The 71,210-nt window shown below is 47.7% G+C and overlaps 2 protein-coding genes across 2 annotated transcripts; one reads left to right on the top strand and one right to left on the bottom strand.

Annotated features, from left to right (window-relative positions):
• Nucleotides 1-28,709: 28,709 nt before the first annotated feature.
• On the top strand, nt 28,710-31,564 carry LOC117056947 (dexamethasone-induced Ras-related protein 1). Its single transcript, XM_033167652.1, has 2 exons — nt 28,710-29,097; nt 30,169-31,564. Exons 1-2 carry the CDS (start codon nt 28,812-28,814, stop codon nt 30,717-30,719), a joined length of 837 nt encoding a protein of 278 aa, XP_033023543.1. The 5' UTR covers nt 28,710-28,811; the 3' UTR covers nt 30,720-31,564.
• Nucleotides 31,565-40,577: 9,013 nt separating this feature from the next.
• On the bottom strand, nt 40,578-45,298 carry MED9 (mediator complex subunit 9). Its single transcript, XM_033167822.1, has 2 exons — nt 44,668-45,298; nt 40,578-41,629 (listed from the first exon to the last, which is right to left on the bottom strand). Exons 1-2 carry the CDS (start codon nt 44,961-44,963, stop codon nt 41,413-41,415), a joined length of 513 nt encoding a protein of 170 aa, XP_033023713.1. The 5' UTR covers nt 44,964-45,298; the 3' UTR covers nt 40,578-41,412.
• Between the last annotated feature and the right edge of the window lie 25,912 nt (nt 45,299-71,210).

The following is a 71,210-nucleotide window of genomic DNA, read 5'->3' on the forward strand; positions in this document are numbered from 1 at the left end:
GGAGCCAATGTAGGTCTTTCAGGACCGATATTATATGGCCTTGGCGGCCACTCCCAGTCACCACTCTACCTGCTGTATTCTGCCAGATAGTCAGGCATGGAAGACCTGCAGCCTCCTGATGTTAGACCAGAATTCCTTCTGTATCCCAGTTGCTGGAAGCTACAGGTGGCGCTGTGGGTTAAACCACAGAGCCTAGGGCTTGCCGATCGGAAGGTTGGTGGTTCGAATCCCCGCAACGGGGTGGGTTCCCGTTGCCCAGTCCCAGCTCCTGCCAACCTAGCAGTTTGAAAGCACGTCAAAAGTGCTAGTAGATAAATAGGTACCACTCCAGCGGGAAGGTAAACGGCGTTTCCATGCGCTGCTCTGGTTCACCAGAAGCAGCTTAGTCATGCTGGCCATATGACCCGGAAGCTGTACGCCGGCTCCCTCGGCCAGTAAAGCGAGGTGAGCGCCGCAACCCCAGAGTTGTCGGCGACTGGACCTAATGGTCAGGGGTCCCTTTACCTTTACCTTTATAGGAAGGAAGAGTGCTGTTGTGCTCAAGTCCTGCTTGTGAATTTCCCACAGGCTTCTGGTTGGCCACTGTGAGATCAGGATGCTGAAATGGACGGGGTCATTGGCCTGATCCAGCAGGCTTTTCTTACAGCTTTTGCTCTGAACCAGTGAAGGACTTTCTGCCAATCCCCGACCTGATTAAACGGCTGGCCTCTCAAACCGGCAAGAAACATTTTGTACTCCTCCAGTTTCCATGCATGATTTTCTCTCTCTCGAACCCACACACTCGTTGAAAAAGCATCTCCTGCTGCCTTAATTATACGCTGGCAGCTCCCGATATTTGCAGTTCATTCGTTCAAATGTGATCTGCGAAAGGAAGGAAGGGAGGGAGGTCTAACTCTGCTTCCTCTTGGGCTCACGGAGAAACCCCTAGGTGGTGGCAAGAAGTGGAGTTTAATTACCTGCTAGCAAAAATGCCTTTTATTTAGACGTGATAAGGAGACAACATCCCATAACCCTGGCCTGGGAGGAAGAGGGATGTGGTACCCTCTCCCACAATGTTCTTGTCAACCACATTCAATTTACTATGAAACTGTGGACAATGGAACTCACTGCCACAGGAGCCACCAATTCAGATGGCTTTGAAAGAGGGCTGGGCAATTTCACGAAAGCTACCAGTTGCTTACTGGCCATGACGACTGTGCTTTGCCGCCACAGTTGCAGGCAGTTCATGCTTTTGAATACCAGTCGCTGGAAGCCGCAGGAAGGCAGGACACCCTTGTGTTCGAATCCTGCTTTCTGGTTTCCTGCAATGGGCATCCGATTGGCCACCGTGAGAACAGGATGCCGGGTTAGGTAGGGCATTGGCTTGATGTTCTTATTTAAGTTTAGAAACAGAAAGCTGCCTTGTACCGAGTCAGTCCATTGTGCCATATAACTCAGTGTTGTCTGCACGGACTGGCAGCAGCTCTCCAGGGACTCAGGTCTTGCTCTGCCCTACCTGGAGATACCTGGGCTTGAACTTGAGACCTTACTTGTGCAAAGGATGCGCTCTGCTGTTGAACCGCATCCCTTCCACTGGAAGTTATAGGAGCCACTAACCTCAAATCTGCTCCTTTAACACTCAGCTCCAGCTTGGGTTCCATCTGTTGGTCATGCTAAGCTGTGACACACAGAACTCACTTACTTAACAATAGTCAAGAGACCAGGCTTGCTGGGGAAAGGGGCAAAGGTCAGGGGCAGAAAGCATGCTATGCACTTGCCCATTCTGCCACCCCAGCCTTTTAACTCCTTATTCAGACTGGAATGCTTCTGGGAACTGTAGTTTACCTCTTACGAAGCTACAAGTCCCAGCATCCTCCTCCCCTGGTTTTCATCTGCGATCTTAACAGAAAAAGGAGGGGGGGAATACAAACGAAATACAATTAATAACAATAGTTCCCAGCACACCTAAACTACAGTTCCCATGATTCTTTGGGGGGAGCCATGTGCGGGTTTGGCGCAGGAAGAGACAGGGGCAACGCAGTCGTCTCATGTTAACCAGCTCCTTCTTCTTCTTCTTCTTGTCTCCCTGTCAAACTCGTATGCCGCTTCTGATTCCTCAGGCCTTTCACAGAAGAAATCTATCGCCGGAAAGCAGCCATGAGCAAATAGGACACAGAAGCCTGAGAAGAACGGCTCGGTTTGGACGCTGGAAGCTAGCCTGCCGCCGCCACCACTAGCTAACGGGTGCAGGATAATTTGAATGGGCGCGAAAAGTATAGCCTGACTTCTAAATCATGCTTTCCACGGACTCTTCAGAAGCCTCATTTCGAGATGGAGTTGGGAGGGAGTGGTTATGGAAGGACCCCCCCCTCCCTCCCCACCTCAATCCTTCACAAAGCCTCTCACCAACCCCAGGCGGGGAGGGGGGGCTTTTGACGAAGACCCCTGCCCCACCCCTGCCTTTCAGCAGCTTCCATTAACTGTGCCAAGTCCGAATGTGCTGATTATATACTCGAGAGCGTCGAGAAAAGTGGAACAGCCAGGAGGCCTGATTGTTTTATGTAACCACACACCCCAAAAAGATGACTAATGTACATTCCTCTTGGGGGTGCCGGGGGGGGGGGGTGGAGAGAGAAAAGCCATAATTGCACAGGCCCGTTGAAGGCACACGAGAGTTTTGCCCCTGCTGGACTGTGGGAGGTGGCGTTAACCTTTTGGAAAGGGAAGTGGGGTTTGGAGCTCATTCGCTGCGCTGGAACGCCCAGTGCCGCAGTTTCTCACGCCGTCTTTGAGGTCCTTTTTCGAGGTCGTTCTTCTGCTACCCCTCTTCTCGTGGAGCTTTTCAGCCGGAGCAGCTCACTCGGAAGCTCGGCAGGTGCCGGAAGGTGTTTTTTCGTGGGGCGTCGCAGAGCTAGCAGCTGAACCGCATGGTCAGAACGGTTATATGGTGTGCCTTTTGCTGGGCTGAACCCATTCCACACTGCTTATAAAGAACTGACATGTTTTGAGCGAGGAGAGCCAGGCCCCTCTCCCCGTAGAAAACAAGCATGTCAGGGGGAAAGACTACTACTAATAATAATTTTTATTTATACCCCGCCCTTTCCGATTTAAAAACCGGGCTCAGGGCGGCTAACAGCAAATATAAAACATTGATTAAAAATGACTTTAAAAACAGCATAAAGTGCAACATAAATGTAGCATCGCTAGGGCTAACTGGCCAAGTTAGATCCTGCTAGGGCCACCAAAGAGACCAGGGAATAATTTAAATGTGGGGTCCCAGAAGGGTTTCTTCATAGAAAAAAGGAAGGGGGAAAGGAATGGAGGATCAGGCTAAATTGAAGGCCAGGCGGAATAGCTCTGTGTTACAGGCCCTGCAGAATGAGATCAAGTCCTGCAGGGCCCTCGTCTCGTGGGACAGAGCATTCCACCAGGTCGGAGCCATCACTGAAAAGGCCCTTGCCCTGGTGCAGTATAATCTGACTTCTTTAGGGCCCTGGACCCTTAAGCTATTATTATTCATGGACCTTAGGGTCCTCTGCGGGACATAGCAGGAGAGGCGGACCGGTATATACGAGGGTCCTAGGCCGCATAGGGCTTTAAAGGTCAAAACCAGCACCTTAAACCTGATCTGGTACTCCACTAGGAGCCAGTGCAGCTGGTAAAACACTGGGTGAATATGCTCCCATGCTCCCCTGGCAAGGTCCCCGTGAGGAGCCTCGCTGCAGTATTCTGCACCCGCTGGAGTTTCTGGGACTAAGCTAAACCTTCTTCCTGATAAGCTAATGTGACAGCGTTTAAAGAAGCATTTCTCCCTTCGTGCAGTCTGAAATGGTACTTCCTGGCCAAGCTGCATCACATGACCCTGCTGGAGGAGCATTTCAGTTCTCTACCTGGCTGTTTGGGTTGTGCACATTCACACGTTACTTAATTAGGACGTGTTGCGCACTCAACTTCTAGCCCTGTGAGGTCTTTTGATTCTTGCAGCAGACTCCTTGGCCTCTGGCCTCTCTTCCTGCCCTCGATGCCATTGGCTGACCTGCTCTGACATCACGCAGTTAGAATTTAGGTTCCGAAATACGCGAGCAGCTTTTCTGAGATTAAACCTCAGAAGCTTTATCTTTGGGCTTTTACGAGTCTCGCTCCGGCCACACCCAGATCAGATCCCTCTGGGGGTGTCAAAGGGGCAGGGGGAGCCGCAATATGACAATTCCCACAATTCAAGTAACATGACAAAAGCGTCACAAATCTTCTCTGAGCATTTGCCCAGAATGCAAAGCCAATTGCCCCCTTGGTTTGGGAAAAGTTGAAATGTATTTGATGACATTTACCGCAGCTGCGGTCACATCGATGACGGCATGCTCAAAGCGGTTTTCCCTAGCAGGGCTTTCCTGCAGAGGTGTGTCCCTCCTCTGCCTGTCAAACACCACTGCCCATACTTTCAGGCCTGGCCGAAAAGATGATGGAGACTGGAAAGCCTTTTGGAGATCAAGGGATGGAAAAGCGATCCAGGTGCCCTTAGGAATCTGGTGCCTTTTTTGCTGTGTGTACAGTTGGTGCTATAAATTCCTTTCCCTTCTTTTCTCTCCTTACTGGTGTTCATTTATGGTTCTACCACTTTCCACCGGCCTGCCGTGAAAATATGTGATCCCCAGTGCTCTGCCATTGTTTCCAAGATCTCCCAGACAATCCCCCAGTATCGGCTTCTGGGGCGTATCCAAATAATTCCTTCCACTGCTGCCCTAACCTTCTGTGCCCCGTACATTTTGCCTTTCTGACCTAGCTCCAGTCATCCGAACTATACTCACTAAATACCAAAAGGAGACAGGAGCGCAGGAGGCTGCTTTATACAGAGTCAGGCCAGTGGTCCATCTTGCTCAGGACTGTTGGCACTGACTGGCAGCAGCTTTCCAGGGTTTCAGGAAAGAGTCTGTTCCAACACTACCTGGAGTTGCCAGGAATTGAACCTGGGACCTTCTGTCAGATGCTGTATGCAACGGCGGAACGGCGCTCTCTCTCTCCCTGGCGCCACTGCGCCATGCCTCTGTTTCCCTTTCCCTCGGGTGAAATCCCCAATGGAGAATGAATCACAAGCGGGTTTTCCTTTTGGGAAAACAGGTTGCAAACAAACTTTATTATAACAGGTGTAAACAAGGAGTTTTGGTTCTCCTTCTTCCACAGACATACAACAAACTGCTGTTGCTTTTTATTAAAATGTATACTATCTTAAGTTATAGGCTGTTTGCTGTTCAGGCTTAACGTTAGTTCATTTTACACATCTTCCATAGATCAGGAACTGTTGCTAGTTAACTGTTTTCTGGCAAGGGGCGAAAAACACTCAGTAACTCAACCTGCTTAGTAAACAAACTTTTCCGTCACACTGTACCACTGAGCTCTGGCCCTTCTCCGTGCTAGATTAAGCAAGCTATAGCATGGAAGCCCATGTCAAATTTGGGCTTTATATCTTAATAGTGTTACCCTGTTTCCCCCGGCTTTGTCCACAGCAGTTGGACCTCAAGGTGCCGAGTGCTAAATACCCCCGTTTGAAAAAATAAAATACAGAAGTCCAGTGACTGTTTGTGTGTGTGTGTGTGTTCCTTGTTCTGCCAGACACATTGTATGCTACGTTCCCCATTGCTTTTCGATCAGCCTTGTTCACGACTCCTTCAAAAGGACATTATATTTAGATATTCCCCACCCCACCCCACAGCCTCTCAACTTGCTTCATGTTGGTGAGGGGGCACTAGTCCCCCTAACAACTGAGAAGGCAAAGATGCATTGCATTATTCAGACAGCGTCTGTCAGGTTTCACCGGTTTGGCTTATAGTTAATGGGTCTAAATGAGCTCTCGCTTGTCGAAGGGCGAATTGGGGGATTTTCCAGAAGAAGGCAGCTGCTTCCATGCACTCCCAGTTGTCCTTATTTGCTAGTTATCGTCCTGCACCTCCCTGGTAAAATCACTGCCATGGTGTAAGTTCTGCATTTTTGTGTGAGCTGTTGGTGTTTGCAGCTCTCAGAGTTCAGCCCCTAGTCTGATATCTTTAGAAATATCTGGGCGGATAATGCTTCTAGTCCTCAACAATATATCTGTCTGCCTCCTGCTCTGACACCCTTTGTTGTTGTCGTTCAGTCGTGTCCGACTCTTCGTGACCCCATGGACCAGAGCACGCCAGGCACGCCTATCCTTCACTGCCTCCCGCAGTTTGGCCAAACTCATGTTAGTAGCTTCGAGAACACTGTCCAACCATCTCGTCCTCTGTCGTCCCCTTCTCCTTGTGCCCTCCATCTTTCCCAACATCAGGGTCTTTTCCAGGGAGTCTTCTCTTCTCATGAGGTGGCCAAAGTACTGGAGCCTCAACTTCAGGATCTGTCCTTCCAGTGAGCACTCAGGGCTGATTTCTTTAAGAATGGATAGGTTTGATCTTCTTGCAGTCCATGGGACTCTCAAGAGTCTCCTCCAGCACCAGAATTCAAAAGCATCAATTCTACGGCGATCAGCCTTCTTTATGGTCCAGCTCTCACTTCCGTACATTACTACTGGGAAAACCATAGCTTTAACTATACACCCTTAACTGTACTTAATGGTGTGAGGCAGAGCCCCAAAGCCTGCCCTCTCAACACCAAGGTTGCTGCAGTTTATCTAGATGGCTCTGGGATGGAGGGGGGGTGGCATGTCAAAATTGCAAAGATGCTGCGATGGAGCCAATTGGGTGCTCATCCAACCTCGTTGCTGCTCAGCCCCACCCAAACTCTGTCCCACCAGCTTGGTCTGCAGATTTCACCTTGTAGAACCCTCTCCCCCCCCAACTTTGCTTGACACTAATGTCAACAGCTACTCTTTTATATTCTCCCCTTGCATAATCCATAAATCTGCTAAGCCAGTGATGAAAGGAGGTGTTAAACAACAACAGATTCCAGGTCTGTCCTGTTCTTTGCAGTCACAGGCTCGGATTTTGCTGGTGTCTCTTCTTACAAAACGAGAAGTTTAAAATATTGCTTGTGCTCTCAGCGAGTTTTGTCCTGCTTTTCTATATTAAAAAAACAAACAAACCGCAGCACCTCTGTCCCCAAGCTGCCGCCTTTGGCTTATTGGCAGCGTTTGTTGCGGAAAATTAAACGGCTTTCCTTCCCCATTTCTAAAGAAACGTTAATGTCATCACCGATCGCTCGGGAAATTTCTAAGAATCGGGGCAGATCTGCCTGGCAACGTCTCCGAACCCACGACAAGGGTTGCATTCCAGTTGAATCCAGGGAGAGGCACGCCGTCTGTCAATCAGCTCATCACATTGACAGCAGGCCTTCTCCCAAGGTGGTTGCAACCTCAAGCAGTTGCTCTCAGTGCAAGGCATTTTGCCACCCGAGGCAGAGGGGGCATCTTTTCCCAATTCCACTTGCAGAGCCCAACCACACTGGCAAATTAATCTTCCTTCGACGTTGATGATGAGGTAGCAATCTCCACCACACCTGAGAAAAGCAGGCCAGGCTGCGAGAGGCCGTGGGGGAACAGACAGCAATGTATGGTAGGTGTATAGCTTGGGTCTGGAATTGCTGTCCCTGGATATCCGCCGCCTGAGGCAGTTGCCTTGTGCTGCCTAATGGTAGGGCCGGCCTTGCTCAGGAATCCACATGCAGTACGTGCCATCTTGGAGGCATGACGACCAGAGGAGGATCAGCAACTGCTAAGTGGGTGAATCTGGCAATTTCAGGTTCTAACCAGTCGTAATAATAATAATAATAATAATAATAATAATAATAATAATAATTTGTTATTTATACCCCGCCCATCTGGCTGGGTTTCCCCAGCCACTCCGGGCGCCTTCCAACAGAACATTAGAATGCAATAATCTATTAAACATTAAAACCGTCCCTAAACAGGGCTGCCTTCAGATGTCTTCTAAAAGTCTGGTAGTTGTTTTTCTCTTTGACATCTGACGGGAGGGCGTTCCACAGGGCGGGTGCCACTACCAAGAAGGCCCTCTGCCTGGTTCCCTGTAACTTGGCTTCTCGCAGTGAGGGAACCGCCAGAAGGCCTTCAGCACTGGACCTCAGTGTCTGGACAGAATGGTGGGGGTGGAGACGCTCCTTCAGGTATACTGGGCCGAGGCTGTTTAGGGCTTTAAAGGTCAGCACCAACCCTTCGAATTATGAAAGTTCAGTACTCCACATTTTCCGAATCAAATTGTGTTGGTTTCAACTGAGCCCTGCTGAAAGTATTGATGGTATTTTATTTTTTTATTAAATTTATTTGGTTTTTCACGTTACAGTTTTACAATCACATATCCAACATACAGCATAAAGACAAGATTCCATAGAATCTCTTGGACTTCCCTCCTGCCCTTTATGGCTCCTATTGTTAATCATTTCCTCCTGCATCTTTTATAATAATCCAAATCTTTTACCTCGCTGTTATATCCAAAATTCACCATTAAACTGCAAGTGTTATTCCAATCCTACTAACAATTTTACATGTTTACAATGGTTTTTAAGATAAATAATAATTTCCTCCCATTCTTTATTTTGGTCTTCCTGATTTCTGATTCTTTCAGTCAATTTTTGCCAGTTCTGCATAACCCATCAACTTAATCTGCCATTCCTTTCTGGTTGGGACTGAAAATATTGATAGTATTAAACCTAAGTCAGTCATTAAAGAATTGTAGAGCTGGAAGGGACCCTAAGGATCATCTAGTCCAACCCCCTGAAATGCAGGAATACGCAACTGGCCCACACAGGGATCGAACCTGCAACCTTGGCATTATCAGCATTATACTCTAACCAACTGAGCTATCCAGGCTGTAGGATTGTTGTCTTCGTGCCCAGTTCTTTGGCTTCCTGGAGCCATCTAGCCACTACTCCATGCTGGACCAGATGGAGTTTTTCTGTTTAATCCAACAGGGGTCTTCATAAAAAACACACCAGTTTAATTATTTTATTTTATTTTATTTTATTTTATTTTATTTTATTTTATTTTATTTTATTTTATTTTATTTTATTTTATTTTATTTATTTATTTATTTATACCCTGCCCATCTGGCAGGGTTTCCCCAGCCACTGGGTGCCTTCTAGCAAAATATTAAAATACAAGTTTCTAGACTTGAACCCTGGCTACAGATTTCACCCAACCCATCCAAGCCTTCCTTCAGCCTAACGCTCTCATGATTTCATGAATCTTCCATCCCTAGCTTTTCCTTCTCAATTTCAAGCTTCTAATACCAGTGGAGTCATTTCCTTGAGCTTTGCAACCAATCCTTTGGGGACTTCATTGTGCACCACAACGACACTTATGAATGGAGCGTTGATGGAGATCTCTGAAATCCTGCCGCGGGCCAGGCCTTCGGTTTCTGCTCTGTTGCTATTTATTCAAGGGATAATTATTTTGGATCGCTGCCTCGTGGGTCGAGATTAATTGGGGCCGTGGTGGCTGGAGCCAGTTCATACCTGTCTCTGTTAATCACAAGGCAGAACCGCCACTCAACGGCGGAAGAGTTCTCCAATCTCCTCACCCATGCCTTGCCGCTCTGAGAAAATGACTTGTGATAAAAAGCACTTTGATAAAAGCACTCGTGGGGCAGGGGATGAGATATGATTATTATCTGTTTGCTTGGTAAATGCGCTCAGAGTGACAGGTGCACAGACTATAAGCTTGCACCAAGAAGGAGCATTTTTCAATCTGATCTGAATTCCGCAGCAGGGAGGAACTTCGTTCCGTTCCGTGTGGATGAAGAAAAGCAACTTCAAATTATCAAAAGAAGAAGGAAGCGGGAGGGAAGATGGCATTGGAAAGGTGGAGAGGGGAGGAATTCAATTCAGCTCACAGTTAAAGGATATGAACTGACGTTATGCGAGAACTGGAATGCAGACTTCCCAATTTGCACTTCTCAGAATTTTGCAGTGCGTTTCTGCAGCCAGTGGCAGACTTTGGGCTCTCAATTTTCAGCAGCACCCTGTGCGATGGTAAAATTCGCCTCCCCCCACCTCTCGCACTTGGTTCCACAATGTTGTTGTGCAACCGCATCGGTCGCGCTACCCTAAAACCGCCGCTGCTCCCATCCGCATAAGGCCAAGTAATACGGGCAAAAAAATGTATACAGGTGAAACTCGAAAAATTAGAATATCGTGGAAAAGCCCATTTATGTAAGCAATTGTTTTCATTAGCTACTGGAGCTGAATATATGAGATAGACTCATGACACGCAAAGCGAGATATGTCAAGCCTTTGTTTGTTAGAATTGTGATGATTATGGCGTTCAGCTGATGAAAACCCCAAAGTTGAGATTGTGAATTTGGGGTTCTCATCAGCTGTACGCTATAATCATCACAATTATAAGAAATAAAGGCTTGACATATCTTGCTTTGCATGTCATGAGTCTATCTCATATATTAGTTTCACCTTTTAAGCTGAATTACTGAAATAAATGAACCTTTCCACGACATTCTAGTTTTTCGAGTTTCACCTGTATACTCGGGTATCATCTGGCCACAGATTCCCTGCCCTGATGTAAAATACATGCAGGTCCACCGTTCAAACAGCCTCAAAGATGCTCCCTTCCTTAGTTGTGCTCGCAGCTTCCTGCGCCCGACACCTGCTAGAGTCACGTGCAGCAGAAGTGTTTGGTTTTCTCCAGTCAGGTGAGCAGTATGCCATCATTTCTCAGATAGCGACAGCCCCTTTGGTGATGGGGACGCTATCGCGTGGCATCTTAAACAAACATCAGGATCCACCTGCAGAGCTTTGTGGGATTAGAAGCAAGGGGAAAGGATTGCAGAGCACATAATATAATCATAATCATAATATTTATTATTTATACCCTATCTGGCTGGGTGATTCCCAACAGAATACAGTGGTACCCTGGGTTACGCACACCTTGTGTTGCGGACGTTTGAGTTGCGAACGCCCGCAACCCGGAAGTGCTTCCAGAGCGCGCACGACCCCCGGATGCGCAGAAGCTTTCTGCGCATTTCGCACATGCGCAGAAGTGCTCAAATCGCGCTTCTTCTGGGTTTTTGTTTTGTTTTGTTTTTTTCGTGCATTCGTGATACGTTATGTACCGCGACCCGGAACAGATCGTGTACGTAACCTGGGGTACCACTGTATTAAAAACACGATAAAACTTCAAACATTAAAAACTTTCCTAAACAGGGCTGCCTTCAGATGTCCTCTAAAAGTCAGATAGTTGTTCATTTCCTTGACATGTGATGAGAGGGCGTTCCACAGGGCGGGTGCCACCACCAAGAAGGCCCTCTGCCTGGTTCCCTGTAGCCTCACTTCTTGCAGTGTGGGAACCACCAGAAGGCCCTCGGAGCTGGATCTCAGTGTCTGGGCTGGACGATGGGGGTGGAGACGCTCCTGCAGGTATACTGGGCCGAGGCATCCCCTGTTCTTTGTTTCCCTACCAAATGCTCCAAGATATACTGCCACTGCACCTGGAGGCTCCTTCATCACAACAAACCGTCATCTATGGCTTGAACGTGGGGGAAGCAAAGCGACGATGAGCAATGTCTATTGGTGCATGGGACTCAGTTGCATGCTAGATTTGTTTTACTTGCACATGCGCACATTTCCCTCATTGTTTATTCTCTCAGGTCAATAAAGAGAATGTATGTGTGCTGTTTGTTCCGAGCACCCTGTGAGAAGCAAGGAGCCACCTCAGTAAAACTAGCTGCAGCATCTGGTGCTTGGGATATTATATGAGTTGTCGCCCATCCGGTGGTAGCTGCAGTGGGAAATGCGCTGGCTTTGGCCTTCTGGATGCAAAGAGGTCTCCTGTTTTCATGGGCACTGTGGCAAGGCCATCCACCCTGCTCCCTCAAAAGCTGGATCGTTCTATTGCTTGGCAAATCCATGCAGAGCACCTGGGTTTCTTTATGGTTTCTTCTCTCCCCACTCACTGTGCCTTAGAAAGACTTACATTTCCTCCCAGCCTTTCCCTGAACCTGTAAGATCAGACCCCATTTTGAGTTTCTGAATGCCCTGGATTCTGATTTTTGTGGGGGTTTTTATATGCCTTTAATGATCTAGGGTTGTATTTCTGTTTTAATCACATGAGAACATAAGAATTATCCCTCTGGATCCAGCCAATGGCCTATTAAATCCAGCATCCTGGCCAAACAGATGCTGCTATTGGGGTGTCCATAAGCAGGACCCGAGCATAACAGTACCCTCCCCTCCTTTCCTATATTGTACACCACTTAAAAATATATATATAAGGGGTTTATAAATTATTACGAGGTCCTCCTCCGAGGGTCCTCTGCTGCTTCCCTCACTGTGAGAAACAAAGTTTCAGGGAACTGGGAAGAGGGCCTTCTCGGTAGTGGCTCCCTCCCTGTGGAACACCCTCCTTCCAGATGCCAAGGAGATAAAGTACAACACAACTTTTGGAAGACATCTGAAGGCAGCCCTGTAGCAGGAAGTTTTTAATGCTTGGAGTTTTACTGTGTTTTTATATATACTGTAAGCCACCCAGAGTGGCTGAGGAAACCCAGTCAGATGGGTGTGTGTGTGTGTGTGTGTGTGATTAAAACAAAGTACAGTTGTGCCTCGGTTGTCGAACATAATCCGTTCCAGAAGACCGTTCAACTTCCAAAACGTTCGACAACCAAGGCATGAAGGGCGGTCGGCAAAGTCAATGGAGAAAAAAACCGCAGTGGAAGCCATTGGACTTCTGAGGCACATTCAAAAACGGCAGCAATTACTTCCAAGTTTTCGGCCTTCGGGTTCCAAAACGTTCGGCTTATGAGGCGCTCAAAAACTGAGGTGCCGCTGTAGTTAAAATACAGCAAAAAAACATTTAGACCAGCAATTAAGAAAACCCAACGTTCAACATCACCTGCGATTTAGTTTCCAAGGAAGGAGCCTGTCTTGGCCGATCTTGGGAGGGAATCCCACAGTGCCTCTGGTGTAGATGGGACCAAGAGGTAAAATGCCCACCTGAGGATCATAGCACCTGGGCAGGTTCCTATAGAGAAGGTGCTCAGCTGAGGATCTCGGCCATCTTTCAGGTCGCCTTGGGCCCAAGCTTTAAGTCAATGAAAGAAGTGAGCTGAGGTCACCCATTCACAAAAGGGGGAACCAAAACAACCATTTGAAAAGACGAAGCCTTGTTGATGTTGTTGGAATATGATGCTGAGATGAGCCGGCCGACAGCACGTGGGACGTGATGGCGCTGAGGGCACAGGGCTGGTACCCAGCCCTGTGGCTAAGGCTTCACATGGATCCAGGCGGGTTTCTCTGAGCCCCGGCTTTTGTTCTGCGTTCCCCAGCGCCTTCCACCGGGGCCCGGCCTCTCCCTCCGCTTGGTTACAAAGAGATGCACTGGATGTTCCCAGCTGGGCCTCGGTTCGAATTATCGTCACCTAGTTAGCCAGCTGGGACGCCAGTCCTGCAGAACATTGTGTGTCTGAAGATCCCCGCGGGGAGGGAAGGTAGGCGAAAGGCCAGGCGTTCATCTGCCTTTCTGGGGTGAGAAGCATTAACATGTCCTGGTGCTGTACCCAGCGAGACAGCACCATTCTCACACCTCCGGCGGACTTTAAAAGAGGCCAGGATTAGCAAGGAAATGTCAACAGTAACCGGAGACCGCCCCCAGCCTGCACACATTGCCGTGAAATATAGGCCATGGGCAGCGGTTCAGGAGGAAAGACACCCCTACCGTTGAGGGCTGAGCGGAGAGGCCGGCAGCTGTTCCCATCCTAAATCTTGGCACTGTTCCATGTCTACCGCTCTGGGTACACTTGTTCCTGCTGGCCATGATCTGCCACACAGAAAATGTCTCCTTGCTAGGCCTCGAGCTGGCCTGAACAGGGCCGTGCCTACCATTTGGCAGAGTGAGGTGGGTGCCTCTGGTAGGGTTTGCCGGATCGCACCGTCCCTGACTCCAGGGCTGACCTGAAGTTTCTGGATTTTGCCTGGCTGCTCCCAGGAGGCATCCTATAAAGGGGAAACCGCATGCAAAAATGAATGTGTTGTGCAGAATTGTATAAATGTGTGTAATAGAAGAAATGTGGCGTGCAATTTTTCAGGTGTGCGCTTTGTCGTTATTTTATTGCAGAAATCAGGCAAATTTAAGGTTGGAAAGATGAGAAACTGACTGGGACTGAAATGGACCGATCCACCCATCCCTCACTGAGATCCGACTGCCAATTCAGTTGACTTCTTTATGCAAAGTGTCAACTTCTCCATTGCCTCGGGCGGAGAAATATTTTGAACCGGTCCTGGGCTTGTCTGAAGCAATAATAATAATAATAATAATAATAATAATAATAATAATAATAATACAGGTGAAACTCGAAAAATTAGAATATCGTGGAAAAGTCCATTTATGTAAGCAATTGTTTTCATTAGCTACTGGAGTTCAATATATGAGAAAGACTCATGACATGCAAAGCGAGATATGTCAAGCCTTTGTTATAATTGTGATGATTATGGCGTTCAGCTGATGAAAACCCCCAAGTTGAAATTGTTAATTTGGGGTTATCATCAGCTGTACACCATAATCATCACAATTATAACAAATAAAGGCTTGACATATCTCGCTTTGCATGTCACGAGTCTTTCTCATATATTAGTTCAACCTTTTAAGTTGAATTACTGAAAGAAATGAACCTTTCCACGATATTCTATTTTTTCGAGTTTCACCTGTAATAGGCGACTTCGAACAAAATATTTAAAATACATTAAAACACCAGTCATAAAAAACTTCCCTAAACATGGTTGCCTTCAGGGCAACTGAGTAGGATTCGAACTCGGGTTTCTCCACTCCAGCCCAGCATTTCCAATCCGCTGCTCCATATAGCTCTCTTTCCCATCTGTTAGGCTGGGGCAAGGGGCAATATTTCCCCCACGTGCTTGTTTGTCACGCCTGGGAGAAAGGGTTTGGCTTTCCATGGACCAAAATGAGCATATCCGGCAGGAGAGAGCAAAGGGTGTGCATTTCCAGGTAGCTCTCAGTTTATGCAGAAAAGCAAACACATTTGAAGTTCAGGCAGGGCCAGACAAACATTGTATTGTGAGAGAGGGAAATGCAAGTAAACACAGCCCATCTGCAAAAGGAGAGTTTCATGGCAATGTCAGCAAAACCAGAAGGAAGCGAGAAAATAAAAACATGCAACGTATTGCCATGTATTGTTATTATTTTCTAATAAAAGCCTTGTCATGAGGACTAGCGGCGTGAGCGAGGAGGGCGTGTCAGAGAAAGAAAGTGCTCTTGCACTCGGATCCTTCTTGCAGACTTCCCACAGGCATTAGAATACCGTGGAAAGGTTCGTTTCTTTCAGTAATTCAACTTAAAAGGTGAAACTGATATATGAGATAGACTCATGAAATGGAAAGCGAGATATATCAAGCCTTTATTTGTTATAATTGTGGTGATTATGGCGTACAGCTGATGAGAACCCCAAATTCACAATCTCAACTTTGGGGTTTTCATCAGCTGTACGCCATAATCATCACAATTATAGCAAACAAAGGCTTGACATATCTCGCTTTGCGTGTCATGAGTCTATCTCATATATTAAACTCCAGTAGCTAATTAAAACAATTGCCACCATATTCTAATTTTTCGAGTTTCACCTGTATATCCCACCTTTTCCATCAAGGAGCTCAAGGTGAAGCTCATGGTTCTCCCCCTCCTCATTTCATCCCAACACCCCTGTGAGGTTGGTGGAGAGGGAGGGACTGGCTTCCAAGGCCGCCCAGCAAGCTTCATCTCCGAGTGGGGATTTGAACCCTGGTCCCTCCCGGCTCCCCACCCTACGCTCTATAACCATGACACCATCACTGGCTTGCCAGAGGAAGCCGGCCGACTGTTTTGAGGACAGACGCAGGCCTTGGGTCTGTTCCAGCTACTTCTCACGCTCCGGAGTTGGCCCTTTTTTTGGCCAAGTTGGCAATCATTTGGCACCTGTTCCCCCTTGGAAATTCCCAGGTGTGAAATGCTGGCTCCATTTCTAAGTACTCTGTATTGGGAGCTAAAGTTAGCAAGGAAAATACAAGAAAATAAAATAGAAAGATTACACAAGAGTACCAAAGTAGTAAACTAGAAGAGATAGACTGACAACCTGGGATGAAGACAAGTGGAAGCCGTAAGGGAAGGGGAAGTAACAGATAGTAGAAATAGACAAGTATGGACAGAAGAAAGGAAGAAAGAAGTATTACTAAAGGTTAATAGAATTGATTTATATGAAATATGGAATTGGATGTTAGGTTTTGCTTTGTATTATTTACAACTGAATTATTGGGAATATAGGAAGGCATTAATTGAATGCATTTTGTGGCTTTTTAGGAAGAATTTAACATGTAATTTTTTAACATTGTTATTCTTTGGTTATTGTTTGTTTGTTTTTTATTCAATGTTCTTTTTTCTTTTGTATAGATGTAATAAAGTAAATAATAATAAAATGTAATTTAAAAAAAAGAAGAGGGGGGAAAAGGAAATTCCCAGGTGTGTAGCTTTGCTGCCGTGCCGTGTTCCAGCGCTGTGGCCTAGCGGTGAAAAGAGATTGTGGGAGTCATTGATGGTGTCCTTGTCCGATATACAGTGTGTCCTCTCCAAGGCCAGTGGTGATGTAAGGAATTCCTTCTGCTCCGAAGCTCAGCTGCAGAGAGCTGGAAACGTCATTGCGTCGCCGGCTTGGAGCCCTGGAGATAGCGGAAGAGCCATGCGCAGAGGGGCCGGTTCGGAGCATGTCACTCTTAGGCACACGGACGTACGAGAGGGATTACCTGTGCTACTGAACGGAACAGGAAAGCTCTTTGACAAAACCGCGCGCCCACAATGTGACCTGACCCAGGAGCTCATCCTCAAGGCTTTTATTGCAGGTCAAAAGCCATGAGTCACTCTCCCTACGCACATGCGTAGGTTGTGGGTGGAAACTGCCGCCGCTCGCTCGGAGAGGAGAGGCTCCAAGCGCTGCTCCCGGGTGTCGCTGAACTGCAACTCCCATCTCCCCGGCAAGCATAGCCAATAGGCCCAAGGGTGTTTGGGAGTTGTAGCTCAGCAACATCCGGAGGGCTGAAGGCACAAACGCAAGGGGAGACCGGGAAAAGGAATTGATCTTTTGGCGTGGCGGCAACCAGACTTTGGAACTCCCTGCCTATTGACATCAGGGCCACTTTTGGGTGCCTGGAAAAAACATTTCTGATTTGGTAAGCCTACTCAGATAGGTGAAATGTTGACGTGGGTTTTCATCTCGTTTTTAGCTCATCGTTGTTTTTTGGTTATTTTTTTAATAGCCGTTTTTAACAGTTTTTTAAATTGACAATTGGATCGTTTCGTTCTTCTTGTAAACTGCTCTGAGGTTTTTTCCCCCTTACAATATAAATTTTATGAAGGAAAGGAAAGGTTGTAGCTCAGGGAAGGAATCTAACTCGGTGGTGAAACATGTGCTTTGTGTACAGAAGGCCCCAATTTAAATCCCTGTTGTTGTTGTTGTTGTTGTTGTTGTTGTTGTTGTTTTCCCTGACGGGACTCAAGGCAACTTATAAATAAAAACAAGAACCACTAAAAACATAGGAAAACCAATTAAACATTGGCGGAACCAAAACTGTGTGTCCCCCCCTGGAGATGGGCCAGTGGTCTGACTTGGTAGACAACGGACTTACTACATTCCAAGGCTGCAACAAAAGCAAGATGGGCAAGAGGTGGAGCCACTGACCCATGAGACCACCGGCTATTTCATTAGAGGACCAGTGGTGGTGTAATGGTTACAGTGTCAGACTAGGACCTGGGAGACCCGGGTTCAAATCCCACACTCGGCTATGAAGCTTGCAAACCAGTCAATGCATCTCAGTTTAACTTACCTCACAGGGTTGTTGTTGTTGTACAGATTAAATGAGATGGGGGAGAGCCATGTACATACCCTCTAACATTGTTAGGTTTGGAGCTTTCAGGGTTAAAGAAGCTCAACAGTTCGCTCCTCCCACAGGGAAGAGGATGTGTCACAACATCCGGGGTAACTGCTGTATGCGATGTCTTTGTGATTTATGTGACGCACCATTTATTTCTTGTTCAGTCTTACTTTCGCTTTTGAGCAGACCGGAGAGGCCGGAGATGTCGTCCGATTCTCCGGGACAAGCTCTGTGATTTATATGCTTGTAATTAATGCTTGCTTACTTTGAAACAACCCAGACGTTGTGGGAGTTTAATTGCTGGCACGAAAGGCACACATACCGTTGCGCAAGAAGAAGAAGTAAGAAGTTTGAAAAACTCTGCAAAAGCACTGGAGAAGCAGGAAAACGCAGAGGAAGCGTAGCTGGACACCACTCCAAGTGCTAAACTGGTTTTGAGGCTTTTCCAGTTAAAACCAAAAGCCCAACAAACATTTATGCAATGGAAATAGGGATGTCCTATTATATTATATTATATTATATTGTATTGTATTGTATTGTATTGTATTGTATTGTATTGTATTGTATTGTATTGTATTGTATTGTATTGTATTGTATTGTATTGTATTGTATTGTATTATATTATTACATGTATATTACATTATCCTGCCCATCTGACTGGGTTGCCCCAGCCATTCTGGGCAGCTTCCAACTTATATAAAAACATAATAAAGCAGTAAACATTTTAAAACTTCCCTATACAGGGCTGCCTTCAGATGTCTTCTAACAGTTGGATAGCTGCTTGGGGGGTCACATAACTCCATACCCTCCAACATTTCTCCGGTGAAAATAGGGACGTCCTAAGGAATGGCGGGACATACTGGAATCAAATCAGAAACTGGGGTGGCTTCTGTAAGTCTGGGGCTGTCACTGGAAAACAGGGACACTTGGAGGGTCTGCGTGTACACCCCATCGAACTCCCTGGAGGAAAAGGTGGGGTAGAAAAATACCCCCCCTCTATTTAGCTAGGGCAGCCCCCTGCACAGAAGAGGACACCATTTTTTTGCATAAAATTTGCCTAGGCTACTTTAGCAGCATAGCTGCAACCCTAGAGAGAGACTCACAGGTGTGTGGGATGATGTTAGAGAAGGGACCGATCCATTCAGTGTCTCTCCTCCAGGAAACAGAGCTTCCTTTCTCCGATCACTTTTTGCTCTGTTCCTCAAACCTAAGGCAATAGCCCAGGATCCACCAGCGCCTGCGGGTTCAAAACAGATCACGCCCGGCCATCCTGCAGGGGTTAACAAGCGGGAGCCTTGTATGCTCACTTGTCTCATTAAGGAAATTAAACGGCCCGAGGCTATTGATTGTTCTGCACGTGACACTCCCTAGTCCTGGTTGTTTGGCCTGACCCAACCTGTTTGTGGGTGATAAAAAATCAATTTAATTTCATGGGGTGGTAATAAAAAAGAAAGAAAGAACAACCAGAACTGAGGATGTTCAGGTGTCAAAGTCTACAGCTGCTCATGAGAACCAGTTACAGGTAGGTAGCCGTGTTGGTCTGCCATAGTCAAAACAAAATAAAAAATAAAAAATTCCTTCCAGTAGCACCTTAGAGACCAACCAAGTTTGTTCTTTCGTGTGCATGCACACTTCTTCAGATACACTGAAGAATAATACAGTGGTGCCCCGCTAGACGAAAATAATTCGTTCTACGAGTTTTTTCGTAGAGCGAATTTTTCGTCTAGCGAAGCGGCAATGGAGCGCGGAGGTTTTCGCGCTAAAATAAAAAATTCGTCTTGCGTAGCAGCCCCATTGACTTTTTCATCTTGCGGGGCAGCTTCCGCTAGACGAATGCCGTTCGTCTAGCGAGTTTTTCGTCTAGTGAGGCATTCGTCTAGCAGGGCACCACTGTATCTGAAGAAAAATATGCATGCACACGAAAGCTCATACCAAGAACAAACATAGTTGGTCTTTAAGGTGCTACCGGAAGGATTTTTTTTATTTTTTTACTTTGTCATGAGAACCAGGCTGTGTTCTCCAACCAAGTACCCTCTGGTAAAGGTAAAGGTAAAGGTAAAGGTAAAGGTAAAGGGACCCCTGACCATTAGGTCCAGTCGCATACGACTCTGGGGTTGCAGTGCTCTTATCGCTCTATAGGCCGAGGGAGCCGGTGTACAACTTCCAGGTCACGTGGCCAGCATGGCTAAGGGATTTTTTCCCTTTGCAAAGTAAGCTCAACACCTTAGAGCTGATCCTCAAAAGGGGGGGGAGCTTTCCCCCTTTGCAAAAGAAGCTGCACAACTTTGAGCTGATCCTCAAAAAACGGGGCTTTTCTCTTTTGCAAAAGAAGCTGCACAATTTGAGCTGATCCTCAAAAAAACGGGGCTTTCCCCCTTTGCAAAAGAAGCTGCACAACTTTGAGCTGATGCTCAAAAAACAGGGCTTTTCTCCTTTGCAAAAGAAGCTGCACAACTGTGAGCTGATCCCCCCAAAAACGGAGCATTCCCCCTTTCCTCCTGTAAAAACTAGGTGCGTCTTATGGAGTGAAAAATATGCTGATTCATCAAATGTTAAAAGCTTCCCTAAACAGGGCTGCCTTCAGATGTCTTCTAAAAGTCAGATAGTTGTTTATTTCTTTGACATCTTGCGGGAGGGCGTTCCACAGGGCGGGTGCCACCACCAAGAAGGCCCTCTGCATTCTCCACAAAGACCGCCATTGCTCCACAAAGCCGTGCCTTAAATAAGAAGCCTTTAGAGCCCTTTGAGGAGAGCCGGTGGTTTTCCTGAGTGTGTGGATGAACCATTTCAATAACCGTAGACCCCATCCCTGCCCTGCTCTCAGGAGCCCATCGCACAGGGATGGTTGCCCAGAGAGAGCTGGGGGCGTTCCCTGACGCAGCGGGCCGATTAAACGGCCAGCTCTTCAGTGAAGCACTAACTATGGACAGGCGTTTTCATATCCCTCCCCCTCTGCCTTATGCTAGGGCCGGCCTCGATAATACATGATGGGGCCCGGCCCTACCATAAGGCAGAGTGAAAGGGCTGCCTTAGGCGGCAGATGCCGAGGAGGCGGGGATCAAAGGCGAGGGCCGAGCTGCGAAAGGACAGAAGGAAAGGGTGTCAGAAGAGCCTGACCCAGCATCCTGTTCTCACAGAGGGCACCCAGAGGCTCACGGGAGGCCCACAAACCCCACTCCTAGTCTGTAGTTCTCTTGAGCCATGGAGGACACAGGATGGCCCTGGTTGTTCCTGTGGTCTTGTGTTTTCCTCCCGGCTGATTTATGCTTATTCAGATTCCTTACACAATGTCTACCTGCCTTTGCTGCCAAGTCAACAGAGCGGGCCCCACCGAGGAGCGCAAGCGAGCGTTTTGTTGCTCAGAGAAGCTGGCTATTTTTAACACCCACGCCCACACACCCCGAGCTATTAATAGTCCACGTCATTAGCGATAGACGCTAATCAATATCCAATTTGCCTGTTCCCAAAGGAACAGTCGTTCTCTAGATCTCTCGTTGCCAGTTAACCGCATGAGCGAAGATTACGGATCGGGCCAGGGGCGGGGGGCGTTGTCGGGATGCTTGTGCGAGATGTGTCTGGCTAATAAACCTCCTGTCAGAGTCACTCAGGCAGGAAAAACATTGCGGTCTAGGTAATTAGATTTCATTTCCTTGGTTTCAAGTGCCAACTGGAGAGATGCTTCCCTATCAGTCCCCGCCCAACGCCAGGTTCCTGCTTTTAAACAGATGCTTTTGAGCAAGGCCCTGAGTAGCGAAGGGGCAGCTGTTTGTTGGGACTGGTAGGCTGGAAGGCGGGGAGGTCAACAGTAGGGGGCGCCAGAGCCAATGACAGGTGGAGGCAAGGAACTATGACTTTATTGTTGCTGCTGTTGCTATTGTTGTTGCACGGGGTGTTAGGGATGGAGTAATACCTCTAGTGGGGGACACATCCTGCTCCTTCTGTGGTAGTTTGTCCTCTCTTGGTCATAATAATAATAATAATAATAATAATAATAATAATAATAATAATAATAATAATAATTTTATTTATACCCCGCCCATCTGGCTGGGCTTCCCCAGCCACTCTGGGCGGCTTCCAACAAAATATTAACAAAATGTTAAAATACAATATGCAGTTTTCACTCAGGTCCGCACATGCAAATGAAGGATTGAAAAGTGACGTTCAGGGATTGGGTAACTACAGAAAGTTGTTACTGTTGCATTGTAGCTGAGTTCTATATAAGCAGGCTGCTGAGCCCTTCAGCTCACTTCTGTTCCAGCCTGAGAATAAACAAGAGCTGCCCGAAAATCACTGTGTCGTCTGCTGTGTCCACCCACAACCTAACACAATAATCCATCAAACATTAAACGCTTCCCTAAACAGGGCTGCCTTCAGATGTCTTCTAAAAGTCTGGTTGATGTTCTCTTTGACATCTGGTGGGAGGGCGTTCCACAGGGCGGGTGCCACTACCGAAAAGGCCCTCTACCTGGTTCCCTGTAACTTGGCTTCTCGCAGTGAGGGAACCGCCAGAAGGCCCTTGGCGCTGGACCTGTGTCCAGGTAGAACGATGGGGGTGGAGATGCTCCTTCAGATATAATGGATTCAGCTCTCACCTGTGGCTCATAGAAGCTGTTGGCATGAGACAGCAGCCACTTCCTGGGAATGGCTTCGACTGGCCAGTTAACCAGGTGAGGGTAGCTGATGGGCCTCAAGCCCTCGGTGAGTTGGGGACTTCCCCTGCAAACGAAGACAGGCTCTGGTGGATTGAGTGGATGAGACCAAGAGTGGGTCCAACAGTCAAGAAGGCGGTTTCGACACGTTCTGTAGAGTGAAGGGAGAGACACATGGGGCTCGTCCACCTGGGATTTAGGTTTGATGAGGCCCCAAGCTACTGAAGGTAACGGGGCCCTTTATATGTCCAGCTGTCCTTTGTCAACAACAAATTGCCGCTGTTTTTGTGTGTTGAATATATGCTATATGGTAATTTGTGGACCTGAAGCCATTTGCACATAACAAAATATGTGTTTTATCAAAGTAATTGTTCAACTGAATTGTTGAATTGAGGGTGTGGGGCAAGAGAGTGGGGCCCTAAGCTATAGCTTGTTTAGCTTATATTTAAATCTGGCACTGATAGCCCATCTAGGAGAAGGAAAGCCCTCACCCTATACCTCCATTGCCTTGTGAATATCTTTGGAAGAAGAACCGGCTAAGGAGTAACCCCTACAGAAATCCAAGGTGGGGTCCATAAAATGTTTGGGTGGTTTCTTTTTCGCCTCCTTCCAGCAACTCCTGCAGCCCAGCTGGTGCCAAATGCTCCGCTTTTCTTTGACCAGTAGGGCCAAGAGGCTGGGGGGTCTTGTCGTCTGGGCAGCCCAGGACCTCCAGACATGCTGCCCAGGCTTGTGCCCCGAGGAGGTCTCTTTAGTGATGACAAAATAAAAAATAAAAAAATAAAATTCCTTCCAGTAGCACCTTAGAGACCAACTAAGTTTGTTCTTGGTATGAGCTTTCGTGTGCAAACTGTGCATGCACACTTCTTCAGATACCCGAAAGCTCATACCACTAACAAACTTAGCTGGTCTCTAAGGTGCTACGGGAAGGAATTTATTTTATTTTTTATTTTGTTTTCACTATGGCAGACCAACACGGCTACCTGTAACTGGATCTTTAGTGGTGCATTTTGGCTTCACCCCCAGAGGCTCACTCCATTGTCTCTCGAGGCCAACAAAAACACAATTATATACACCTGTTTGCTTGTCTGGCTATTTAAAAGGATAAGTTTTCATTCTTGTGCCCTGGGGCTCAGCGTTTGCTGCAAGGACATCTGGGTCTTCCTGCTTAATTCTCTTTCATTGTCTATTTTGGCACCTTGTGCCACCAAAACCGACTGTTCCCCGGCTCCCACGTGGGGCTTTGCCATGTGCTTCGGTAAATCTGCACTCTCTCTCTCCCCCCCCCCATTTCTCTCCCCCCCCCCCAATAAACAGAAACGTTTTTGTTTGGTTGGTTTTCCAAACATTTCAGGAGAGAAATGAAAAGTTGTGCTGCCTTCGAAAGCTGAGCAGCAAAAGCGCGAAACGGTGCCCTTTATCTCCCTGCGGTGGACAAAGTAGGTATCGCAGCGCATGGACCAATCCAAGCTTTTGCCAACCTGGCAATGTTGCGAGTTCTAATCCAAGAGATGTTTGGAGGCTGCCAGGTTGGAAAAGCCTGTCCTGAATGATATCTCTTCTCAGGATGTACTCCTTATCATCATCTTTCCTTAGCACACACCAGATGCCAATCAGATACTGTGGGGATAAAGTTCTCAAACCGTGCAGACATCAACCTCTCTGCCTTACCCTTTTTTCCCCAGCAAGCAGTAAAAACTTATACCTGAAGGGAAGCAGTGCTTTTACCTTTGGGCTAAAAATAATAATAAATAATAACATTGCCATTAACGTAAGCATTACCAGGCATAGCAAACTCGGCCCTCCAGATGTTTTGGGACTACAACTTCCATCATCCCTAGCTAACAGGACCAGTGGCCAGGGATGATGGGAATTGTAGTCTCAAAACATCTGGAGGGCCGAGTTTCCCTATGCCTGTTTTAAACTGTGCGGAAGTGCATTTTTAGTATTGTTATAATCAACTGCATTTTTACCCCCTCTTTCTCCAGAAGAAGTACGACAGCCCTGCGAGGTAGATCAGGCAGAGATGCACTGTCTGGCCTGAGATTGGTGAAGGGGTGGATGATTTGAACTCGGCTCTCCCCACTTCAGCGCATTGCCTTGGTTTGTTCCTTTTGAAATGAGGTAGAGGGAGGCGGGAAAACACTCCCCAACCTTTCTGTCCACGCATACATTTTCAGGTGACTGCTAAGGGGGTGACCTTGGTTTGCAAATGGCCCCATAACAAATAAAGCCGTGTGCCCTGAAACTCTCAGCACCGCTTCCTGCAATGTTTCACGTGGAGTAGGCGATGCTCCTGAGGCTTGCTTACGTGAATAGGATAATAAAAACTGCAAATCAGGTTCCGCACAAGTATAAACACAGACCGGGAGAGAACACAGATTACTTTGTATAGTTGTGGTCACTGCAGCTCAAAAGGGGGGATATTCCAGGTCATGTCAAGGTGCAGAAATGGGCAAGCAAAATGGTTAGTGGGCTGGACCAACTCCTTCAAGAGAAAAGCTCATATTATGTGGCCCTTTTTAATTTAGGGGAGGGGGGGGAGTAATGGGGGGTGTGGCAGGGGCTTCTAAGATTACAACTGTCAAGGAAAAAATGGATGGAGAGGAGCCTTCTGAAGGTAGCCCTGTACAGAGAGGCTTTTAATATCTGATATTTTATAATGCTTTTCTATTTGTTGGCAGCCATCCAGAGTGACTGGGGCAATCCAGTCAGATGGGTAGGGTACTATTATTTTATTAATTATTAATTTTATTATTATTATTATTATTATTATTATTATTATTATATTATTATTATTAGGAAGCGGGTGGCGCTGTGGGTTAAACCACAGAGCCTAGGGCTTGTTGATCAGAAGGTCGGCGGTTCGAATCCCCACGATGGGGTGAGCTCCTGTTGTCCGGTCCCTGCTCCTGCCAATCTAGCAGTTCGAAAGCACGTCAAAGTGCAAGTAGATAAATAGGTACTGCTCCGGCGGGAAGGTAAACAGCGTTTCCGTGCGCTTCTCTGGTTCGCCAGAGGCGGCTTAATCATGCTGGCCACATGACCCGGAAGTAAAGTGAGATGAGCACCACAACCCCAGAGTCGTCCGCGACTGGACCTAATGGTCAGGAGTCCCTTTACCGTTATAATTATAATTATAATTATAATATTATTATTATTATTATTATTATTATTATTTCTCCCATGCTAGAACCTAGTGGGATCCTGCAATGTAACCAAAAAGAATTGGGAGGTTCAGAACAGACAAAAGAGATTTTCTGCACTTAGCTGACCCCCATTGGTGCAAAAGATGCAGAGATGGCCATTAACCTAGAAGGCTTGCAGAGAGCGGAGGAGCTATCAATGGCTACTAGCCACGAGGGCCGTATTGCCTATAGGGTCAGAAGCGACATATCTCTGGGTGCCGGTTGATGCGAGTCATGAGTGGGGATGGGGCTATTTGCACTCACATCCTGCTTGCAGGCTTCCCAAAGGTCCCTGGTTGGATAGAGGATGTTGCCTCTGGCCTGATTCGGCCGCAAGGCTCTCCTGATGTTCTTAAGCGAAGTGGTGTATGCAGGAGCAGGAATGGTTTGCTCCCAGAGGGAGTTTGAACTGAGTGTGTTTAAGACATGGGTAGGCAAACGAAGGCCCGGGGACCGGATCTGGCCCAATCGCCTTCTCAATCCGGCCCGCAGACGATCTGGGAATCAGCGTGTTTTTACATGAGTAGAATGTGTCCTTTTATTTAAAATGCATCTCTGGGTTATTTGTGGGGCATAGGAATTCATTCATATATATTTTTCAAAATATAGTCCACCCCCCACAAGGTCTGAGGGACAGTGGACTGGCCCCCTGCTGAAAAATTTTGCTGACCCCTTGGTTTAAGAGGTGGAACTGGAATTGATTCTAACCAGCAACAATGCTGATTATGACAGCGGTTTCTTCATCCCTGTCCGCCTCCCTCATTCCAACACACACACATATCCTAATGCTGATCAAAACTCTCAAGTGCTTTGGAACAGCACCTCTTATTTTGCAAATGAGAAGGAGAGAGAACAAGTCTTATTTATTACTGCAGAGAGCAAGAGTCAGCCAACTGGCAGCCAATGAGCCAATGGTGGGTCGACGACTTAGAAGATGCCCTTCTGGAATTTGCCAGCTTTATAACAGCCTCTTAGCTGCTTTTAGACCACCTGTTACCTGCAATTAAATTAAAAATAAAAATAAATCCACAGGGACTTGTAGGATGCAGTGCACACCCCAAAAAAAGACTTCTTTAAAGTTGTTATCCTTTTTTGTGCATCAGGAATGTAACAGCAGCAATAAAAAGTCAACTTCTACTCCCATTTTTCAGGCATGAAAACTGAGTTCAAGAGATAGTGTTTTGCCCAAAGTCATCCAGGTCTAGGATGAGATTTAAACCCTGAACTCGCAAGCCATCTAAACCTATCCTTGCAGATTTACAGCTGTGGTTATCCAGCGGCGACACACTCTGCACATGCTCAAGGGGAGCTTTTCACTTGTTCTGGGGCTGCTTCTAAAATTCATGGTTCCCCCCCCCCAAAAAAAAAACCCAACCTCTGAGCAAACACCCACACTATACATTTAAAGCACTATTATGTCACTTTAACCATCACAGAGAACTCCATAGGGACTGTAGCTTTTATAGAGTGCTAGGAATTGTATCTCTGTGAGGTCAGCACCCTCAACAAACTACAGTTCCCAGCATTCTCCGTGTGTTTGGCTGTGCACACATGACCGGCTTAAAACACACATAAGCCATTCTTTTTCATAGAATCATAGAGTTGGAAGAGACCACAAGGGCCATCCAGTCCAACCCCCTGCCACTTATTCCAGCATCCTGTTCTCACAGGGGCCAACCAGATGCCCATGGGAAGACTGCAGTTCCCAGCGGAGGCAAAGCATGGCACATGTCGTGGTTAGTGGCCATTGACAGCTTTATCATTCATGTGTTTGTCTAATCCTGTTTTAAAGCCGTCCAAACTGGTGCCCACCCATCCCTGCCTCCAGTGGAAGTGAGTTCCACAGTTTAACTCGACTCTGCATGAAGAAATACTTTGATGCGTTCATAATCTTCCAGTGTTCAGGTTCCTTGGATGTGTCTCCACAGCCTTCCAGCAGTATGGCAGAGCTTTAAACGTATGGTGTGGATGCGCCAGGGTTCAGTTTCATTCCTTGCAGGGTGGGGGGTGCCCTCCTGGAAGTTCCCCCTGCTGGGGAGGTTTGCCAAGGGCCTGCAGCTTTTGAGAAGTCAAGGAAGGAAAATGTAGATGCCAAGCTTGGAGTGTTTGCAGGCTTGCAAACAATGCAAAAAAAACTAATAATAATGACACTGTCTCTCCCCAACTGAAAGACAGCCGAAATTATTAGGCTGCCCCCCTGTGGATGCTTACTTGACAGGAAACCTCGCTGTCCCCAGCAGGGCTTACTTCTGAGTAAACGCGCTCTGCATTAGGCGTAAATGGCATTTGTTCGCTCTTGCACCTAGGCGTGCTGTGGACCCTCGCCTCTCCCTTGCTCCCCTTCCTTCCTTATGTGCGTGCCCCGGTTTGAGACTGGAAGCTCCTCGGGGCGAAGACCCCCCCCCCCGACCCTCTTCTTCCTCCTCCTCCTCCTCCTGCCTGTCTGCCCCCTTTTAAACTATGTAGCCAGCTCGCTGCCAAACTAACGACCTCGCTCACCCATATATCACACGCCCGAGCTCAGAGGGAGAGCCTCTGCCTGGCATGCCGAGCGCTCCAGGTTCAAGCCCCAGAATAGACCCCCCCCCCCACCTGATCCCCTACAGAGCTTCTGCCAGCCAGTGTCTGCCACAGATGGACCCAGTGGTCTGACTCCGCAGAAGCCACCTTCCGATGTTCCCCTGAACAATCCTATCTGAAACCTTGGAGAGCCGTTGCCAGCCATTGTCGACAATATTGAGCAGGTCAGTTTCCTATGTTCCCCTGAGCAATCCTATCTGAAACCCCGGAGAGCCGCTGCCAGCCAGTGCCGACAACACTGGGCTCAATGAGCCCAGTGGTCTGACTCAGCAGAAGCCGCCTTCCTCTGCCTCTTCCCAGAGCCGTCCAAAACCGGCCCCGGCTTCTCCCTGTGGAGCCGCTTTGCGCACCCGGCGAAGCCCAGCCCCTCTCCGCGCGCGCCCTCCCTTTTCTCCCCCGAAGGGGCGGGCCGGCCGCGCTCCGCGGCTATATAAGCAGGCGCGGCGCTTGAGTTTACTTCAACTGATCCCAGCCAGCCTCTCCTTGCGCTCCTTGCTGGACTGGGAAGCCGCTGCCAGCCTGCCGTCTCTGCCGCCTCTCGCCTCTCTCCGCCGCGGCTCCTGCTCCTCGCCTCCCGATGCGCCTGGCCGAGATGATCAAGAAAATGGGTCCCAGCGATTCGGAGCTCAATATCCCGGCCAAGAACTGCTACCGGATGGTCATCCTGGGCTCGTCCAAAGTGGGCAAGACGGCCATAGTCTCTCGCTTCCTCACCGGCCGCTTCGAGGACCAATACACGCCCACCATCGAGGACTTCCACCGCAAGTTCTACAGCATCCGCGGGGAAGTTTACCAGCTCGACATCCTCGACACGTCGGGGAACCACCCGTTCCCGGCCATGAGACGCCTCTCCATCCTCACAGGTGAGAGGCAGGACGGGGAACAGGGGCGCCGAAGGGGGCGAGAGGGATTGGGGGTTGGCTGCAGCAGGCGAAGCGCATCAGCGCACCTCAGAAAAATAAATAAACACGCCCCCCGTTGTTATTACTATTAATCTACTATTAATAGTTTCAAACACCTGTTGATAGAAGTAGGGAGAAAGAGAGGGAGGGAGAGGAAAAGAGAGGAAGAGAGAAGAAACTAGCGTGGGAAGCAAAGGAGTCTCTTTTTTGCAGTCGCAATGGCATTTCAGTGCTGCTGATGCTGCCCTTTAGAATCAATGTGCATGCACCTGAAATGCTTACTCGGAAGTCGGAACTAAAAGTCCTAATGTGTTCAGCAGGGCTTATCTCCGAGGTAAATAAATGTGCATGTAAATTGCAGCTTCAGAAGTGCTTTGGTTTAGTTCTATCGTTGCTGTTGTTTATTTAACGAACCAGGACAGTTTGCAAAACCAAAATCCAAAACCCTTTGCAATTTTGCAACAACAGTATCCAAAACCTTTTGCAACTCCCCAGTTCCTTAAAAACTGAGCAATGAAAGTTTGAGCTTTTAGCTTTTTATCTGCACAGGTTACATTGCAACTTCTGGCTTTTACAATCAGATTGCAATCATCATCATCATCATTATTATTATTATTACCAACAATGCCAGAGCAATCTTTTGAAAGAGAGCAAAGGGGAAACGGGAAGGTAATTTATCTCCCAAAAGCAAGGTTACTGGTGAGATTTTGCTCCCTCCTGTACCATTTGAAAATCCTTGCAGTTTCTCTCTCCCCCCCCCCCCCATCACTGCACCTTCACGCAGTAATGTAGATGGGCTTGCTACCTTTCCAGAGAAAGGCACACTTCCAATATAAACACACTTGCACAGGTAGATGGAAAAACATACAGCTTGGAGGGCTTCCCTGCAGAAAGCAGTTCTTCCAAAACACCCATCACTCCACCTGCTGGCTTGCTTTGGTTTCTCTGGGGCTAGATGAGTGCGCACAGGGAATGCTTTCAAAAACCTACCGAGATCCTAACCCTGTTTCCCATCTTCTTCCTTTTCTGTAGGAGACGTCTTTATTCTGGTGTTCAGTCTGGACAACCGAGACTCCTTTGAGGAGGTGCAGCGCCTGAAACAGCAGATCTTGGAGACCAAGTCCTGCCTGAAGAACAAAACCAAGGAGAACATCGATGTTCCCCTGGTCATCTGCGGGAACAAAGGCGACCGCGACTTCTACCGCGAGGTTGGCCCCCGAGAGATCGAGCAGTTGGTTGGGCAGGACCCCAAAAAGTGCGCCTACTTCGAGATCTCTGCCAAGAAGAACAGCAGCTTGGACCAGATGTTCCAGGCTCTCTTCACCATGGCCAAGCTGCCCAGCGAAATGAGCCCGGACCTTCACCGGAAAGTGTCCATTCAGTACTGTGACCTCTTGCACAAGAAAACTCTCAAAAGCAAAAAGTTCTTGAAGGAAGGCTCAGGAGAAAGTGCCGGAGAGGCCTATGGCATCGTGGCTCCCTTTGCCCGCCGGCCAAGCGTACACAGCGACCTCATGTACATTCGCGAGAAGACCATCCGGGGAGGGCAGTCGAAGGACAAAGAGCGCTGTGTGATCAGCTAAGCCTCCCTTGCCTTAAAGACCTTCCCAGCGGAGACGGGAAGCCTCTTGTTTACTACCAAAAACTCTTGCCAGCCCGTAGGGCGGCAGAAGCAGCAGCAGCAGCCTGCGCCTTCTCTGCCAAGGGCGACACAGCTGCCATGCCAAAGGCCTCGATGCCTCCATGCTCTTTGCAGGGGACTCTATTTTTCCAACGGCTCCCCGCGATTTCGTTTTTTTAGATTTTGGAGGTGAGCCGCCTCGGGATTTGCCAGCGGGAGTTCCCTGGCCGACAGATGGACTTAAGAACTTGAAAGTGGAGAAGAGAGAGACATTTGCAAGAAAGGGAAAGAAAGAAAAACTTTGTGGGAAGGAAAGATGGTTCCCTTCCTGTCTCTCTGCATTGTATTTTGTCTTTAAAGTACTTAAGGGGGGGGTTCGAGGGGGGAGGGGGGAAAACAGCCATTATTGAACTGTGAAGATAACTCTCAAGGCTGTGTCTCTTCGTGATGTTTTCTGTGGAGCAACTCCAGAAGAATTTAACAATTGTTGCTGCTAAAAAATAACTTGCCAAGACTCTCCATTGCGCCCCTCTGTCCCAATGTTTGGGACTATATGAGGGTTTTGTTTTGGGGAGGGGGGGAGTTGGCTATTGAAAAAACCGCTCCTTGTTTACATTGGCCTTTCTCTGTCTTGATTTTTTTCTCTCTCAGAACGAGAAAATTGCATTCAAGCAAACAGGCACTTTATATGTCGAGCTCTTTCTGGTCCGTGGACTTGAACAAAATCGCAGCTCAGTGTTTTCTTGCGACGAGCTTTGTTAATATTTTTTTTTCTACAAAAATAAAACTTTTGAAAATAACGAGAAATTTGCTTTGTCTGGCTTTTGGTGTTTCCGAAAAGGGGGTTGCAGCAGGTGGGCTATTTAAACGAGGAAGGGGTGGGAGTGGGGAGCCAGGGTGAGGGGTTGTGGCATCCCCACTGTGTAACCATCTCTCGTCTCCAATCCTGAAGTCTGGGTTTTTGTATGCATCCCCCAAGAGTGTAGCTTGGTGGATTTAACGGCATGGGTGGGGTGGGGGGAAGCTGATGAATCCAGCATGACATGGGGGTGGGGGAGCTTTGATGAATTCAAACTTGGGGAATACAAAAGGACCACGCAAACAGACAAGACCAGAAACTGTCTCCTGAGCGACATGCCGGGAAGATGTCGCCACGCTGAGAAAACAAAAGAATTTTCCTCCAAGCAAACGACTGCAGTTATATCAGTTTCCTCTCATCTTTGGCACAATCCCAAAGTTTCTTTTACGAGGTCGGGTGGGGTTCTAAGGCTGCAGGTGAATCTCCTCAACCCAAACAGCCTTCCCAACCCAATTGTCAAACAAGACCGTTTCGCCAAAAGAGCGACATCTATTGGCGACTTATGGCAACCCCCCCCCCACTGTTAATATCACAGTTTTTAGCAATCCTGTTAATAGGAAACTGGGAGTTTATACTCCTCTAGGGAATATAACACACACACACACACACACACACCCATCCACCCTCCAATGCCCTACTGGGTTCTAGATCCCCATCTATAGTGTCTTGCACAAAATGGCAGCTTGAAGGTACTGCTTGTAATTACACATTTTGAGCATTTTGACACTTAAGAGCCACACTTCTGAACATTGAGGAACCATTTAACTATTCTGGCTAGTGCCTAACGCACCTGCCCTCCGTAAATCCTTTCACAGATATCTCAAATAGCGATAGACAGCGGGCGGCAATCCTAACCACACTTATTTAAGAGAAACAATGTAGAAAATTCTTTCCAGTAGCACCTTAGAGACCAACTGGGTTTGTTCTTGGTATGAGCTTTCGTGTGCATGCACGCTTCTTCAGATATTTATTTAAGAGAGTGTAAGCTCCAATGAACACACAAGGGTTTACTTCCGAGTAAACATAGATAAGCTCCATCAGCAAGATGTAGCAAATTTGACACTTTTTTGGGTGGGATGGGGGGACCTTAGCTGGATTTGTACGACCAATCATTCAGGGATGCTTATGCTAAAATAGATACACTGCAACCCAGGTTTAAGCTATCCATAAAAAGGACTTCAAACATTACAGGGGCAAGTTGGGGGTGGGGGTATTGGATGGTTTACAAAGGGGAATGCGGGTGGAAAACTCAATGAACAGGAAGCCCAAAGTTTGGCTTATTAAAATACATATTCCCCCACCACCACTGCCCCAATTTATGAAACATGATATCAATATATTGTTGTTGTTCAGTCGAGTCCAACTTTTTGTGGCCCCATGGACCAGAGCATGCCAGGCATGCCTATCTTTCACTGCCTCCCACATTTTGGCCAAACTCCTGCTAGTTGCTTCAAGAACACTGTCCAACCATCTCATCCTCTGTCATCCCCTTCTCTTTGCGCCCTCCATCTTTCCCAACACCAGGGTCTTTTCTAGGGAGTCTTCTCTTCTCATGAGGTGGACAAAGTACTGGAGCCTCAACTTCAGGACCTGTCCTTCCAGTGAGCAATCATGGCTGATTTCTTTAAGAATGGATAGGTTTGATCTTCTTGCAGTCCATGGGACTCTCAAGAGACTCCTCCAGCACCATAATTCAAAAGCATCAATTCTTTGGCGATCAGCCTTCTTTATGGTCCAGCTCTCACTTCCGTACATTACTACTGGGAAAACCATAGCTTTAACTATACGGACCTTTGTCGGCAAGGTGATGTCTCTGCTTTTTAAGATGCTGTCTAGGTTTGTCATTGCTTTTCTCCCAAGAAGCAGGCGTCTTCTAATTTCGTGACTGCTGTCACCATCTGCAGTGATCATGGAACCCAAGAAAGTGAAATCTCTCACTGCCTCCATTTCTTCCCCTTCTATTTGCCAGGAGGTGATGGGACCAGTGGCCATGATCTTAGTTTTTTTTTATGTTGAGCTTCAGACCATATTTTGCGCTCTCCTCTTTCACCCTCATTAAAAGGTTCTTTAATTCCTCCTCACTTTCTGCCATCAAGGTAGTATCATCAGCATACCAATATATAGGTATTGGCATCACCAATATATAGGTATTGGCAAAAGCGATTGAAGTGGAATACCCACACTGGACCATCCACAGTAGTGTCAATAGTTATGAATGTTGAACAAGGAATAGGGAGACCCAGGTTCAAATTCTCCCCTGGCCATGGAGAAGAATATCTTGGCCAATCGCTCTCTCTCAGCCAACCTACCTCATAGGATTGTTAGGAGGAGAAAGCAACTGGTCCAGGGAGGGAGGGAGACCCTCTATATCCTTTTTAGCTGCATGGAGGAATGGGGGTGGTAGCTTGTTATTGGGGGGGTGGGGGAACTGTAATAAGAAAATGCAAGGCTTAGTAAAATCACCACCACACCACCCCCTTCATTGACTGGGATGGGTCAAAGAGTTCATGTCACAGAAAATCTTCCATCTGACGGGATGTTAAACATTAAGAGATGTTTCTGAATGCAGATGCCTCTCGCACATTCTGTTCCCACTCCCTGTTTTATATATGGAAAAAGTCAAAGTGAGCGGTTGGGTTTGGTCCAGAGCCAGAACAAAAGCCAGCCAGATTTATGAGCCCAATTCTTCTTCACACCTGGTCCAACCCCTTTATGCTTTAGTTCACTTTAACCCCAGAAGCTGCCTTATACTGAAGTAGCTCAGTACTGTCTACACCACACAGAGGTCCCACGGCACCTAAGGGTGTATAAACCACAACTTGTGTATTTTCTGCTAAGATTTCTAGGCCACCTTTTGGGGCACAGCAGCCCTCACAAAGTCCGGAATCAGGCATAAAATAGGAAATTGGCGGCTGAGAAATCTTTAGCCCTTAAGGAGCTGGCTGCAAATTATAGCATAGACACTGGGGGTGGGTTACAGGTGGGTAGCCGTGCTGGTCTGCCATAGTCGAAACAAAATAGAAAATTCTTTCCAGTAGCACCTTAGAGACCAACTGAGTTTGTTCTTGGTATGAGCTTTCGTGTGCATGCACACTTCTTCAGATACTGGGGGTGGGGTCTGTCTTCCGCCATTCCCAATTAACCTCAGTCTCCAAGGTCCACCTCTTGGTCTCAGGTTTGGGCCCTGAAATGTCACGTTCTGCGATGCTCCTGACATGACAACCGTAGTGTGGCCAAATGCAGCCTCTCAGGCGTCTCCTTCTGACCCTCAGGACTTTCATTACAAAATCATAGAATCATAGAGTTGGAAGAGACCACAAGGGCCATCCAGTCCAACCCCCTGCCAAGCAGGAAACACCATCAAAGCATTCCTGACAGATGGCTGTCAAGCCTCCGCTTCAAGACCTCCAAAGAAGGAGACTCCACTACACTCTTTGGCAGCAACTTCCACTGTCGAACAGCTCTTAATGTCAGGAAGTTCTTCCTAATGTTTAGGTGGAATCTTCTTTCTTGTAGTTTGAATCCATTGCCCCGTGTCCGCTTCTCTGGAGCAGCAGAAAACAACCTTTCTCCCTCCTCTATATGACATCCTTTGATATATTTGAACATGGCTATCATATCACCCCTTAACCTTCTCTTCTCCAGGCTAAACATACCCAGCTCCCTAAGCCGTTCCTCATAAGGCATGACCCTCCCCAAGCCATGCCCCCTCCCCAACCTTTCTCTGTGTCCTCTTTTGTTTCCAATTGGCTTGGAATGGGTCTTTTTTACCTGGAGAGAAGGTTTGGCCGGAATGTAGGATCCCCTACAAAGAAAAGCATTGCACCTGTCAACTTTTGCCTCTGACCAGTGCCCTGCCTGCCACTGCCATGTGGCCTCTGGAAGGTTCTCCCTGAGGGAACGTGGCCCTCAGACTGAAAATAAATGGTTTCACACTACTGGGGGGGGGAGTTTCACTGGCACACTAAATACATGGGCATGTCGGGTGACGACGACAAGAGGGACTAGGAGTCAAGAGCCGGCCAGCAATAAAACACCTGGTGTCAGTGGAGTTAACTCTTTATTCATAGAAACCAAAACAGCTCATTCCTTCTCTTTCCAGGGAAGAAGGCTCAGAGATGGGGAGCGTTGGTGAGACAACAACGAGTGTTCAGAGGGAGCACACTGGGAGGAGGAGGTGTTGGAAGCTGTAGAGGTAACAGGACTTAGTGAGCGGGGGGAGTCTGTGGCAGAGAGAAGTCCAGACTCAGAGGAAGAAGCTGAAGCAGGAAAGGAGGGAGACCAAGAGGCAGAGATGAGTCAGGCTGGTGAAGAATCACAGGTGTGTCCCCCCCTCAAGCTCCCCTCCCCCCGGTCTCCCAGAACCAGAAGAGGCATGAAAAGGGTGGAACAAAGACATGCAAAGGCACAGTCTCCGACTGCTTGGAAGAAGCCTTGGAGAGGAGGAGGCCTAGATGGCTGTGGGGAGGCACAGACTTCCAGTCTCAGCACTTGATTTCATGGAGCAGAACCTGCAGGGCATGAGCTGCTGTGCTCAACAGGCAACACGTACTCGGTGTCCATCCTGTTTCACCACCTCAACATCTAGAAATGTACAGCAATTAGTACTATGATGTCCTGGAAAAAATAAAGCCGGGTGTATTGAATTAATCCAAGTGGAGAACTGTAGAAAACCATATTCATTACTAAACAGCAAAAAAATAAATAATCAACGTACCTGTAGTAGTGTAGCAGAGACGCAGAGTATGGATTATTGTTCAAGATGTGAGTATTTATTTGATTCTTATTAGTTTGTGACTCCATGCACATATTGTATGTCTTCAGTTTATGAATTCTGAAACAGTATACAGTGGACGCTTGGGTTGCGAATGTGATCCGTGCAGGAGGCATGTTCGCAACCTGCAGCGTTCGCAGCCCGCAGTGTTGCGTCTGCGCATGTGCGGGTTGCGATTCGATGCTTCTGCGCATGCGCAAAGCACGATTTAGTGTTTATCCGTTCCGGTACTTCCGGGTTTGGCGCGGCGCACAACCCGAAAACACACAACCCAAAGCGTCTGTAACCCGAGGTATGACTGTAGTGTTATCAAAATATTGTGAGTATATTATTAGCTGACGTGTTGCTTGTTGTTGCTCAGAGTGCTCTGTTTTGCAACGCGGGATTTTCTTTGCTGTGCTTAATAGGCCCGACACTCAGCCAAGTCTGTGAAGATCCGTGTTTTTGCTAATACATAGAGTTAACTCCGGCTTAGAACTGTGTGATTTACTGACCGACTCCCTCTGTGACATTTGTAAACTGGAAGTGGGTCTTTCAGGAAGAAGCTACTCCCAACCCTACCTGGAAATGTCAGGGATTGAACCAGGAACCTTACAGGTTATGGCGATTCTCCTAAGAACCCAAGAGGAATGGGGCTGGATTTTGTTTTATTTTTGCACCAGAGGAAACGTTCTCATGCAAATGTTCCTCGAAAGGTATCTAGCATGGGTGCGCTCCAACACCTCTCCCCCTCTTGCAAGTGCAAAGTGTGTCTGCACAGAGGAGACCCTTAGCATTGCAGGAAGCAATTTAGTAACATCCTGATAATTACCCCCCCCCCCACGGCAGCATTAATGCTCCCAGCCTGAAAAGGGAGAAAGAGGGAAATGGGAATTGGACTAGAGATTTCCATTTCCTTGTTGGCCTCCCTTCCTGGCATTTACAAGACGCGAGGGGCAAAGTTTCTGAAAAGCTCTTTGTATCCCTTTATTCTTCTGCAAAACTAGTTGGTGTTTTTTGTGGGGGTTTTTTACTTTGTGTCTGTGAGAGAGAGAGAAAGAAAGAAAGAGAGAGAAAATATAATGGAATCATAGAATTGTAGTTAGAAAAGACCCCAAAAGCCATCTAGTTCAACCCCCTGCAATGAAGAGCTGCACCATTGAAGTACGGCCCTTGCATTGGAAATAAGTAAGGTTCCAGACCTCATGACTCTTAGTAAAGGGCTGAATTAAACAGGGACGTCAGAAGCTAACCTTCCATCATGCCAGGCCATTGGCATACCTAGTTCAGCCTTGGCTATAATGGCTGGCAGTGGCTCTCCAGCAAATCAATTTTGAGAGCTAGTGTGGTGTAGTGGTTAGGAGCGGTAGACTCGTAATCTGGGGAACCGGGTTCGTGTCTCCACTCCTCCACATGCAGCTGCTGGGTGACCTTGGGCTAGTCACACTTCTCTGAAGTCTCTCAGCCCCACTCACCTCACAGAGTGTTTGTTGTGGGGGAGGAAGGGAAAGGAGAATGTTAGCCGCTTGGAGACTCCTTCGGGTAGTGATAAAGCGGGATATCAAATCCAAACTCCTCTTCTTCTTCAATTTCCCCCAGCCTTGGCTACAGAGGCCAGGCGCAGTGGGGAACAGCAGGGAGGGTCGACAGCTATGGGTCAGGGATCAATACTGGGACTTGCTGTATGCAGACCTGTGCTATAGCCCCTTCCCCTGTCCAAGGTTTCCCTCCTCTGAGGGTAGGTTTTACACACACATTTTGGTGGGAAAAGATGGTGCGCTTATCGAGCGCAGGGAGTGAGGTTCGAACCAGCCGTGCTAGAAGCACTTAGATCAGGGGTCGGCAACCTAAGGCCCATGGGCCGCAAGCAGCCTACGGGGGGCGTTTAACCGGCCCCCAAGCTGAGCTGCCCGCTTGGCAAGTCCCCGTGTGCTGCGCCAAACCGCTGCAGAAATGGTGTCTGCACAGACGCCGAAAATCGCGTGTGCACAACCCAACCCACGTAGGGATCTCTGCTGGAGTGAACCCAGGCCCAGGCGAGGTAAACATTGCCGGCCCCTGAGTTAGATGGAAACCTATTTCTGACTGGAAACCTAAGAAGCTGGATCAGGCCACTGGGTCCACCCAGCACCCTGTTCTCAAGAGCGGCCCACGGGAAGCCTGCTAGCAGCCCCTGACGTCAAGTTCTTTAATCTTTCTGCATTTTTCTCTCTGTGCATCAATACTTGGCTCTGAATAAGTCTCCAGGTATGTGCCTTACAATCTTGCCCCCGCCTGAATCACCGCCTGAATCAGAAGGGAAGTTTGCAGGTCCCTCAAATGTCAACAGCGGGCACGGCAATTGACATTAAATGTACCAAGGGTGAGCTGCGGGAAGGCAGCCCTCAATGACCCCGTTTACCGGCCTCCTCAAACACGCCCTCTGTAATGTACCCGCATTGTCCTCTGTGGCTTGAGCACAAAACAACAATGGGAACTCTCCCCGCGTGACTTTGGGCAGGGGCCAAGGTACTGTACTCGCGCACCTGAAATGGCACAAACAGCAGCTCCGGCGACGCAACGCCCCCATCTCTCCCTCCCCCCCCCACCACGAGCAGACAATGCCTTTTGCCTCTGTAAATGACAGGCAGTGGGGTCAGAGGATTCAGACATCAGCCACCGCCCCCCTTCCCCTTCATTGCGGCGGCCTGCCTGTTTTTCAGGACTCCTGATTGGATGTGAGAACCTTTGCCGGCAGGGATAAATAATCCTGACCCACACTTGCTGGTGCTGGAATTGCAGAGGCCTGTGGATTCAGAGTTATCTCAAGTTGGCAAGCGGGCAAGAGATCAGATGGCTCAGGTCATATTGGCCCACGCATGCCCGGAGTTTTAGAAGCTTTGTTCTGACACTTTCGGCAAAGCCGCCTCGTCCCAATGCCTTACTGCAAATATTACAAATAAGACCGTAAGTGTGTGCATGGAAAACGACTCCATATTCTCGCCGTCTGCCCCCACCTCCATTTCTGTTCTTCCGTAGTCGTCATAAACGGATTCATTTTTCTAGTGGCGTAGCGGTTAGGGAGCTAGACTAAGACCTGGAAGACCAGAATTCAAATCCTGCTCCTCGCAGCCACAAATCTCCCTGGGGCAGCAGAGGAAGACGTTCTCGCCCTCATTTACGAAACAGCCCTTCGGGTATTTGAAGAGAGCATTGTGCTTTCCTTGCTTCTCCTGGCAAAACCCGGCAATGCAAAGTTGAGATTCCGGCATTGCCGGGGGTTGGACTAGATGACCCTCGGGGGGGTCGCCTTCTATGATTCTGAGAAAACATACGCCAATCGTTCAGTTTGCACCTGTATTGGAATTATTTTTAAATGTTTGATTGCTCGTGCATTTGCCATATAAATTTAGCAAGTAAGAGAGACAAAAAACAAACAAGCAATACCTCTCCCGATTGGGGAAAAGGCTACATAGAATCATAGAGTTGGAAGAGACCACAAGGGCCATCCAGTCCAACCCCCTGCCAAGCAGGAAACACCATCAAAGCATTCCTGACAGATGGCTGTCAAGCCTCCGCTTCAAGACCTCCAAAGAAGGAGACTCCACCACACTCCTTGGCAGCAAATTCCACTGTCCAACACCTCTTACTGTCAGGAAGTTCTTCCTAATGTTTAGGTGGAATCTTCTTTCTTGTAGTTTGAATCCATTGCCCCGTGTCCGCTTCTCCGGAGCAGCAGAAAACAACCTTTCTCCCTCCTCTATATGACATCCTTATATATATTTGAACATGGCTATCATATCCCCCCTTAACCTTCTCTTCTCCAGGCTAAACATACCCAGCTCTCTAAGCCGTTCCTCATAAGGCATCGTTTCCAGGCCTTGGACCATTTTGGTTGCCCTCCTCTGGACACGTTCCAGCTTGTCAGTATCCTTCTTGAACTGTGGTGCCCAGAACTGGACACAGTACTCCAGGTGAGGTCTGACCAGAGCAGAATACAGTGGTACACTCTGTTGCATTGGCCACAGCAAGCCAGCGAGGTTTTAGAAATCAGAATAGTTCTGCTATGGAATCTCCCATGACTATCACTGGATTATTGCTGCGCCAAATGCGACTATCAGCTTCTTAAAACAAACGAACAATTGCATGCACAGCTGCTGCAAGCAAACCGGGAAGAACTACTGTACACAAATAATATCATTATTCCATTCAAGGAATCTAGTTACAGGTTGACTTAGCTAAGAGGCAGTGTCTGCAGCACAGTCCCAGATTTATTTTTCAGTGTTTCCCCCCCAAAACAGACATATAAGCAAATTATTAAAGTATCATTGTTTTAAAGAAGGCTTAACCCACTAAAAAGAATCTACAAACAAATATATACAAATTTGTAAACTGAGGCTGCCGTCAACCTGCTTCCTTCCCCAGAAACAGGAGAAGACTTCACCTGCTCTTAAGCCTCCAGGAATACTAAAGGAGTCGTGCTTTGTCATTTTGTCCGTCTGCCGATTTCTCTCCTGCTGCTTCCTGATGCCCTCGGCAAAAGAAAGCAGGTAATTGCCTTCTAGGTGCTGGGAGATGAAGGGAAATAGTAACAGCCTGCCCTAGCATCCTCTTGGACCCAGTTTTATACATTTCAAACAACGGGTGGTGGAGGCTACTGGTGGAAAGGTGTCGCTTGCATTGAATGTACATCCGCTGAAGAGGAAAAGCAAACAAAGCGCCAGCTCCTTGCTTCTAGAAAAGTAGCATGTCAGGGAATCTTTCTCCCTGACATTCTAGTTTTCCATGTGCAGGGTTTTTGTTTTTAGTTATTTTTAAGGCTGAGGAGCATACAAAATGTGAGAGTCCCACCCACCTGCAAAATGCAGCAGGCACATTCCCCGTTCTGCTGAAACTGGGCCTCTAAACCAAAACACCAACGTACACCAGGACGGCGTGTTACAGCTTATGAACCGCTGCAACAAAATTGTTGTTTTCCCTTTGGTGCCAAAAGGCACTGCAGTTCCCCTCGGCCGCCTCCAGAACCGGCGGAGTCTCTTTGCAGAGCCTCGGGTCTCTTCCTGCCTAATCCTTGGGGATCTCAAACATGCAGAGGCTTTTGTACTTCTGCAGCAATTCGCTCTTGGTCTTGACTTGCTCCCGGAGGCTTTGAAGCTGCAGCTGTTGCTGCTCAGGGCTCACGGAGATCCCCTGCATGGTCTGGATCACCTTCCTCACCTCCACGAATTTGGTCCTCAGCTCGTTCAAAACCTGGTGGACGTCTTGGCTGTCTTTATCCATGCTGAAGGGAGAGAAAGAGAGAGAGAGAGGAAGAGAGCAGCTAAGATTATGTCCGCATGCCATTTATGGTAGCAGGGTTCAGGAATGGGAATTCGACAGGGAATTGGGAGGAAGCAGGCGCCCACGGAAGCATCGTGAACCACAATGTTCCCGGGACAGCATGCAAAACACAGAGGCCTTTAATTCTCAGAAACTTTCAAAACCTCCTTTGTGGCTACTTAAAAAAATATGTTTGAACTGTTCTTTAAGAACATAAGAATACAAGGACTGCCTGCACGACCAATGGCCCACCTAGTCCAGCATCCAGTTCTCCCCTGTGGGAAGTGAGCAAGCAGGACCTGAGTGCGAATGTACTCTCGCTTCCTGCGGTTTCCAGCAACTGGTTTTCAGAAGCATCTGTCATGGATGCCTTAGCTGAGATTCCTGCATTGCAGGAGGCTGGACTAGACTCACAGCTGTCCATGGAGGTGCAGGTCAATTCTGTGTCCAGGGCAGCTGTCTACAAGATCCATCTGGTACACAGGCTGAGACCCTGCCTGCCTGCAGACTGTCTTGCTTGGACTACTGCAATGCGCTCTACGTGGGGCTACCTTTGAAAGTGACCCGGAAACTACAACGCATCCAGAATGTGGCAGCTAGGCTGGTGACTGGGAGTGGCTGCCGATACCATATGTCACCGGTCCTGAAAGACCTACATTGGCTCCCAGTACGTTTCTGAGCACAATTCCAAGTGTTGGTGCTGACTTTTAAAGCCCTAAATGGCATTGGCCCAGTATACCTGAAGGAGCGTCTCCACACCCATCGTTCAGCCCGGACACTGAGGTCCAGCTCCGAGGGCCTTCTGGCGGTTCCCTCACTGCGAGAAGTGAAGCTACAGGGAACCAGGGAGAGGGCCTTATCGGTGGTGGCACCTGCCCTGTGGAACACCCTCCCACCAGATGTCAAGGAGACAAAACTATCTGACTTTAAGGAGACAACTGAAGGCAGCCCTGTTTAGGGATGTTTTAATGTTTGACCGTGTTTTAATATTCTGTGGGAGCCACCCAGAGTGGCTTGGGAAACCCAGCCAGATGGGCAGGGTATAAGTAATAAATTTTTCTTGTTGTTGTTGTTGTAGAGGACACTTGGGGTCCTTTCCAACTTTACATCTCTTACAATTCTATGATTCCAAATCTCTGCTCAGCCACCAAACTCACCAAGTGACCTCGGGCCGGTCACTCTCTCTGCCTCATAGGGCCATCACGAGGATAAAATAGGGGAAATGTTCAGATAGTGTATGTTCAAAATGTTCAGATAGTGTAGGTAGTGAAATGCAGCAATGAAGTTGATTATTGTAACTTTAACAATAATTTACCTTTTTTGTTATTTTACCTTTTTTGGTTATTTTGTTATTTTTTGTTATTTGTTATTTTTGTTATTTCTTTCTTTGGTCTCTTACTTTTTTCTTTTTCTGTAATTTCCTCTTCTTTCTTTTCTTTTATTGTTTGTAATGTAAATTGTTTCTTTATTGTATTCAATGTGTATTTGTAAAATTTGTAAAATTTTGTAAACTATTTGGAAATAAAATAAAGATTTTATATTTAAAAATTAATTTTTTTTTAAAAAAAGGATAAATAGGGAAGAGGGTGAACCCCCTACCCCCTCCCATACCCCCATGGGCCAGTGTGTCTGGCTCTTAACCAGAAGGTTGGTTCGAGCCCACCCAGGGACAGCTGTGGGCAGGATTCCTGCATTGCAGGTTTGGGAGTAGACCAGGCATAGGCAAACTCGGCCCTCCAGATGTTTGGGACTACAATTCCCATCATCCCTAGCTAACAGGACTAGTGGTAAGGGATGATGGGAGTTGTAGTCCCAAAACACCTGGAGGGCCAAGTTTGCCTATGCCTGGAGTAGACGATCCTTGGGTTCCCTTCCAGCTCTACAATTTTATGATTCTTATAGTTTCTCTGTGGTGCAAGCCTGGACAGAGTGTATGGGGGTCCTGGGCTGCACAGGTGAAAAGACCCCGTTCTCGGCCTCGCTGATGCGGTCCAAAGGAAAGCAGAAACCACAGAAGGAACCATACAAGGCTTTTCTTCCCCCGAAGATACCCCACAAGGCAGCGGAGATTTTGGATCAGAGCTTCTGCCTTCAGATGTGGACAAGCTCCATCCATCCCTCTCTTCTCTCTACAGCATGTGCAGAAACCGCCTCCTTGACCATTGGGCCCACTCTTGGTTTCATCCAGAGCTCAGTCGGCAGAGCATGAGACTCTTAATCTCAGGGCCGTGGGTCCGAGCTCCACATTGGGTAAAAGATTCCTGCCTTGCAGGGGGTTGGACTAGATGACCCTCGTGGTCCCTTCCAACGGCACAAGTCTCTGATTCTATGAGTCTTTGCACGCTAGAGGAGTCCCTAATCCCCTCACCTGGTTTAGCCAGCCAGTCGAAGCCATTCTCGGGTTGTGGCCGCTGTTGCATGCTGACAGCTTCTAGAAGCCACAGGTGAGAGCCGAGCGCAAGGTGGGGAACCAAAGGTGGGCAAACTACCCCAAAAGGAGCAATGCGTGTCCCCCACCAGAGGAACGACCTCCCCCCCTACAAACAATTACAATACAAACAGCACTGCGCCAGCTCTTTTGTGGAAAAACAGTCCGTTCCCAAAAGCCTGTCGGAATAAGACAATCTTCACCTGCCCATGGGAAGGAGCCAGCCTACCTTCTCTAGGAAGGGAGTTCCAAAGTTGCCTGGGGGAGGCCACCACTGAGGAGGCCCTGTCCCTCGTCCCTAACAAGAGTGCCCGTGTGGGTGGCGGGAACCAGAGAAACGGCCTCTCCGGAAAGGGACTCAAGAGGCCGGGGCAGGTTTGTTGTTAAACCCAATACATAACATTTGTGCAGTCTATTTCAGGTAGCCCGGACCTAAGAGCTTTCTAAGGCCATAACCAGCACTGCTGAACTGTTTCCCGAAACCTGCCACTGCCCCCCTTCAGCGGTAGACTGCCCCTGTCCCTGGAGGCTCTCCACCCTCGACCCACCCTCCTCCCTCTGGGGCCATTTACCATTTGATGATGTCGTGCACCAGGGGGAGGAAAGAGTAGTCCTCCTGGCCCGGGTGGGCGCCGGGAGCCTGCGGGGGTCCCTGCTGCTGCTGCTGCTGCCCCTGCCCCTGGGGCGGAGGCGCCTGCCCGGCGGGAGACTGGAACTTCTGCTCGGCCGGCGACGGCTGCTGCTGGGGCGGAGGCGGCGCCTGCTGCTCCCCCGACGGGCCGCGGCCTGGGGGGCTCCGGGGGGCGCCGAGGGCTGCTCGTCGGGGGCGAGAACCCCCGACGGCCGAGCCTCCTCCTGGCGTCGCCATAGCCTCTGGATGCCTCCCTGACTCTCTCTCCTCTGTGCTTGCTTGCTCCTGTTTTCCTTATTTATTTGATTGCATGCGTATATTTTAATTTTTTCCTTCCTCTCCTCTTTGGTTGCTTGCTCCTGTTTCCTTATTCCTTAATTAATTGCATGCATATATATATATATATTTAAAATTCCTTCCTCTCCTCTTTGCTTGCTTGCTCCCGTTTCCTTATTTACTGAATTGCATGCATATATTTTTTAAAAAAGAATTCTTCCTCTCCTCCTGCTAGCTTGCTCCTGTTTCGTTATTCATTTAATTGCATGCATTTTTTAAAAAATCTTCCTCTCCTTTTATTTGGCGCTTGCTCTTATTTCTTTTGCACGCTGCTATTTTTAAGCTTTGCACTCGTGCGCGCGCTCTCTCTCTTCTTCCCTCCCCCACTTTTCCGGGCGTCGCGACAAAAGCACGAAAAGCTCGTCGCCCTTGCAAACTGGTCTCAGAGTTTGCGCGTCAGCATGGCTGCTCCTCCTCCTTTGCACATGAGAGGCTGGCCGCCGCCGCGGCCGTGTTAGCTACACCGGAAGCATCTCAGCCCGCAAACCGGTGTAGACTCACCTAGGTGAAAATTGCCATTGGAATCCCCTACATAAACTCATCCTGGGAATGAGGTTTTGCTGGGGTGCAAGGTTCTTACACACGAGTAAGCCTACACACACATTTTCATACAGAATAAAAAATTTAAAAATTCTTTCCAGTAGCACCTTAGAGACCAACTAAGGTTTGTTCTTGGTATGAGCTTTCGTGTGCATGCACACTTCTTCAGATATTTTTCTTCAGATATTATTATTCAGTGTATCTGAAGAAGTGTGCATGCACACGAAAGCTCATACCAAGAACAAACTTAGTTGGTCTCTAAGGTGCTACTGGAAGGAATTTTTTATTTTTTATTTTGTTTTGACGAGGGCAAGACCAACACGGCTACCTACCTGTAACTGAACACATTTAATATCATTATTACTGACAAGTTAATTTAACCCTGCTGTATTTTTTATTATTATCTCTAGTGCTGCTGTGATGCTTTTGAATTATGGTGCTGGAGTGGAGGAGCTAGTCGCTGATTTGCTGCCACCAGACTGCTGTTCCGGAACAATGTCACTGCCAAATCCTGCTGGGGCAATCTCAGACTAGAGTCAGGGGAGATGTAGATGAGTTTAGCTTCCTCTGCCCTCAAGATTGACTTCTTGACCCCCCCAAATCTGAATGTATTTTTACCCCCCTTTTTTGCATATGAGCCTGTCCCCAATTTTGGGTCAAACTATGGCATCAGCTTTAAGGTCCGTATAGTTAAAGGTCCGTATAGTTAAAGCTATGGTTTTCCCAGTAGTGATGTATGGAAGTGAGATCTGGACCGTAAAGAAGGCTGATTGCTGAGAATTGATGCTTTTGATTATGGTGACTCTTGAGAGTCCTGTGGACTGCAAGAAGATCAAACCTATCCATCCTTAAAGAAATCAGCCCTGAGTGCTCCACTGGAAGGACAGATCCTGAAGCTGAGGCTCCAATAATTTGGCCACCTCATGAGAAGAGAAGACTCCCTGGAAAAGACCTTGATGTTGGAAAAGATTGAGGGCAACAAGGAGAAGGGGACGACAGAGGATGAGATGGTTGGACAGTGTTCTCGAAGCTACCAACATGAGTCTGACCAAACTGCGGGAGGCAGTGGAAGACAGGAGTGCCTGGCGTGCTCTGGTCCATGGGGTCACGAAGAGTCGGACACGACTAAACAACAAAGTCCTGATGTTCTCCAGCTTTCTACCAAATAAAGAGAGAGGGGCTGGCCCAAGGTCACCCAGCGAGTTTTTGTATCTGAGTGGGGATTCGAACCCTGTCCTCCCGGTTGTTAGTCCCCACACACTAACTGCTGCACCACACTGGCAAACGTGACCTGTGCAAACCTGTAAACAAGTCCTGAAATATTGCTCTAACTGACTGCTCACCAGTCTTGACATGGTCTGCTTTTGCGACCCGGCGCAGCTTTCCCTGGCTCCTGGGGTCACGCCATGCCTGGCTGGCCGTTGTGTCCCCCATAATTCCTGTGTTCCCTGCTCTGCCTCAGTCCCCAATCGGGGCTGTGAGGGATATACACCAATGCCCAAGCCAAGGTTTTGCTAAATCTGAAATTTAATAAAGTTGTGGCCTAATTTTAATAACATAACTACGCTGTGTTGTGTCTAATTCCAGGGGACGGGGGATCTGCGACTGGGCTTGCAAATGCATTCTGGAATTTTGCTTGGACTTTTTATATAAGTAACAATTACCCTGCAAGTTAACGGACTACGAGTCTCGGGTTGCTTGCAGACAGGTTTTCGATTCAGTAGTCATCAGGCACGGAGTTTACAGGGAGGTTGTACAACGTTTGCTGTTTTACCAAGCAATAATTGTCATTCAGGGAAGGTTATTCAACATCATTGTTATCCCACACTTTCCATTGTTTTTTCTTGGTATCTGCCCTGTATTTTCCCTTGCGAAGACAGATGCAAAGAATTAATTTGGCATCTCTGCAATCTCTGTCCCCTCCTTTAGTCGACCTTAGACTCGCTTGTCCTCTAGGGTCCAGCCGCTTCTCTTATCAGGCCTCCTGCTACTAAAGCAAGGAATTTTTTCATTGTTAGTATTTCTGGTTTTTATCAATGGTGTCCTCCAATTCTTTCCTAGCGTCCCTTGCAGTCCCCTCGCATCTCCTTTGAATTCCACCTGCAAAACCGTGGGAAGTCTGGAAGGAGACGATGTCATTGCAAGGATGAAAACTGGCGGATGTGAATAATGTAATGAATGACTACAGAAGCTTTCGTCATTTTTAAAGATAGAAAGCACATTGCTTTGGGAAGGGGAAACGAATAGGTCAACCACATAATCCCATTGCTCTCCCTTCTTGTCCACTTCGTGATTTAATCCCAGGCAGACCCTTGTGATGGCCAATTAATGGCAATTGACCAGCAGCGTCAGGAAATCTGCTCCTCGTTTTGTTTAAATAAAATATTAACAAGTGCTATTTATACCCTGAAAGGCTACGATGAGTGTTGTGAGTTTGGTGTATTGGGCAGCGAAATGCTAAAAACCAATGTAATCAGACAGATTTCCTACGGGTGGAAAAAGAAGCTAGCAGAAGCCGGGGATGAACACATCGTTGATAAATGGGGCCTTGGATATTAAAATAAGGGCAGCAGTTCCACATAAGAAGAACACTTGGTGAAGAAGAAAAAACTCTGCTAGTGTTTTTGAATTAATAGCTAATGCTGCTCTGGGCTGCATCAACAGAAGTATAGTATCCAGATCAAGGGGACCACCTAACACCAAATCCTAAAATATCTACCCTGTACGTTTCAGAGCACAATTCAGTTCAAAGTGTTGGTGCTGGCCTTGGCCCTGTATACCTGAAGGAGTGTCTCCACCCCCTCGTTCAGCCTGGGCACTGAGGTCCAGCTCCGAGGGCCTTCTGGGAACTAGGCAGAGGGCCTTCTCGGTAGTGGCACCCGCCCTGTGGAACGCCCTCCCACCAGATGTCAAAGAGAAAAACAACTACCAGACTTTTAGAAGACATCTGAAGGCAGCCCTGTTTAAGGGAGGCTTTTAATGTTTAATAGATTATTGTATTTAATGTTCTGTTGGAAGCTGCCCAGAGTGGCTGGGGAAACCCAGCCAGATGGGTGGGGTTTAAATAAATTCTTCTTCTTCTTCTTTCTTCTTCTTCTTCTTCTTCTTCTTCTTCTCTTCTTCTTCTTCTCTCTTCTTCTTCTTCTTCTTCTTCTTCTTCTTCTCTTTCTTTCTTTTCTTCACTTCTTCTTCTTCTTTCTTCTCTCTTCTCTCTTCTCTCCCCCCCCCCCCCTGTGAGAAGTTACAGGGAACCAGGCAAAGGGCCTTCTTGGTGTGGTGCCTGCCCCGTGGAACACCCTCCCATCGGATGTCAAATAAATAAACAACTATCTGACTTTTAGAAAACATCTGAAGGCAGCCCTGTTTAGGGAAGTTGTTAATGTTTGGTGTCTTACTGTGGTTTTATATTGGTTGGAATCGTAAGATCAAACTCTATAGGGCTGAGGGGGCTTTGCCCCCGATAAAATATTGATGAGGCTGCCCCCCCCAAAGTTGATAGGCATTGACATGCAAATGGTCCATGCACCTTTCCTGCAATTGATTATTCAGGACTTGCCCCCTCCCCAATATTTTATTTAAGTTGGCACCGCTGTTTGGAAACTGCTCAGAATAACTGGGGTATCCCATTGGAGGGGCAACATATAATGATAAATTGTTGTTGTTGTTCCTCTTCTTAGATTGTACGGATTTCATTGTATTGCAACTTGAGTTCCGTGGAGTTCAAGACATAGCACTGTATGATGGAATACAAGCTTGAAGAGGCAGAAAGCCTCTGAGTTATTATCGGCTGGGGAGCAACAAGGGGAAAGGAGCATGGCCTTTCCATCCTCTTCGCGGGATTCCCAGTGCCACATGGCTGATCTCTGTGAGAAACAGGATGTAGACTAGATCAGGGGTCCCCAAACTTACCTGGCCTCGGGCAGTCCTCTGGCGCCGATCACGCGGCGGGCCGGAGGGTGGGGGAGCACGTGCCCATACACGTTTGCACTTGCTTTTTCTGGGTCGGCGCGGCACTGGAAATAGCTTGGGCGCATGCGCGTCATTTCCGGTGCACTTCTGGTGCGGTGCAGTACCGGAAATAGCCTGTACACGTGTGCACGGCCTCCACAGACCAGGAATTGCACCAGAAATGACACTTTGCACATGTGCAAAAGCTATTTCCTTTTTTTAAATAAGAAATTTATTAAATTTTACCAATAAAACATACAATACAAAATACAACAAAACGACAACAACAACAAAACTAAAAATACAAAAATCTAATTAACCTTAACTTATTCATAACATTATATTGGGACCCCTCACATCCTCTCTTCTGCGTCATTTCTAATCCTCTTTAGTAACTTTGTAACATTGTAAAATCCTCATTCTCATCTAATCTTAATCTTTACAATCAATAATCATAACTATACTCTCAGTCCTAATAAAAATAAACATAACATATTTCTACTACTTCTTATCCTATTTTTTCTAACCTCTGGCAATACTGTAGCCTCAACGTCCTCTGATTTCAATTCAAATGTCTATCTTTTCACATCGTTTCAAATAGTCTTTAAATTTCTTCCAATCCTCCTGCACCGTTTCTTCCCTCTGGTCTCGGAGTTTCGCGTCAGTTCTGCGAGTTCCATGTATTCAATCAACTTCATCTGCCAATCTTCCACTGTTGGTAATTCTTCAGTTTTCCAATTATTAGCTATCAAAATCCTAGCAGCTGTAGTGGCATACATAAAAATGTTCTGTCTTTGTTGGGAATTTCATAGTTGGTCATGCCCAGCAGAAAGGCCTCTGGTTTCTTAATAAATGTGTTTTTCAACACCTTTTTAAGCTCATTATAAATCTTCTCCCATAAGTCCTTTACCTTTGGTGTGCAAAAGCTATTTCCGGGGCTGCACCGGGCCAAATGCGCCGGAAATGACACCTGAGCATGCACACAAGCTATTTCCGGTGCGCGCCGACCCGGAGATGGGCAGCCTCGCCGCGCCAGTAAGAGCGGCGGGGGTCGTTGGGCGTGGGAGCCAGATAATTGGCTCTCGCAGGCCGTATCCGGCCCGTGGACCTTAGTTTGGGGACCCCTGGACTAGATGGACCTTTGGCCTGAGGCAGCTTCCAGGCTCTCCTTATACTTCACAGGACAAAGTGGGATCTTCATGTCCATTCAAGAACTTGCCAAATATATCTTGGCAGTGCCACCAATTTCTTAGTCCCTCCCTTTAACATGTGCCTCCTCTCTTCTCTGAAATTTAGCTTAGCTTTGTCCTGCCTTAGCCATGAAGCAACCCTGAGTATGCTCACATCCACACCTTGCAGTTAAAAGCAGTATTTTGCCACTTTAACATGAACGGAGGATCCTGGGAAACTCTCTTTGTTCAGAGTTACGATCCCTGGCGCTCTTAAAAAAATGTCAGCTCCCAGAATTCTTAGCGGGAAGCCATGAAAGAGGTTTAAAGCAGAGGTTTTCAACCGTTTTGGGTCCACGGCTCCTTTGACCAGCTACCTTCTTCCTGCAACACCCCTGTGGGGCTCAGGAGCCCCTTTGTGTCATCCCTTGCCTGCAGAGCTGGCAGCCCCCCACACCTTTTTGACCCCCCCCTTGTGGAGTGTTCCCTCAGCCTCCTCTCTTCTCCTCTCTCCTTGGGAGTCCTCTGGGCAGCCGCAGCTGCCGCCCAGGTCTCTGAGCTGCCCACCCTGCCCCAAAGAGAGATATACCTCCTCACGCTGCCCCACAGGGGCCTGGGAAGCACCCTCTGGCCAGCCCCGGAGGCACCATCCGCCTGTGGAGCTTATAGCCAGGGCTGCTGCAACAAACAGCCATGCAAGCCCTTGGGAGGCAGAGATGCAAGAAGGCATCAGAGGAGGGAGGGAAGGAAGGAAGGAAGGAAGGAAAGAGGGACAGAGGCCAGGGTTGCCCGCAGCACCCCTGACCATCCTTCAAGGCACCCCAGGGTACCACAGCACACTGGTTTAAAACCACTGCTTTAAAGGAATGGTGTGAATTTAGCCTAAGTCACTCCCCCTCCTCAGGATGTTTACTGGGTTAAGAGCTTATTTTCAGCTCGTAATTGCCATCTCTGGCTTGCTGTCACCTCTGTGCGAGGTGCTGGTCATGGTGAGGCGAGGAGAGAAGAGGAGGACCGAAGACTGGCCGACCAGGAACAAGGAAAAATCCACACAGACTGGGACACAGTCCTTCCTGTCATTTGCAGCTGACTGGTTCTCAAAAGCAAACAGTCTTGTTGTGAAGTCTCCGCCTGAATGTATATCATTCAGCAGCACATTATCGAAGTTTTGACACTTCTGCTTTATTGAGTACATTGGTCCCTCCGAGGAGAAGGAACCTGAGATGCAGACTTCTCTGGGCATAATCTGGACACAGGTGCCAAATGGGCCTTAAGGGACAGGCAATAGGTGCACATCGTTCAGAAAACGTTCGATTTGTTTGATGTTTTGTTGGGAAGTTTTAGGCCTGGTGTCCAGGCAGCAAGATTGAGGAAAAAGCAGTTGTGAGAGCACAGTCCAGAATATCCTGCCATTTTCCTCTTGAAAATCTCCTGTTCCCTGGCTGCTATTTGCCCCTGAAGGCAGGAGGAGGGAAAGAGGGAAGGGAGGAGAGAGAGAGAGACTTTTCTCTCTTTCTCTCTTTCTCTGTCTCTACCCCCGCCACACACACATACTGTACAGTGGTACCTTGGTTTCCGAAAGCTTAGTTGTCGAACAAATCAGCTCCCAAACGCCGCAAACCCGGAAGTAAGTGTTCCGGTTTGTGAACGTTTTTCGGAAGCTGAACATCCAACGCGGCTTCTGCTTGAGGGCAGGAAGCTCCTGCAGCTAATCAGAACCCGCGCCTTGGTTTTGAATGGTTTCGGGATTCGAACGGACTCCCGGAACAGATTAAGTTCAAGAACCAAGGTTCCACTGTACGAAGAAGAAGAAGAAGAAGAAGAGGGAAGAGTTTGGATTTGATATCCCGCTTTATCGCTACCTGAAGGAGTCTCAAAGCGGCTAACATTCTCCTTTCCCTTCCTCCCCCACAACAAACACTCTGTGAGGTGAGTGGGGCTGAGAGACTTCAGAGAACTGTGACTAGCCCAAGGTCACCCAGCTGCATGTGGAGGAGCGGAGACGCGAACCCGGTTCACCAGATTACGAGTCTACCGCTCTTAACCACTACACTGGCTCTGTGAGGGGGCGGGAGAGAGATGGCGGGAAGGGATAGGAAAGCAAATGGCCCCACCCATTTGACTTTGGCCCTGCCCACACTGGCTTTGGCCCCGCCCTTAAGTCAGTGTAGAGGATGCTGAGCTAGGTGGATCAAAGGACTGGCTGTGCTAAAAGGCAGCTCCCCACATGCCTAATCTGGGAACTGGCAATGTGCATGGGCCTTTCCCCCACACCTGAGGGGAGCAGAGCAGGCTGTATGGGACGTTTATTCACACTTCTCCACAAGGGATGTGAGGATCTGCCGATGTTCGATTTTCTCGGTTTCTCGCTTCTCTGTTTCTCGGTTTCTCATCCTGAAATTCCATTCTCTGCATTTCGCTGCGGTTCCTTTACTTTTAAAGGTGATGGTGTGGTCTAAACCACTGAGCCTAGGGCTTGCCGATCAGAAAGTCGGCGGTTCGAATCCCGCAACAGGGTGAGCTTCCGTTGCTCTGTCCCAGCTCCTGCCAACCTAGCAGTTTGAAAGCATGTCAAAAGTGCAAGTAGATAAATAGGTACCGCTCCAGCGGGAAGGTAAATGGCGTTTCCGTGCGCTGCTCTGGTTCGCCAGAAGCGGCTTAGTCATGCTGGTCACATGACCCGGAAGCTGTACGCCGGCTCCCTCGGCCAGTAAAGCGAGATGAGCGCCACAACCCCAGAGTCGTCCGTGACTGGACCTAATGGTCAGGGGTCCCTTTACCTTTACCTTTACCAGAAAGAGACGTAACAGGAGACATCTTGACCCCATAAGCTTCCCTAGGCAGGCAACCTAGAAGGGAAGTGGGGTGTCCCCTGCTAATTACAGCAGTTAAGCGAGCCTGAGTTTTTGTTTTTGTTTTTCAATGGGGAAAATACCACAAAGCAGCAGTTCTCCTCCAGCAGCTGGGAGCAGCACAATAGAGGAAGCTGTTCAGGAGACATGTTGGAACTCTTTATTTCGAAAAGTGGGTCAGAAAGATAAGGTGTGTGTTTGTGTGTGCGTGTGGCGGGGTGGGGGAGAGAGAGAGAGAAAAAAGAGAGTTTTCTTTTCAAGTGCCTAGGACAAAGCAATCTCAGGAACACACTGCATTTGATGAGAAACCTTTTCAAATGCAGAGAGAAGGAGGGCAGAGAACATCCTTTGCTTGGTTATTCACCATCCGTGAGTGCTTTCAACCATTGCTCGTCTCTAATTGACCCAATTGCTGAAAAATGTCAGCATCGATCCACAAGCCAAAGATACATCAGGCAACTTGCAGACAGTCCACGTCAAACACCTCCTTGTGCTATACGTACAGGAGGTTGGTTTATTAATATTTAGGCAGGTGGGTAGATAGATAAAATTAAACCCTGTTGAAAAGTTCCGGAGGCACCTCATTTCCACAAAGAAGACCTAGTAGGAGCTGTCTCCCTTTTAGAGCGGCTTACTGGGAGACATTTTGTCCTTGGGTACAGGTGTAGCTAAACAGAACCTCCATGTTCAGCAGCAGTATACCACAGAATACCAGTTGCTCTGGAGCAACAGCAGGAAAAGGACTGTTGCCGCCCTGGATAACCACTGTGGCACTCAAGATATTGGTCTTGACTGAACCTTGCTCTGTTCCGTCAGGGCACTTCTTACAACGGGGCCTTCTCGGCTGTGGCACCCTGGACTTTGGAATAACTTCCCAGACACATGGAATAGCCTTGCCTTGGGCCTATACAGCTCAGGACTAGGTTACTGGAGAGACCGCCTTATCTCTCCACAGCATAGCTCAATCAGTAGAACAGGAGACCCTTAATGTCAGGGTCTTGGGTTCAAGCCCCATATTGGGCCAAAGGATACCTGTGTGGCAGGGGGTTGGACTAGATGACCCTTACGAGCTCTTCCAAGTCTGCAATTCTACAATACTTCCATATCTAGTGGCTCACTGCATCCTGCACAAAATATTCTTCTTAGAGTCTCGCACAGTAACTCAGAGCAGGTCTTTTTGTGGAAGCATAGGTCACAATGGATGCACAATTAAAAGAAGGCCCTTCAAAGGGTAAATGAGTCATTTACGGCTAAATGGAACCTCCATTGTCAGAGGCAGTCTACCTCTGAATAACATAAAGGTAAAGATACCCCTGACCATTAGGTCCAGTCGCGGACGACTCTGGGGTTGCGACGCTCATCTTGCTCTATAGGCCGAGGGAACTGGCGTTTGTCCGCAGACAGTTTTTCTGGGTCATGTGGCCAGCATGACTAAGCCTCTTCTAGCGAAACCAGAGCACACAGAAACGCTGTTTACCTTCCCGCCGGAGCGGTACCTATTTATCTACTTGCACTGGCGTGCTTTCGAACTGCCACGTGGGCAGAAGCTGGGACCAAACAACGGGAGCTCACCCTGTGGCGGGGATTCGAACCACCGACCTTCTGATCGGCAAGCCTTAGGCTCTGTGGTTTAGGACCACAGAGCCACCCACTTCCCTTCGCCACCCGCGTCCTGAATAACATACACAGGAGTTGAACAACCAGGAGGGGTGGGGCCTTCAAACTCTGCCTGGGAGCCCTTACTGGAGCTCCTGTTGGGTCCCTGTGTGAAATGAGTTGCTAGGCTAGACAGCCCATTCATCTTGTCCAGCAGGAAACTTCTGGTTCCTTTATGTCTTTAATCCGCAGGGCCAGCTACCAATTTCTCGGTGGTGCAAATGCGGTTGAGCTACTTTAAAAGCTGCGATGCTCCATTGCCCATGTTACAAAGTTCTTTCCCCCCCCCCCCCCTCCAGCGGGAGATTAATAATTAGCTGCTAATAAAAGAAAACATGTTTTGGAACAGGGAAGTCCAAGCATGCCTAGAAAGTGCTCCCCTAGCCTTGCCCTGTATCCTCGAACAACATTTTCTTGGAATTTGACCATTGGCTTTCAAAGGACCTTGTTGAGATGTCTTTGGCCTCTTGGAGAGAAGCCATTGCCTTCAGCTTCAGAAAGAATCACTAGCTGGTCACTGTTGGAGATGGCGAGCTGCCAATCTGGGTTTGGTCTTCGAAGAAAGCGCCATCTGTTTGTGTGAATGCAGTGTCGGATTTACGTATAAGCTAAACAAGCTATAGCTTAGGGTCCCACACTATATATGTGTGTGTGTGTGTGTGTGTTTATTCATTTTTCCAAATGTACACATAAAACACAAACAAAAAAGACACACAAAATACACACGATTCTTACTTCACTTTCACTTTCCCCCTAAACATCATTGGGTGGGCTTTCCCCAGTCTCCCCTTTCTGGTTTTCATTGTCAATCCTCCTTAAGCAGTTTCCACATCCTGCTTAGGGCCCCACTCTCTTGGAGCCCCACCCCCCCAAAAAAATTTAAAGTGGGGGGAACTGGATGTACATTTCCAAAATATAAGATAAAAAACAAATAAAATAAAACCTACATACAGCAATAGTGTTTTGTGTTGTGTATGGTAGCTCATACCAAGAACAAACTCAGTTGGTCTCTAAGGTGCTACTGGAAATAATTTTCTATTTTGTGTTGTGTAGGTTCCTATGATGTAAGTAATGGCCCCTGCTTGCTGGCCTGCTCCCTGAAATATCACTGGTTTGCTCATTTCTATATATAGGGTGCCTACATTCTGCATGGGCTGGTTGCATGGCGACACGTGCAAATGGCTTTGGATACCTATTAGGTCCATAAATTACCATATAGCATATATTCAGCAGAAAAAAAACAGAGACCATTTGTTGTTGACAAAGGACAGCTGGAGATATAAAGGGCCCCATTACCTTCAGTAGCTTAGGGCCTCATCAAACCTAAATCCGGCACTGTGTAAATGATTAGTTGATGTTCCTTTAATGACAGGGTTGCCATACGTCTGGGAAATCCAGGACATGCCCTCTTTTTTTGGGGGGGGGGGGTTACATGCCTGCACGCCTCTTTCCCCAACTCGGGCCGGCAGCAGCAGCTCAGGCTGTCGTCTTTTTTGCTCTTCAAGATAATGGCAACCCTACTTAATGATCAGTAAGTGCCTATTTATAGGAGGGGGTTGTTAGAAGATTCAACCCCTACCCCCAATCCCCTCTCCCCCTTCTCTCTTCTCCCTCCCCACCTTATTCTGTATAATGTCTACATCAAATGTGGAAAAGGACTATACCAACTTGAAAAAAGACGATGCGCATTTATTGTGAACCATGAAAATCTTTAATTAAAAAATATATATTATTTTTTTTAAAGAAGATTCACCGCCTAGCTCCACAACACTCACACAATTTTCTGAATGGGGTGTGGGTTTGGTTCACCAAAAGTTTGAAGAAGGCGATACGCTGCTCCACCACCCCGAAATCCATAATTTGACCTGAATCTATTGTCAGGATGCCGGCATTTAAATATTATAAAGGAATAACATCCAGCTCAGCAAAAAAGGGGAAAGACGAGAGAGGGAGGGAGGGAGGGAGGGAATCAGAAAGTTCACTCTCTTCCCCCTCCTAATCCTGCAGCTCTGGGAGAAAAGATTGCGGTGGTCAAATGGTACCTTTTTAATGATAAACACAGATCATACCAAAGCCAGGAACATTTGATGTTCCACGCTCAGCCGGATTATACAAGGGCACTGGCTGGCCCGTACCAGAGTCTCTCAGGAGCCGCCAAGGTAATTGGCGATGCTTAATTGTTCCTTCTGGATAATGAGCCTTTGGCTTGCTCATAAGCAGCTGGCGGAAGAACCACTTAAAGTTACTATTTTGGGGGCAGCAGCTCCAGGTTAGGAAAAAGGTGACCAGAACCAGCGCTCATTAAAGGAAACGAAAATATGAAAACAGCCAATTGCATCTTCTGAAGCACAGAAGAAGCCTTTTTTCCCAGTCAACCTCCCCACGTCAGGAAAATCTCCTCTCCCCCTTCCCATTTTCTTCTTTTCTTCTTCTTTTCTTCTTCTTTTTTCTTCTTCTTCTTTTTCTTCTCTTCTTCTTCTTCTTCTTCCAAAAGTTGTATTTGAGCCAATTTAAAACAAAAGCAAAATTCTCACACGGGCTGCTCTCCCACTAGGATGTAGGGTTGCCAGGTCATGAGCACCCCAAACTCTGAGATTTCAGGGCTCAAACCAGAGACCTAGGGGAGGTCCTTGGTGATGTCATGTCGGGGAGGGCCCACTGATGTCACACGGTGGTCCCTGGTCATGTCATGGGGGCAGGCTCTGGAAATGGAGGTTAATTGGGAGCAGAGGAAGGAAAAACCCCACCCAGAGTGTCTGTGCTATAATTTGCAGCCAGCTCTTGCTGGACTGAAGCTTGCAAGCTGCATGCATAGTCTTCCTCCTCCTCCTCCTCCTCCTCCTCCTCTTCTTCTTCTTCTTCTTCTTCTTCTTCTTCTTCTTCTTCTTCTTCTTCGTCTGCCACCTGGAGATTCAAGCCCTTCCCCTGCCACCTGGAAGTGGAAATCTGTATTATTTATTGTGTTAAACTAGATTATTAACTCCAGTTATAAACTGGAACTCTGTATTATTTATTGGAGAAGCTACTTTTGTATAAGCTCCTGTGAAACGGTTTTTATTAATGGAGAAGCAAGTTTTGAAACATACAAAGCTCCTGGAAACATTACAAGGTAAAACTTCTTTGGAACGAATCTCATTGCAGTCATTTATAAACTATTGCCTTAAGTGAGACCTCAGCTTACTGTAAGTAAAGCATTTAAACTTACTTGAGGTTGTAGTCTATTCACTCCAAGAGGGGTGGAGTACAACTGAAAGCGCTTAATACCAGGACATTTAAAGGTCTAACAACCTACAGGTGAAACTCGAAAAATTAGAATATCGTGGAAAAGCTCCTTTATGTAAGCAATTGTTTTCATTAGCTACTGGAGTTGAATATATGAGATAGACTGATGACATGCAAAGCGAGATATGTCAAGTCTTTGATTGTTTGTTATAATCGTGATGATTTTGGCGCTCAGCTGATGAAAACCCCAAAGTTGAGATTGTGAATTTGGGGTTCTCATCAGCTGTACGCCATAATCATCACAATTATAACAAATAAAGGCTTGACGTATCTCGCTTTGCATGTCATGAGTCTATCACATATATTAGTTTCACCTTTTAAGTTGAATTACTGAAAGAAATTAACCTTTCCACGATATTCTAATTTTTCGAGTTTCACCTGTATATTTCCTACAATTTGCTGGAGGGTATTTTGTCCCAGAGTGAGTCAAGCCCAGCATTTTTTAATTCAGGCAGTCAGCTGTTTTCCTTCGTAGTTTCCCCCACGCATGGGGCTTCAGGATGAACTGGTATTCTCCAGTTATTTCCCAACAGGTGCAACGTAAACTTCAGACTGTCCCCTTGCCCAGGGTACCAGCTACCTCCCTGCTGGCTTAGCTATCCATCTTGTTCCAAAACATTTGTATCTGAATGCATGGTATGTTGGGTATTTACTCAGCTGTTTTTCTTGTTGACTGAAGGGCAGCCTAGCCTGCGAGAAGTGGCCTTTATAGCAGCTCTGGGAGATGAGTTATCCAAGGTTCCCACTCGGAAGGGAGTATGTTCCTTTTTTCTTGACTCTTGCGTTGGCCCCAGGAATGTGAGAATCTTGGTACGTCAAGTCAATCCAGCATCGCAGGCCAGAGGCTCAGATGACAGTCGTTCTTGGCTCGGCTTTTCAAACCCAGAGACAGGGACCTCTGTGAGTCTGGGACACAGTTTCCCACTGTCAACTAACCAGGGGCACAAACAAAGGGGATAAAAACAGACCGAGAGGAGGTGTCGTATTTTGATGCTGCCGGATTTGGAAACGAAGCGAGGCAGGAAATGGGAACATTTAGGAAAAGAAAAGCAGGTGCCGCCCTCAGAATTTCCCCAGTGGTTGCTGTAGGACACAGCCCACATCTATAGCCCTTGGTACCGCCTGAAGACTTTGGCCACCTCATGAGAAGAGAAGACTTCCCTGGAAAAGACCCTGGTGCTGGGAAAGATGGAGGGCACAAGGAGAAGGGGACGACAGAGGATGAGATGGTTGGACAGTGTTCTCGAAGCGACCAGACATGAGTCTGACCAACTGCGGGAGGCAGTGGAGGATAGGCGTGCCTGGCGTGCTTGGTCCATGGGTCACGAAGAGTCGGACACGACTAAATGACTAAGAAAAACAACCCCCTGAAGAATCCAGGGAAACGTAGCCCACCCCTCACAAAGCTTCAGTTCTCAGCACTGTTAACGAGCTACAGTTTCCGCCCTGGGAACTGGGAGGTTAGGGTTCGAATCCCCATTCAGCTCCCTGGGTGACCTTGGGGCAGTTGCCGACTCTCAGCCACACCTACCTCACAGGGCTGTGGTGAAGATAAAATGTGGGGAGGGGGCAGCATGTACAAATAATAATACACTCATACCTCTAGAGACGTTCGCTGCGGGTTGTGTTTTTTCAGGTTCTGAACGCAGCAAACCGGAAAGTGTTTACTCTGGGTTTCGCCGTGCACGCATGCGCAGAAATGTTCTGTGCAGTCTGTGCATGTGCAGAAACGCAATATCGCGCTTTCGCGCATGCACAATATTGCCACTCAGGTTACGGACTTTCCAGGATGTGAACAGCACCCCGGAACGGATCAGGTCCGTAACCCGAGGTACCACTGTAAATAATAATAATAATAATAATAATATAATAATAATAATAATAATAATATTACCCCCACCCATCTGGCTAGGTTTCCCTAGGCCACTCTGGGTGGCTCCCAACAGAATTGATGATGATGATGATGATGATGATGATGATGATGATAATAATAATGATTGTGATAAAACATGAGACATTAAAAGCCAGTGTGGTGTAGTGGTTAAGAGTGGTAGACTCGTAATCTGGTTGAACCGGATTCGCGTCTCCTCTCCTCCGCATACAGCTGCTGGGTGACCTGGGCTAGTCACACTTTTCTGAAGTATCTCAGCCCCACTCACCTCACAGAGTGTTTTGTTGTGGGGGAGGAAGGGAAAGGAGAATGTTAGCCGCTCTGAGACTCCTTCGGGTAGTGAAAAGCGGGATATCAAATCCAAACTCTTCTTCTTCTCTAAACAGGGCTGCCTTCAGGTGTCTTTTAAAAGCAAGATGGTTGTTTATTTCCTTGACATCTGATGGGAGGGTGCCACTACTGAGAAGGATCTTGAGCTGCTTTGAGGAAAGGTTAGGATATAAAAGTAATTGCAAATTAAGTGTTTTAAATGTATAGTGTGCGCACAGCCGAAATCTCCTGCAGCAAACACGATGAAGAGTCCTGTGGCCCCTTAAAGCCTAACTGATTATGGCATAAGCTATATGGAATGAGATTTATAATCCTTATGTATCCATACACATGATTATGGGATGGCGGGGTTGTAAACAATGAGGTCGGTGGAGAACGGAAAGCAGAAAAGACGCATAATAACCGTGGTAGTCACGAAAAAAGGTGTCAGTAACACGGACAACCAGGCATTGGCAAATCAAGTAACACACATGGTTTGCCAAAAAACCTTTGTCTTTATTTAAGCCTCAAGTGATAGCATTGCGCCTCTGACTGCTAATTATAAAGCAGTGTCACTTCAGTGTCAGATTCTGGGTGGCCACTCTAAGGCAATTTCCCGTGGCCTCTGTGTTTACAATCGTCTCCTCCCGCGCACACACACACAAAAATGGGCATTATTCCTGGCCGCTGAAGATCTTGCTACACACAAGTGGGCTGTATTTTTAAAATTCATTTGCAAATTGTATCCATCGGTGTATTAAGATTTCTACGACCAAGCCTGCCTTTATGCTTCTGCTGAGATAGGGCAGAAATGGCAACATTTCTTCCAGTGCATAGCAATTCTCAAGGAAGTGAGAGTAGGTGGTCCTCTTCCTCAACTCATGCGGACCCACTTCAAAACCCTCTCATGCGCCCAGATATTGATCCCTTTCCCACGCTGTTCCAGGAGATCATGTTCTGTTCTCCCCCTCTGGGATCTGTAGGCTGCATTTAACCCATCCTCTTCCTTCTTCCTTCCACTCAACGTGATTTCTGAGTTGTCCTCGCTTCAGATTTAGCTGCATTGTCTTTCATCACTCACCACAGAGCGCTCTCGTCTTTGGTCTCTCATAGGGTGCCTGTGGGTCCTAGTTGCCAGAGGGCTGTCAGAGTCCTCCATTTGATGGGCTGCCCATCCCACATCCGGTTAAAAGTTTCAGAACCATCATGAGAAGAAGAAAAAGAGGAGGAGGAGGAGGAGGAGGAGGAGGAGGAGTTTGGATTTGATATTCCACTTTATCACTACCCAAAGGAGTCTCAAAGCGGCTAACATTCTCCTTTCCCTTCCTCCCCCACAACAAACACTCTGTGAGGTGAGTGGGGCTGAGAGACTTCAGAGAAGTTTGACTAGCCCAAGGTCACCCAGCAGCTGCATGTGGAGGAGTGGAGACACGAACCTGGTTCACCAGATTACAAGTCCACCACTCTTAACCACTACACCACACTGGCCCTCCCACGAGGGATGTGGGATGTAAACACAGAGCAGCCAAACCCAACATTGCTAGAGTGGACATGAAGGTAACTCAGTCCTCCAGGCTTAACTTCCTGTTTACCTGGACTGATTTACAGGAACCAGAAGTAGGTGTGGTCTTACCTGGGAACAAGATCCCAAAGAACACTCCCCATTTTGCCTCGTCTTTTGAACAAGCAGGATGCTCTCTCTCAGCTTGCAGCTGAGAGAAGCAGAGGCGAAGCCTGATCCCCTATGGAATCAGCTTCACCACATGTAAATATATTTATCTAAGCTTATCTGCCTCTTTGAGCCTGTACTGTAACTCATGGATGAATGTAAGTAAACTCTTTTATATCTTATAATCAGTACTTTGTTGTGTCTTTACTTTTAAGAGGGAAGAAGGGGAATATACCAGGAATATATATTTCTTATAGAGGCTTTAGCAAGCCTATGCAACCGTTTTCTGCTGTGTTTTAAAAGGGAATGGAACTCTGCTAAGTTTGGAGCTTGCTCACACAAGATGGGATGATATATATAAAATAATATATACTCATCCACACTCCTAAACATTCCCACAAGGGAGAGATGGGTTTCTGCCAGACTGAGCAGGTGCCTATTCAGACAATGAAAGCGCTACGATACCACTTTCAACAGTCATGGCTTCCCCCAAAGAATTCTGGGAGCTGTCTTCTGTGAAGGGTGCTGGGAGTTGTTAGGAGAGAGACCCCTATTCCTTTCACAGAGCTCATGGGGTCCCAGACACACACGCAGGGTCTGAGTCCCTTTGGAGAAGAGACGACACGGCAGAGACTGTTGGGCTTTAAGAAATACGGTTTATTCACCTATTTACACCTTCAGTCTGCATGGAGGGAGTCCAGCCCTTACAGCATGGCCCACAGCAGTACAGGAAAACTTCTCCTTCTCCAAGATGGATCTCATCCCTTCTTCCCCCTTCTCTCTCCCAGAAAACCCTGCTTCAAAGCTTCCTTTTCCTGTCCCCTTAATCACACACCCCATCACCTTCGTAACATCTCACCCCCTAGGCTAAAGGATTCCTCTCCTCAATGGCCCATCCTTGTTCCCTTAATGGCCCAACTGGGCCAGGCTGGTTTGCGTAAGCCAGCCCAGGAATTTCCTGAATCCCCTGCCTGGCACAGCTCTGTACAGTCACACCTCTACTTGCGTCCGCTGCAGGTTGCGTTTTTGCAGGTTGCAAACGCAGCAAACCCAGAAGTGTTTACTTCCAGGTTTCGCCGTGCGCGTATGTGCAGAAGTGCAGAAGTGCGCTCTGCGCAGTTCGTGCATGCGCAAAAGCATGATATCGCGCTTCTGCGCATGCGCGAACTGCGCAGAACGCGCTTCTGCACTTCTGCACATGCGCGCATGGTGAAAGTTCGCGCATGCGCAGAAGCGCGATATCATGCTTTTGTTTTGGTTTTTTGTTTTTTTAAAGAGAATTTATTATATTTCAGAGATAACAAAAGGGGAAAACAAAATACAAAAATACAAAATACAAAAACAAACACTTCAAATCCAAAAAAAGAAAAAATATAAAAACTACACTTAACTAAATCAACAAAACACTAAAACATCAAAAATACAACAAATAAATCCTAAGCATCCTTATACTTATTTAATTCTTACTTAATGGACTTCCTCCCATCTTCTAGGCTGCGTTCATTACAGATTTACTTTAGTAACTTTATAACAACTTTAAATCATCGTTCGCAATTAATCTATACTTTATTTATCTATCATCTTATTTCTAACTTTAACAACTTATATCCTTCCTATAAATCTTAGCAATTCTAGCAATTATATTCAATTATATCATGCTTTTGCGCATGTGCGACATCGCCGCCCGGGATGCGGACTTTTCGGGGTGCGAACGGCACCCCGGAACGGATTGTGTCCGCAAGCCGAGGTACCACTGTACTTGAATGCGTGTCCCCATTAATCAAAACCCCAACGTTTATAAATTTTACCCACATCTATAAAACCACGCTCCCAATGTTGCAGCCACCGCAGGCCAGTTTGGGCACATGGCTCATCATACCGTTTGCTTTTCCCACAGGCCTCTGCTGGCGTTACAAAGCTCTCTGGGCTCACGTGCAGAGCGCCGCCCCGCCAGGGGGATGCGGTGCCACATGTTGTGATGGTGCCAATGTGCGCGCTGGTAGGGGATCAGCCTTAATCGCCGGGAAGCGATCCTGAGCATGCATCCCATGCTGGAGGCAAGGAGGGTGGGCGTCAGCGAGGAGCCAGATGGAGAACATTTCCATCCCACCGAGGACTTCCAGTTCCTTTCCGCAACGCTGGCAGATGTGCCAGTGCGTGTCCCCCCTTGTGAAAATGGAGGGGAGGCTGCTGGTACGATCCCATTAAGCAGCCATTAGCCAATGTTCTCTTGGTGACAGTGATTAAAGCCCATTGGGGAATTTGTATTTCCGCTGCGAATATCAGCTGCTTTGGCTCATGCGTGGCTGCGGGATGGGGGTGGGGTGGGGGGGCCAGCAGCAGCTCAGGAACTCTGTTTAAGGAAGACAGCGGCAGAAGGGCCCGGTCTTCCTTTCAGCTGCTTGGCATTTTATCCCTGAATGTATTGCTCCTCAATGGTAACTGAAGAAGAAGAAGAAGAAGACGAAGAAGAAGAGTTTGGATTTGACATCCCGCTTTATCACTACCCGAAGGAGTCTCAAAGCGGCTCACATTCTCCTTTCCCTTCCTCCCCCACAAGAAACACTCTGTGAGGTGAGTGGGGCTGAGATACTTCAAAGAAGTGTGACTGGCCCAAGGTCACCCAGCAGCTGCATGTGGAGGAGCGGAGACACGAACCCAGTTCCCCAGATTACGAGACTACCGCTCTTAACCACTACACCACACTGAAGAAGTGTGCATGCACACAAAAGCTCATACCAAGAACAAACTTAGTTGGTCTCTAAGGTGCTACTGGAAGGATTTTTTAAAAAAATTTATTTTGTCCGCTATGGTAGTTCTCGGTCTTCTCTGGCGACGGACTTTGCAACGAGGCAAAACGTAGCTCCAGCATTAGCGTTGTTGTCGGTTTCAAACTGGAAGCTAAACACACACACACACACACACACACAGAGAGAGAGAGAGAGAGAGAGAGAGAGAGAGAGGAAGGTGCCCCTTTGCAAGAGACTGAGTGTCTTCTTTCTCCTCTGCAGCCAGGAGAGCATTTCAGGTGAGCCTGATGGCGACACTGCGGAACGGGTACATCCAGTGACAAGACTTTTCCATGGCATAAAGCCATGAGAACATAACAGGATGCCTGCAGGATCAGGCCAGAAGCCACAGGAGACCCACGCAGGACCTGAGACATCTGTGCTTCTTGTGTGCACATGGGAAACGTTGTGTTGGTTTTCCTGGTTATAATCCTAGCGCTCCTGGCTTACAAATGTTCCTTTCGCACTGGGGTACCTGCTGTGTTTTTGGAACTGTAGCTTTCCGACTGATATACAAGCACATCACGCTTAATTTCGTTCACGCCCGGAGGTGTGCTGTGACACAACAAATGTCATCGAACAGTGTTGCTACTCCTGTGCGGCCTACTGCTGTTCTCTCGTGTTTGTTTGTTTTGGTTTTTGGTTTTTGCTTGCACCCGTCTGTCTCGAGAGACAATGGAGTGTGCTTCAGAGGGTGAAGTCAAATCGCTGGAGAATCACGGCGCCTGCTGTGGCTGCAGAAACCGGGAACTCGTAATTGCTGCCTCCCGAGTTGTTTTTGCTGGGTTAGCAGCACCAATGGGACCTCTCCAAGCCTGGGCAGTGTGTCTGGAGGTCCTGGGCTGCCCAGACGACAAGACCCCCCCCCTCGGCCTCACAGATGGGGTCCAAAGGAAAGGAAAGCAAGACTTTTGGTATCAGCTGGGCTGCAGGAGTTGCCAGAAGGAGGTGAACAAGGTGCCATTCAACCATCTTAGGGACTCCACTCAGGATTTGTTTTACTCCTCAGCCTTTCCTTCTCCTGAAGATATTTAAGGCAGAGGAAGTTTAGGGTCAGAGGGCCCCATCTGCCCCTCACTTCCCTCTACAGCAGGGGTCAGCAGACCTTTCCAGCAGGGGGCCAGTCCACTGTCCCTCAGACCTTGTGGGGGGCCGGACTATTTTTTTTTGGGGGGGGGGTGAACGAATTCCTATGCCCCACAAATAACCCAGAGATGCATTTTAAATAAAAGCACACATTCTACTCGTGTAAAAACACGCTGATTCCCGGACCGTCCGTGGGCCGGATTGAGAAGGCGATTGGGCCGGATCCGGCCCCCGGGCCTTCGTTTGCCTACCCATGCTCTACAGCACATGCAGAAACCTGTGTCTTGACATTTGGACCCACAATTGGTCTCGCCTGCTCAATCCTCCACAGCCTGTCTTCTCATGCAGGGGAAGTCCCTCACTCACAAAGGGTTTGAGACCCATTGGCTACTCTCACCTGGCTCACACCCTCCAACATTCCTCCTATGAAAATGTGCGCGTCCTATTCCATAATAATAATTTTAATATTTATATCCCATTCATCTGACTGGGTTGCCTCAGGTGCTCTGGGCAGCTTCCAACATATATAAAAACACAATGAAACATTAAACATTAAAAAAGCTTCCCTATACAGGGCTCCCTTCAGGTGTCTTCTAAAGGTTATACAGTTCGGCTTGGATCGGGGGTCTCCTAGCTCCGTGACCTCCAACATTTCTCCGACGAAAATAGGGACGTCCTAAGGAAAAGTGGGACATTCCGGGATCAAATCAGGAACCAGGACGGCTTCTGTAAATTCGGGACTGTCCCTGGAAAATAGGGACACTTGGAGGGTCTGCTGGTTTAGCCCCCATGAAAACTGCAGTAAAATCACTGCATTGCCGGCATACTGCCCCAAATCTCCCGCGATTTTCAGTGTCAAGGGGGCTGCCAATGGATTTTTCCCCTCAGAAGCTCAACTATTTTGCAGAAACCAGATGTTAGGGAAACATCGTGGAAATGGGATAAACTGCTACGCAAATGCAGACAGGGTAAAAACACTCTCTCACACCCCTTTTGCAAGAACTACGTATTCTCTACATGCAGTGTATCTCTCTCTCACGCACGCACACACCCCAGGATATCAGATCTGAGCTTCAACACAGAATGTCCCTCTGATGCCATTAGCTTGATTTGGTGGGAACAGAAGAGCTTTGTCCGTAAGCACTTGGGGTACTCAGGATTCCAGGCAAGTGATAAGGCAAGTGATAAGTGTGTGTTCCATTCTGAGCCCGACCAAAGCCCACAGAGGCACTGAAGAGGTACATGAAGTACGGGGGAACAGAGAAGGCCTGAATGCAGAACAGAATCCACCTCACTGAGATTGGGAGGGTGGGAGAGAGACGGGTCAGGTGGGGGTTAAAGGCCTTGGCAGTACAAGCGGATGTGCAGCAAGGCACAATGGAAAACCAAGATACAGACTCACAGGTGCATTGGTTCCAGAATTTTGCCGTTTGGCACCCTGAGAACGCCAAGTTTCCAGGTGGGATTCAATCACATACCCCCAAGTTCAGGTTGCAAAATTCATAGAATCGTAGAATTGCAGAGTTGGAAGGGATCTCGAGGGTCCAGTCCAACCCCCTGCAATGCAGGGATCTCAACTAAAGCATCCATGGCAGACGGCCATCCAACCTCTGCTTAAAAACCTCCAAGGAAGGAGAGGCCACCACCTCCCGAGGGACACCGTTCCCCTGTCAAACAGCTCTTACTGTCAGAAAGTTCTTCCTGATGTTTAGTCGGAATCTCCTTTCTTGGAACTTGAAGTCACTGGTTCGAGTCCTACCCTCCAGAGCAGGAGTAAACAAGTCTGCTCCGTCTTCCATGGGACAGCCCTTGAGATATTGGGAGATGGAAGTAATAAATCAGAATTATGAATCATTGTAAAAGCAGTGGAAGTACATCTAGAAGATCAACTGTGTATGCTTATTGTTGATTTTCTTTTGTCCTAATTCTTTTCTTTTCTGTTTTCCTCTTTCCCCTTTCTTCCCTTCCTCCCCCTTTTTTCTTTCTCTTTTCTTTCTCTTTTTTCTTATTAATATTTCTTTTCCTTCACTTTCAACAATCATCCTATGTGGGGTACAACTAGTTATATCAATGATGGAAAGTGATTCTTTTAATGCTCCCCCCCCCTTTGTCTTTTTTATGTGGATGCTGGTGATGTTTTAAATCGGTATTTGTATATGCATATGTATGTATGTAAGTATTTTAAATAAGTAATAAAGATTTGTAGGACTAAAAGAGAGAGAGAGAGAGATATTGGGAGATGGCTACCCTATAGCCTCTTTTCCACGCTAAACATACCCAACTCTTTCAAATGTTCCTCATATGGCTTGGGTTTCCAGACCTTGATCATCTTGGTTGCCCTCCTCTGCACCTGCTCCAGCTTGTCAACATCCTTCTTAAATTGTGCTGCCCAGAACTGGACACAGTGCTCCAGGTGTGGTCTGACCAAGGCAGAACAGAGCGGTACTACGACTTCCCTTGATCTGGACACTATACTTCTGTTGATGCAGCCTAAAATAGCCGTCAATCATCTAGAAGAGTTATTTAGCTCTTACTCAGCAAATCATCAAAATTTATCTATCTACCGTACTTTTCCATGTATAAGATGCCCCCATGTATAAGATGCCCTCTATTTTTGGGGACTCAAATTTAAGAAAATGGGGCACAAAGTTGTTGAGCTTTTTTGGGGGGGGTGCCGGAAATCGCTCACCCGCACACGTCCAAAAATCCGCCTCTCGTCCGTCCCCTTGCGGCAAAAGCTGCCAATCGCCTGCCCAATTGCCGCAGCATCAGCCAATCAACACAAGCCATTGATGCAGCAACCAATAACAAGTCCAACAGCTGCTGACAGCCGCAGCAGCAACCAATCAAACGTCCACCCTATACACTATCCATTTATAAGACGACTCCCACTTTGGGGCATAATTTGTGAAGAAGAAAACCTAGTCTTATACACAGAAAAGTATGGTATCTATCTATCTATCTATCTATCTATCTATCTATCTATCTATCTATCTATATCTCTATATCTCTATATCTCTATATCTCTATCTATATCTATCTATCTCTATATCTCTATCTATCTATCTATCTATCTATCTATCTATCTATCTATCTATCTATCTATCTATCTATCATCTATCTATCTAATCTCTATATCTCTATATCTCTATATCTCTATATCTCTATATCTCTATCTATCTATCATCTATCTATCTATCTATCTATCTATACACAACAGTGAGCTCTTGTTCCTGTCTCTCCCAGTGAGGCAGCCTGATGGAAAAAAATTATGCTTTAGATTGACAAACCCAAAGACAGGGACAAAGCGGAGATGACATCATGTGTTCAGCACCATCCCCAAAAGGCACCTCCATCGAGTACTCGAGGGCACATTGTCACCATGCAAGGTATACACTCCCCGACATGTTCCCCAGATGTTGGAGGTGTTCCCTGCTGCCACCGCAGTCCTCATTCGCCCCAGCAGGCAGGCTGTTGCTCTGGCTCAGGTGCCAAAAATGTAAATGCGACTTTCCCCAAAGGAGGTTCTCTTCATCAGATCGCCATCTGCCTGCAGAAGAGACCTGAAGCTGGGCTTGACAGTTCTTGCAGCGTCCCCACATGCACTCCGGGCCATTGGGAAAGGATACAACCGGGATGGGAACCTTGCTGAGCCCAAAGTCCGCATTCCCGGGGAGGGCAGCTTTCAGGGGGGAGGAGTGCATGCCAGTTGTGGACGGGGCCAGACAAATGCAAAGCTTGTTTTTGTACAGCAGGGTAATTTCTTCACATGGTTGCTTCTGTCCTTCATTCCAGAACAAGCATTATCAGAATTGCAGGGACATATTCTAGCTGGGCAAAGACACTTCCGGAGAGGGCAAAGCAAGGTTTACGAGAGGTGTGGGCAGGGAGGGTGAGGTGGGCTGGGTTCTGAGGGCCAGAGAGAGCCTTGGAGGGCCACATTCAGGGCCAGGAACTCAGGTTCCCCACCTCCGAAGCTCACATAATTCAAAACTCTCAACTCTTTTTTTCCCAACAACTGGAGAACTGAGCGAGGGGGCCCAGCCAGTTGGTATCTGGCACAGAGCCACTTCCCTTTGTTATCTCAATGGCTCATAACACTATTTTTTGCACATACGTTTGTGGTGAATATATTTTTTTGTCTCCCTCCCACTTCTTTCCCCTTGGAAGCAGCATTTAATTGAAGCGTGGCTGCTGTGAAAATAGCAGAGGGAGGAAATAGGGATGCTAATTGCTTCGCTTGGAGTGGAAGGGGAGAGGAAATGGGCTCAGCTCTTCCATAAGTACGAAGGCGCCTTGAGGGAGAAAGAGGAGGCAGGCAGGCGGCAGCGGCCTTTTCTTGAGAGAGATGCTTTTGTGCACCAATGTTTCCCCAACAAGATGGGTAATAAACAAGATTGCTAAATACACCTTCTAGCTCCTCTGACGGAATTGCAGATTTATTTTATGTTACGGCCCTCTGCGATTGTTGCTGGGTGACGAAACAGAACGCAAATGGTTCATTTCGATGTGGCCTGGTGGAGACGAGGAGTTGGGGGGGTTGTCTCTTTGAACCCAGGGCGGGGGGGGAGGGGAGAAAAGAGTTTGGATTTGATATCGCGCTTTATCACTACCCGAAGGAGTCCCAAAGCGGCTAACATTCTCCTTTCCCTTCCTCCCCAACAACAAACACTCTGTGGGGTGAGTGGGGCTGAGAGACTTCAGAGAAGTGTGACTAGCCCAAGGTCACCCAGCAGCTGCAGGTGGAGGAGCGGAGACGCGAACCCGGTTCACCAGATTATGAGTCTACCGCTCTTAACCACTACACCACACTGGAAAGAACCGCATTTGCATGTTTAAAAGCAGCCAGGTTCCCAAAAGGCGAGACCCGTTTACAGTGATGCCAAATGTCAGGTATACGGCTGCCATATCAAGATCATCCCAGATCCTTGAGATGTCGGCTATCAAACTCACTGGG

The sequence above is a fragment of the Lacerta agilis genome, chromosome 13 (assembly GCF_009819535.1).
Source record: "Lacerta agilis isolate rLacAgi1 chromosome 13, rLacAgi1.pri, whole genome shotgun sequence".
NCBI classification, from domain to species: Eukaryota; Metazoa; Chordata; class Lepidosauria; order Squamata; family Lacertidae; genus Lacerta; species Lacerta agilis.

What these genes read in the sequence shown, in the direction of transcription:
- LOC117056947 (XM_033167652.1), top strand. Translation starts at nt 28,812, where the DNA reads ATGCGCCTGGCCGAGATGATCAAGAAAATGGGTCCCAGCGATTCGGAG. An exon ending in ACGCCTCTCCATCCTCACAG is followed by an intron (nt 29,098 to 30,168) that starts GTGAGAGGCAGG and finishes CCTTTTCTGTAG; the next exon opens with GAGACGTCTTTATTCTGGTG.
- MED9 (XM_033167822.1), bottom strand. Translation starts at nt 44,963, where the DNA reads ATGGCGACGCCAGGAGGAGGCTCGGCCGTCGGGGGTTCTCGCCCCCGA. An exon ending in GTGCACGACATCATCAAATG is followed by an intron (nt 41,630 to 44,667) that starts GTAAATGGCCCC and finishes CTCTCCCTTCAG; the next exon opens with CATGGATAAAGACAGCCAAG.